Here is a 72,089-nt window from a genome sequence, read left to right on the forward strand (position 1 = left end):
TCGCAGCGTATACTGTGCCCACTTGCCCAGTGCCACCACTCACTCACTGGTGTCACAATAGCTTGCATTTAACAAAAAAAAATTTTTTGGACTGTAATATAATAGCAGTCAGTTTCCTTCACTAGTGTGCCTTTCAGGGTCTGCCAGGGCACAGTGTCACACCAGTGCAACTCATATCTGGTGTAACAGTAGTGCACATTTTAAAAACATTTTTTTTTGACTATAACAGATTGAATAGCAGTTAGTTGTCTGCCAGCGTGTGTGTCAGGCTCGCAGCGTATACTGTGCCCACTTGCCCAGTGCCACCACTCACTCCCAGGTGTCACAATAGCTTGCATTTAACAAAAAAAAATATTTTTGGACTGTATTATAATAGCAGTCAGTTTCCTTCACTAGTGTGCATTTCAGGGTCTGCCAGGGCACAGTGTCACACCAGTGCAACTCATATCTGGTGTAACAGTAGTGTACATTGAAAAAAAATACAATTTTGACTGTAATAGATTGAATAGCAGTTAGTTCTCTGCCAGCGTGTGTGTCAGGCTCGCAGCGTATACTGTGCCCACTTGCCCAGTGCCACCACTCACTCACTGGTGTCACAATAGCTTGCATTTAACAAAAACTAATCTTTTTGGACTGTAATATAATAGCAGTCAGTTTCCTTCACTAGTGTGCGTTTCAGAGTCTGCCAGGGCACAGTGTCACACCAGTGCAACTCATATCTGGTGTAACAGTAGTGTAAATTTTTTTTAAAAAATACAATTTTGACTGTAAATGAATAGCAGTTAGTTGTCTGCCAGCGTGTGTCAGGCTTGCAGCGTATACTGTGTACATTGAAAAAAACAAAAATACAATTTTGACTGTAATAGATTGAATAGCAGTTAGTTCTCTGCCAGCGTGTGTGTCAGGCTCGCAGCGTATACTGTGCCCACTTGCCCAGTGCCACCACTCACTCACTGGTGTCACAACAGCTTGCATTTAACAAAAACAAATCTTTTTGGACTGTAATATAATAGCAGTCAGTTTCCTTCACTAGTGTGCATTTCAGGGTCTGCCAGGGCACAGTGTCACACCAGTGCAACTCATATCTGGTGTAACAGTAGTGTGCATTTAAAAAACAAATACAATTTTGACTGTAATAGATTGAATAGCAGTTAGTTCTCTGCCAGCGTGTGTGTCAGGCTCGCAGCGTATACTGTGCCCACTTGCCCAGTGCCACCACTCACTCACTGGTGTCACAATAGCTTGCATTTAACAAAAAAAATATTTTTTGACTGTAATATAATAGCAGTCAGTTTCCTTCACTAGTGTGCCTTTCAGGGTCTGCCAGGGCACAGTGTCACACCAGTGCAAATCATATCTGGTGTAACAGTAGTGTACATTTAAAAAAAAATAAAAAACATTTTTTTGACTGTAATAGATTGAATAGCAGTTAGTTCTCTGCCAGCGTGTGTGTCAGGCTCGCAGCGTATACTGTGCCCACTTGCCCAGTGCCACCACTCACTCACTGGTGTCACAATAGCTTGCATTTAACAAAAACTAATCTTTTTGGAGTGTAATATAATAGCAGTCAGTTTCCTTCACTAGTGTGCGTTTCAGGGTCTGCCAGGGCACAGTGTCACACCAGTGCAACTCATATCTGGTGTAACAGTAGTGTAATTTTTTAAAAAAAAATACAATTTTGACTGTAAATGAATAGCAGTTAGTTGTCTGCCAGCGTGTGTCAGGCTTGCAGCGTATACTGTGCCCACTTGCCCAGTGCCACCACTCACTCACTGGTGTCACAATAGCTTGCATTTAACAAACAAAATCTTTTTGGACTGTAATATAATAGCAGTCAGTTTCCTTCACTAGTGTGCGTTTCAGGGTCTGCCAGGGCACAGTGTCACACCAGTGCAACTCATATCTGGTGTAACAGTAGTGTACATTTAAAAAAAAATAAAAAATTTTTTTTGACTGTAATAGATTGAATAGCAGTTAGTTCTCTGCCAGCGTGTGTGTCAGGCTTGCAGCGTATACTGTGCCCACTTGCCCAGTGCCACCACTCACTCACTGGTGTCACAATAGCTTGCATTTAACAAAAACAAATCTTTTTGGACTGTAAGTTTCCTTCACTAGTGTGCGTTTCAGGGTCTGCCAGGGCACAGTGTCACACCAGTGCAACTCATATCTGGTGTAACAGTAGTGTAAATTTTTTTTTAAAAATACAATTTTGACTGTAAATGAATAGCAGTTAGTTGTCTGCCAGCGTGTGTCAGGCTTGCAGTGTATACTGTGCCCACTTGCCCAGTGCCACCACTCACTCACTGGTGTCACAATAGCTTGCATTTAACAAACAAAATCTTTTTGGACTGTAATATAATAGCAGTCAGTTTCCTTCACTAGTGTGCGTTTCAGGGTCTGCCAGGGCACAGTGTCACACCAGTGCAACTCATATCTGGTGTAACAGTAGTGTACATTGAAAAAAAAAATACAATTTTGACTGTAATAGATTGAATAGCAGTTAGTTCTCTGCCAGCGTGTGTGTCAGGCTCGCAGCGTATACTGTGCCCACTTGCCCAGTGCCACCACTCACTCACTGGTGTCACAATAGCTTGCATTTAACAAAAACAAATCTTTTTGGACTGTAATATAATAGCAGTCAGTTTCCTTCACTAGTGTGCGTTTCAGGGTCTGCCAGGGCACAGTGTCACACCAGTGCAACTCATATCTGGTGTAACAGTAGTGTGCATTTAAAAAAATATTTGTCTGTAATAGATTGAATAGCAGTTAGTTGTCTGCCAGCGTGTGTGTCAGGCTCGCAGCGTATACTGTGCCCACTTGCCCAGTGCCACCACTCACTCACTGGTGTCACAATAGCTTGCATTTAACAAAAAAAATTTTTTGGACTGTAATATAATAGCAGTCAGTTTCCTTCACTAGTGTGCCTTTCAGGGTCTGCCAGGGCACAGTGTCACACCATTGCAAATCATATCTGGTGTAACAGTAGTGTACATTTAAAAAAAAAAATACAATTTTGACTGTAATAGATTGAATAGCAGTTAGTTGTCTGCCAGCGTGTGTGTCAGGCTCGCAGCGTATACTGTGCCCACTTGCCCAGTGCCACCACTCACTCACTGGTGTCACAATAGCTTGCATTTAACAAAAAAATATATTTTTGGACTGTATTATAATAGCAGTCAGTTTCCTTCACTAGTGTGCATTTCAGGGTCTGCCAGGGCACAGTGTCACACCAGTGCGACTCATATCTGGTGTAACAGTAGTGTACATTGAAAAAAAAAATACAATTTTGACTGTAATAGATTGAATAGCAGTTAGTTCTCTGCCAGCGTGTGTGTCAGGCTCGCAGCGTATACTGTGCCCACTTGCCCAGTGCCATCACTCACTCACTGGTGTCACAATAGCTTGCATTTAACAAAAAAAATCTTTTTGGACTGTGATATAATAGCCGTCAGTTTCCTTAACTAGTGTGCGTTTCAGGGTCTGCCAAGGCACAGTGTCACACCAGTGCAAATCATATCTGGTGTAACAGTAGTGTACATTTAAAAAAAAAAAAATACAATTTTGACTGTAATAGATTGAATAGCAGTTAGTTCTCTGCCAGCGTGTGTGTCAGGCTCGCAGCGTATACTGTGCCCACTTGCCCAGTGCCATCACTCACTCACTGGTGTCACAATAGCTTGCATTTAACAAAAAAAATCTTTTTGGACTGTAATATAATAGCAGTCAGTTTCCTTCACTAGTGTGCGTTTCAGGGTCTGCCAGGGCACAGTGTCACACCAGTGCAACTCATATCTGGTGTAACAGTAGTGTGCATTTAAAAAAATATTTGTCTGTAATAGATTGAATAGCAGTTAGTTGTCTGCCAGCGTGTGTGTCAGGCTCGCAGCGTATACTGTGCCCACTTGCCCAGTGCCACCACTCACTCACTGGTGTCACAATAGCTTGCATTTAACAAAAAAAATTTTTTGGACTGTAATATAATAGCAGTCAGTTTCCTTCACTAGTGTGCCTTTCAGGGTCTGCCAGGGCACAGTGTCACACCATTGCAAATCATATCTGGTGTAACAGTAGTGTACATTTAAAAAAAAAAATACAATTTTGACTGTAATAGATTGAATAGCAGTTAGTTGTCTGCCAGCGTGTGTGTCAGGCTCGCAGCGTATACTGTGCCCACTTGCCCAGTGCCACCACTCACTCACTGGTGTCACAATAGCTTGCATTTAACAAAAAAATATATTTTTGGACTGTATTATAATAGCAGTCAGTTTCCTTCACTAGTGTGCATTTCAGGGTCTGCCAGGGCACAGTGTCACACCAGTGCGACTCATATCTGGTGTAACAGTAGTGTACATTGAAAAAAAAAATACAATTTTGACTGTAATAGATTGAATAGCAGTTAGTTCTCTGCCAGCGTGTGTGTCAGGCTCGCAGCGTATACTGTGCCCACTTGCCCAGTGCCATCACTCACTCACTGGTGTCACAATAGCTTGCATTTAACAAAAAAAATCTTTTTGGACTGTGATATAATAGCCGTCAGTTTCCTTAACTAGTGTGCGTTTCAGGGTCTGCCAAGGCACAGTGTCACACCAGTGCAAATCATATCTGGTGTAACAGTAGTGTACATTTAAAAAAAAAAAATACAATTTTGACTGTAATAGATTGAATAGCAGTTAGTTCTCTGCCAGCGTGTGTGTCAGGCTCGCAGCGTATACTGTGCCCACTTGCCCAGTGCCATCACTCACTCACTGGTGTCACAATAGCTTGCATTTAACAAAAAAAATCTTTTTGGACTGTAATATAATAGCAGTCAGTTTCCTTCACTAGTGTGCGTTTCAGGGTCTGCCAGGGCACAGTGTCACACCAGTGCAACTCATATCTGGTGTAACAGTAGTGTACATTTTATAAAAAAAATAATATTTTGACTATAATAGATTGAATAGCAGTTAGTTGTCTGCCAGCGTGTGTGTCAGGTTTGTAGCGTATACTGTGCCCACTTGCCCAGTGCCACCACTCACTCACTGGTGTCACAATAGCTTGCATTTAAGAAAAAAAATATTTTTGGACTGTAATATAATTGCAGTCAGTTTCCTTCACTAGTGTGCGTTTCAGGGTCTGTCATGGCACAGTGTCACACCAGTGCAACTCATATCTGGTGTAACAGTAGTGTACATTTTATAAAAAAAATAATATTTTGACTATAATAGATTGAATAGCAGTTAGTTGTCTGCCAGCGTGTGTGTCAGGCTCGCAGCGTATACTGTGCCCACTTGCCCAGTGCCACCACTCACTCACTGGTGTCACAATAGCTTGCATTTAACAAAAAAAATATTTTTGGACTGTAATATAATAGCCGTCAGTTTCCTTCACTAGTGTGCCTTTCAGGGTCTGCCAGGGCACAGTGTCACACCAGTGCAACTCATATCTGGTGGAACAGTAGTGTGCATTTAAAAAAAATATTTGTCTGTAATAGATTGAATAGCAGTTAGTTCTCTGCCAGCGTGTGTGTCAGGCTCGCAGCGTATACTGTGCCCACTTGCCCAGTGCCACCACTCACTCACTTGTGTCACAACAGCTTGCATTTAACAAAAACAAATCTTTTTGGACTGTAATATAATAGCAGTCAGTTTCCTTCACTAGTATGCGTTTCAGGGTCTGCCAGGGCACAGTGTCACACCAGTGCAACTCATATCTGGTGTAACAGTAGTGTGCATTTAAAAAAAAATACAATTTTGACTATAACAGATTGAATAGCAGTTAGTTGTCTGCCAGCGTGTGTGTCAGGCTCGCAGCGTATACTGTGCCCACTTGCCCAGTGCCACCACTCACTCCCAGGTGTCACAATAGCTTGCATTTAACAAAAAAAAAAATTTTTGGACTGTATTATAATAGCAGTCAGTTTCCTTCACTAGTGTGCATTTCAGGGTCTGCCAGGGCACAGTGTCACACCAGTGCAACTCATATCTGGTGTAACAGTAGTGTACATTGAAAAAAAAATACAATTTTGACTGTAATAGATTGAATAGCAGTTAGTTCTCTGCCAGCGTGTGTGTCAGGCTCGCAGCGTATACTGTGCCCACTTGCCCAGTGCCACCACTCACTCACTGGTGTCACAATAGCTTGCTTGCATTTAACAAAAAAAATATTTTTTGACTGTAATATAATAGCAGTCAGTTTCCTTCACTAGTGTGCCTTTCAGGGTCTGCCAGGGCACAGTGTCACACCAGTGCAAATCATATCTGGTGTAACAGTAGTGTACATTTAAAAAAAAATAAAAAAATTTTTTTTGACTGTAATAGATTGAATAGCAGTTAGTTCTCTGCCAGCGTGTGTGTCAGGCTTGCAGCGTATACTGTGCCCACTTGCCCAGTGCCACCACTCACTCACTGGTGTCACAATAGCTTGCATTTAACAAAAACTAATCTTTTTGGACTGTAATATAATAGCAGTCAGTTTCCTTCACTAGTGTGCGTTTCAGAGTCTGCCAGGGCACAGTGTCACACCAGTGCAACTCATATCTGGTGTAACAGTAGTGTAATTTTTTTTTTAAAAAATACAATTTTGACTGTAAATGAATAGCAGTTAGTTGTCTGCCAGCGTGTGTCAGGCTTGCAGCGTATACTGTGTACATTGAAAAAAACAAAAATACAATTTTGACTGTAATAGATTGAATAGCAGTTAGTTCTCTGCCAGCGTGTGTGTCAGGCTCGCAGCGTATACTGTGCCCACTTGCCCAGTGCCACCACTCACTCACTGGTGTCACAATAGCTTGCATTTAACAAAAAAAATATTTTTTGACTGTAATATAATAGCAGTTAGTTTCCTTCACTAGTGTGCCTTTCAGGGTCTGCCAGGGCACAGTGTCACACCAGTGCAAATCATATCTGGTGTAACAGTAGTGTACATTTAAAAAAAAATAAAAAAAATTTTTTTGACTGTAATAGATTGAATAGCAGTTAGTTCTCTGCCAGCGTGTGTGTCAGGCTCGCAGCGTATACTGTGCCCACTTGCCCAGTGCCACCACTCACTCACTGGTGTCACAATAGCTTGCATTTAACAAAAACTAATCTTTTTGGAGTGTAATATAATAGCAGTCAGTTTCCTTCACTAGTGTGCGTTTCAGGGTCTGCCAGGGCACAGTGTCACACCAGTGCAACTCATATCTGGTGTAACAGTAGTGTAAATTTTTTTTTAAAAATACAATTTTGACTGTAAATGAATAGCAGTTAGTTGTCTGCCAGCGTGTGTCAGGCTTGCAGCGTATACTGTGCCCACTTGCCCAGTGCCACCACTCACTCACTGGTGTCACAATAGCTTGCATTTAACAAACAAAATCTTTTTGGACTGTAATATAATAGCAGTCAGTTTCCTTCACTAGTGTGCGTTTCAGGGTCTGCCAGGGCACAGTGTCACACCAGTGCAACTCATATCTGGTGTAACAGTAGTGTACATTTAAAAAAAAATAAAAAATACAATTTTGACTGTAATAGATTGAATAGCAGTTAGTTCTCTGCCAGCGTGTGTGTCAGGCTTGCAGCGTATACTGTGCCCACTTGCCCAGTGCCACCACTCACTCACTGGTGTCACAATAGCTTGCATTTAACAAAAACAAATCTTTTTGGACTGTAATATAATAGCAGTCAGTTTCCTTCACTAGTGTGCGTTTCAGGGTCTGCCAGGGCACAGTGTCACACCAGTGCAACTCATATCTGGTGTAACAGTAGTGTAAATTTTTTTTTAAAAATACAATTTTGACTGTAAATGAATAGCAGTTAGTTGTCTGCCAGCGTGTGTCAGGCTTGCAGTGTATACTGTGCCAACTTGCCCAGTGCCACCACTCACTCACTGGTGTCACAATAGCTTGCATTTAACAAACAAAATCTTTTTGGACTGTAATATAATAGCAGTCAGTTTCCTTCACTAGTGTGCGTTTCAGGGTCTGCCAGGGCACAGTGTCACACCAGTGCAACTCATATCTGGTGTAACAGTAGTGTACATTGAAAAAAAAATACAATTTTGACTGTAATAGATTGAATAGCAGTTAGTTCTCTGCCAGCGTGTGTGTCAGGCTCGCAGCGTATACTGTGCCCACTTGCCCAGTGCCACCACTCACTCACTGGTGTCACAATAGCTTGCATTTAACAAAAACAAATCTTTTTGGACTGTAATATAATAGCAGTCAGTTTCCTTCACTAGTGTGCGTTTCAGGGTCTGCCAGGGCACAGTGTCACACCAGTGCAACTCATATCTGGTGTAACAGTAGTGTAATTTTTTTTTAAAAAAATACAATTTTGACTGTAAATGAATAGCAGTTAGTTGTCGTCCAGCGTGTGTCAGGCTCGCAGCGTATACCCAGCCCACTTGCCCAGTGCCACCACTCACTCACTGGTGTCACAATAGCTTGCATTTAACAAAAAAAATATTTTTGGACTGTAATATAATAGCCGTCAGTTTCCTTCACTAGTGTGCGTTTCAGGGTCTGCCAGGGCACAGTGTCACACCAGTGCAACTCATATCTGGTGTAACAGTAGTGTGCATTTAAAAAAAATATTTGTCTGTAATAGATTGAATAGCAGTTAGTTGTCTGCCAGCGTGTGTGTCAGGCTCGCAGCGTATACTGTGCCCACTTGCCCAGTGCCACCACTCACTCACTGGTGTCACAATAGCTTGCATTTAACAAAAAAAAATTTTTGGACTGTAATATAATAGCAGTCAGTTTCCTTCACTAGTGTGCCTTTCAGGGTCTGCCAGGGCACAGTGTCACACCATTGCAAATCATATCTGGTGTAACAGTAGTGTACATTTAAAAAAAAAATACAATTTTGACTGTAATAGATTGAATAGCAGTTAGTTGTCTGCCAGCGTGTGTGTCAGGCTCGCAGCGTATACTGTGCCCACTTGCCCAGTGCCACCACTCACTCACTGGTGTCACAATAGCTTGCATTTAACAAAAAAATATATTTTTGGACTGTATTATAATAGCAGTCAGTTTCCTTCACTAGTGTGCATTTCAGGGTCTGCCAGGGCACAGTGTCACACCAGTGCGACTCATATCTGGTGTAACAGTAGTGTACATTGAAAAAAAAATACAATTTTGACTGTAATAGATTGAATAGCAGTTAGTTCTCTGCCAGCGTGTGTGTCAGGCTCGCAGCGTATACTGTGCCCACTTGCCCAGTGCCACCACTCACTCACTGGTGTCACAATAGCTTGCATTTAAGAAAAAAAAAATATTTTTGGACTGTATTATAATAGCAGTCAGTTTCCTTCACTAGTGTGCGTTTCAGGGTCTGCCAGGGCACAGTGTCACACCAGTGCAACTCATATCTGGTGTAACAGTAGTGTACATTTAAAATAAAATAAAAATGTGACTGTAATAGATTGAATAGCAGTTAGTAGTCTGCCAGCGTGTGTGTCAGGCTCGCAGCGTATACTGTGCCCACTTGCCCAGTGCCACCGCTCACTCACTGGTGTCACAATAGCTTGCATTTAACAAAAAAAATATTTTTGGACTGTGATATAATAGCAGTCAGTTTCCTTCACTAGTGTGCGTTTCAGGGTCTGCCAAGGCACAGTGTCACACCAGTGCAACTCATATCTGGTGTAATAGTAGTGTACATTGAAAAAAACAAAAATACAATTTTGACTGTAATAGATTGAATAGCAGTTAGTTCTCTGCCAGCGTGTGTGTCAGGCTCGCAGCGTATACTGTGCCCACTTGCCCAGTGCCACCACTCACTCACTGGTGTCACAACAGCTTGCATTTAACAAAAACAAATCTTTTTGGACTGTAATATAATAGCAGTCAGTTTCCTTCACTAGTGTGCGTTTCAGGGTCTGCCAGGGCACAGTGTCACACCAGTGCAACTCATATCTGGTGTAACAGTAGTGTGCATTTAAAAAAAAATACAATTTTGACTATAACAGATTGAATAGCAGTTAGTTGTCTGCCAACGTGTGTGTCAGGCTCGCAGCGTATACTGTGCCCACTTGCCCAGTGCCACCACTCACTCCCAGGTGTCACAATAGCTTGCATTTAACAAAAAAAAATATTTTTGGACTGTATTATAATAGCAGTCAGTTTCCTTCACTAGTGTGCATTTCAGGGTCTGCCAGGGCACAGTGTCACACCAGTGCAACTCATATCTGGTGTAACAGTAGTGTACATTGAAAAAAAAATACAATTTGCACTGTAATAGATTGAATAGCAGTTAGTTCTCTGCCAGCGTGTGTGTCAGGCTCGCAGCGTATACTGTGCCCACTTGCCCAGTGCCACCACTTACTCACTGGTGTCACAATAGCTTGCATTTAACAAAAAAAATTTTTGGACTGTAATATAATAGCAGTCAGTTTCCTTCACTAGTGTGCCTTTCAGGGTCTGCCAGGGCACAGTGTCACACCATTGCAAATCATATCTGGTGTAACAGTAGTGTACATTTAAAAAAAAATACAATTTTGACTGTAATAGATTGAATAGCAGTTAGTTGTCTGCCAGCGTGTGTGTCAGGCTCGCAGCGTATACTGTGCCCACTTGCCCAGTGCCACCACTCACTCACTGGTGTCACAATAGCTTGCATTTAACAAAAAAATATATTTTTGGACTGTATTATAATAGCAGTCAGTTTCCTTCACTAGTGTGCATTTCAGGGTCTGCCAGGGCACAGTGTCACACCAGTGCGACTCATATCTGGTGTAACAGTAGTGTACATTGAAAAAAAAATACAATTTTGACTGTAATAGATTGAATAGCAGTTAGTTCTCTGCCAGCGTGTGTGTCAGGCTTGCAGCGTATACTGTGCCCACTTGCCCAGTGCCACCACTCACTCACTGGTGTCACAATAGCTTGCATTTAAGAAAAAAAAAATATTTTTGGACTGTATTATAATAGCAGTCAGTTTCCTTCACTAGTGTGCGTTTCAGGGTCTGCCAGGGCACAGTGTCACACCAGTGCAACTCATATCTGGTGTAACAGTAGTGTACATTTAAAATAAAATAAAAATGTGACTGTAATAGATTGAATAGCAGTTAGTAGTCTGCCAGCGTGTGTGTCAGGCTCGCAGCGTATACTGTGCCCACTTGCCCAGTGCCACCGCTCACTCACTGGTGTCACAATAGCTTGCATTTAACAAAAAAAATATTTTTGGACTGTGATATAATAGCAGTCAGTTTCCTTCACTAGTGTGCGTTTCAGGGTCTGCCAAGGCACAGTGTCACACCAGTGCAACTCATATCTGGTGTAATAGTAGTGTACATTGAAAAAAACAAAAATACAATTTTGACTGTAATAGATTGAATAGCAGTTAGTTCTCTGCCAGCGTGTGTGTCAGGCTCGCAGCGTATACTGTGCCCACTTGCCCAGTGCCACCACTCACTCACTGGTGTCACAACAGCTTGCATTTAACAAAAACAAATCTTTTTGGACTGTAATATAATAGCAGTCAGTTTCCTTCACTAGTGTGCGTTTCAGGGTCTGCCAGGGCACAGTGTCACACCAGTGCAACTCATATCTGGTGTAACAGTAGTGTGCATTTAAAAAAAAATACAATTTTGACTATAACAGATTGAATAGCAGTTAGTTGTCTGCCAGCGTGTGTGTCAGGCTCGCAGCGTATACTGTGCCCACTTGCCCAGTGCCACCACTCACTCACTGGTGTCACAACAGCTTGCATTTAACAAAAACAAATCTTTTTGGACTGTAATATAATAGCAGTCAGTTTCCTTCACTAGTGTGCGTTTCAGGGTCTGCCAGGGCACAGTGTCACACCAGTGCAACTCATATCTGGTGTAACAGTAGTGTGCATTTAAAAAAAAATACAATTTTGACTATAACAGATTGAATAGCAGTTAGTTGTCTGCCAGCGTGTGTGTCAGGCTCGCAGCGTATACTGTGCCCACTTGCCCAGTGCCACCACTCACTCCCAGGTGTCACAATAGCTTGCATTTAACAAAAAAAAATATTTTTGGACTGTATTATAATAGCAGTCAGTTTCCTTCACTAGTGTGCATTTCAGGGTCTGCCAGGGCACAGTGTCACACCAGTGCAACTCATATCTGGTGTAACAGTAGTGTACATTGAAAAAAAAATACAATTTGCACTGTAATAGATTGAATAGCAGTTAGTTCTCTGCCAGCGTGTGTGTCAGGCTCGCAGCGTATACTGTGCCCACTTGCCCAGTGCCACCACTCACTCACTGGTGTCACAATAGCTTGCATTTAACAAAAAAAATATTTTTTGACTGTAATATAATAGCAGTCAGTTTCCTTCACTAGTGTGCCTTTCAGGGTCTGCCAGGGCACAGTGTCACACCAGTGCAAATCATATCTGGTGTAACAGTAGTGTACATTTAAAAAAAAATAAAAAATAAAATTTTGACTGTAATAGATTGAATAGCAGTTAGTTCTCTGCCAGCGTGTGTGTCAGGCTCGCAGCGTATACTGTGCCCACTTGCCCAGTGCCACCACTCACTCACTGGTGTCACAATAGCTTGCATTTAACAAAAACAAATCTTTTTGGACTGTAATATAATAGCAGTCAGTTTCCTTCACTAGTGTGCGTTTCAGGGTCTGCCAGGGCACAGTGTCACACCAGTGCAACTCATATCTGGTGTAACAGTAGTGTAAATTTTTTTTAAAAATACAATTTTGACTGTAAATGAATAGCAGTTAGTTGTCTGCCAGCGTGTGTCAGGCTTGCAGCGTATACTGTGCCCACTTGCCCAGTGCCACCACTCACTCACTGGTGTCACAATAGCTTGCATTTAACAAACAAAATCTTTTTGGACTGTAATATAATAGCAGTCAGTTTCCTTCACTAGTGTGCATTTCAGTAGTGTACATTTAAAAAAAAAATACAATTTTGACTGCAATATATTGAATAGCAGTTAGTTGTCTGCCAGCGTGTGTGTCAGGTTTGTAGCGTATACTGTGCCCACTTGCCCAGTGCCACCACTCACTCACTGGTGTCACAATAGCTTGCATTTAAGAAAAAAATATTTTTGGACTGTAATATAATTGCAGTCAGTTTCCTTCACTAGTGTGCGTTTCAGGGTCTGTCAGGGCACAGTGTCACACCAGTGCAACTCATAAAAAAAATAATATTTTGACTATAATAGATTGAATAGCAGTTAGTTGTCTGCCAGCGTGTGTGTCAGGCTCGCAGCGTATACTGTGCCCACTTGCCCAGTGCCACCACTCACTCACTGGTGTCACAATAGCTTGCATTTAACAAAAAAAATATTTTTTGACTGTAATATAATAGCAGTCAGTTTCCTTCACTAGTGTGCCTTTCAGGGTCTGCCAGGGCACAGTGTCACACCAGTGCAAATCATATCTGGTGTAACAGTAGTGTACATTTAAAAAAAAATAAAAAAATAAAAAATACAATTTTGATTGTAATAGATTGAATAGCAGTTAGTTCTCTGCCAGCGTGTGTGTCAGGCTCGCAGCGTATACTGTGCCCACTTGCCCAGTGCCACCACTCACTCACTGGTGTCACAATAGCTTGCATTTAACAAAAACAAATCTTTTTGGACTGTAATATAATAGCAGTCAGTTTCCTTCACTAGTGTGCGTTTCAGGGTCTGCCAGGGCACAGTGTCACACCAGTGCAACTCATATCTGGTGTAACAGTAGTGTAAATTTTTTTTAAAAATACAATTTTGACTGTAAATGAATAGCAGTTAGTTGTCTGCCAGCGTGTGTCAGGCTTGCAGCGTATACTGTGCCCACTTGCCCAGTGCCACCACTCACTCACTGGTGTCACAATAGCTTGCATTTAACAAACAAAATCTTTTTGGACTGTAATATAATAGCAGTCAGTTTCCTTCACTAGTGTGCATTTCAGGGTCTGCCAAGGCACAGTGTCACACCAGTGCAACTCATATCTGGTGTAACAGTAGTGTACATTTAAAAAAAAAATACAATTTTGACTGCAATATATTGAATAGCAGTTAGTTCTCTGCCAGCGTGTGTGTCAGGCTCGCAGCGTATACTGTGCCCACTTGCCCAGTGCCACCACTCACTCACTGGTGTCACAATAGCTTGCATTTAACAAAAACAAATCTTTTTGGACTGTAATATAATAGCAGTCAGTTTCCTTCACTAGTGTGCGTTTCAGGGTCTGCCAGGGCACAGTGTCACACCAGTGCAACTCATATCTGGTGTAACAGTAGTGTACATTTTTTTTTAAAATACAATTTTGACTGTAAATGAATAGCAGTTAGTTGTCTGCCAGCGTGTGTCAGGCTTGCAGCGTATACTGTGCCCACTTGCCCAGTGCCACCACTCACTCACTGGTGTCACAATAGCTTGCATTTAACAAACAAAATCTTTTTGGACTGTAATATAATAGCAGTCAGTTTCCTTCACTAGTGTGCGTTTCAGGGTCTGCCAGGGCACAGTGTCACACCAGTGCAACTCATATCTGGTGTAACAGTAGTGTACATTTAAAAAAAAAATACAATTTTGACTGTAATATATTGAATAGCAGTTAGCTGTCTGCCAGCGTGTGTGTCAGGTTTGTAGCGTATACTGTGCCCACTTGCCCAGTGCCACCACTCACTCACTGGTGTCACAATAGCTTGCATTTAACAAAAAAATATTTTTGGACTGTAATATAATTGCAGTCAGTTTCCTTCACTAGTGTGCGTTTTAGGGTCTGTCAGGGCACAGTGTCACACCAGTGCAACTCATATCTGGTGTAACAGTAGTGTACATTTTATAAAAAAAATACAATTTTGACTGTAATAGATTGAATAGCAGTTAGTTGTCTGCCAGCGTGTGTGTCAGGCTCGCAGCGTATACTGTGCCCACTTTCCCAGTGCCACCACTCACTCACTGGTGTCACAATAGCTTGCATTTAACAAAAAAATATATTTTTGGACTGTATTATAATAGCAGTCAGTTTCCTTCACTAGTGTGCATTTCAGGGTCTGCCAGGGCACAGTGTCACACCAGTGCGACTCATATCTGGTGTAACAGTAGTGTACAGTGAAAAAAAAAATACAATTTTGACTGTAATAGATTGAATAGCAGTTAGTTCTCTGCCAGCGTGTGTGTCAGGCTCGCAGCGTATACTGTGCCCACTTGCCCAGTGCCACCACTCACTCACTGGTGTCACAATAGCTTGCATTTAACAAACAAAATCTTTTTGGACTGTAATATAATAGCAGTCAGTTTCCTTCACTAGTGTGCGTTTCAGGGTCTGCCAGGGCACAGTGTCACACCAGTGCAACTCATATCTGGTGTAACAGTAGTGTAAATTTTTTTTAAAAAAAATACAATTTTGACTGTAAATGAATAGCAGTTAGTTGTCTGCCAGCGTGTGTCAGGCTTGCAGCGTATACTGTGCCCACTTGCCCAGTGCCACCACTCACTCACTGGTGTCACAATAGCTTGCATTTAACAAACAAAATCTTTTTGGACTGTAATATAATAGCAGTCAGTTTCCTTCACTAGTGTGCGTTTCAGGGTCTGCCAGGGCACAGTGTCACACCAGTGCAACTCATATCTGGTGTAACAGTAGTGTAATTTTTTTTAAAAAAATACAATTTTGACTGTAAATGAATAGCAGTTAGTTGTCTGCCAGCGTGTGTCAGGCTCGCAGCGTATACTGTGCCCACTTGCCCAGTGCCACCACTCACTCACTGGTGTCACAATAGCTTGCATTTAACAAACAAAATCTTTTTGGACTGTAATATAATAGCAGTCAGTTTCCTTCACTAGTGTGCGTTTCAGGGTCTGCCAGGGCACAGTGTCACACCAGTGCAACTCATATCTGGTGTAACAGTAGTGTAATTTTTTAAAAAAAAATACAATTTTGACTGTAAATGAATAGCAGTTAGTTGTCTGCCAGCGTGTGTCAGGCTTGCAGCGTATACTGTGCCCACTTGCCCAGTGCCACCACTCACTCACTGGTGTCACAATAGCTTGCATTTAACAAACAAAATCTTTTTGGACTGTAATATAATAGCAGTCAGTTTCCTTCACTAGTGTGCATTTCAGGGTCTGCCAGGGCACAGTGTCACACCAGTGCAACTCATATCTGGTGTAACAGTAGTGTAATTTTTTTTAAAAAAATACAATTTTGACTGTAAATGAATAGCAGTTAGTTGTCTGCCAGCGTGTGTCAGGCTCGCAGCGTATACTGTGCCCACTTGCCCAGTGCCACCACTAACTCACTTGTGTCACAATAGCTTGCATTTAACAAAAAAAATATTTTTGGACTGTAATATAATAGCCGTCAGTTTCCTTCACTAGTGTGCGTTTCAGGGTCTGCCAGGGCACAGTGTCACACCAGTGCAACTCATATCTGGTGTAACAGTAGTGTGCATTTAAAAAAAATATTTGTCTGTAATAGATTGAATAGCAGCTAGTTGTCTGCCAGCGTGTGTGTCAGGCTCGCAGCGTATACTGTGCCCACTTGCCCAGTGCCACCACTCACTCACTGGTGTCACAATAGCTTGCATTTAACAAAAAAATTTTTTGGGACTGTAATATAATAGCAGTCAGTTTCCTTCACTAGTGTGCCTTTCAGGGTCTGCCAGGGCACAGTGTCACACCAGTGCAACTCATATCTGGTGTAACAGTAGTGTACATTTAAAAAAAATAAAATTTTGACTATAACAGATTGAATAGCAGTTAGTTGTCTGCCAGCGTGTGTGTCAGGCTCGCAGCGTATACTGTGCCCACTTGCCCAGTGCCACCACTCACTCCCAGGTGTCACAATAGCTTGCATTTAACAAAAAAAATATTTTTGGACTGTATTATATTAGCAGTCAGTTTCCTTCACTAGTGTGCATTTCAGGGTCTGCCAGGGCACAGTGTCACACCAGTGCAACTCATATCTGGTGTAACAGTAGTGTACATTGAAAAAAAAAATACAATTTTGACTGTAATAGATTGAATAGCAGTTAGTTCTCTGCCAGCGTGTGTGTCAGGCTCGCAGCGTATACTGTGCCCACTTGCCCAGTGCCACCACTCACTCACTGGTGTCACAATAGCTTGCATTTAACAAAAACAAATCTTTTTGGACTGTAATATAATTGCAGTCAGTTTCCTTCACTAGTGTGCATTTCAGGGTCTGCCAGGGCACAGTGTCACACCATTGCAAATCATATCTGGTGTAACAGTAGTGTACATTTAAAAAAAAAATACAATTTTGACTGTATTAGATTGAATAGCAGTTAGTTGTCTGCCAGTGTGTGTGTCAGGCTCGCAGCGTATACTGTGCCCACTTGCCCAGTGCCACCACTCACTCACTGGTGTCACAATAGCTTGCATTTAACAAAAACAAATCTTTTTGGACTGTAATATAATTGCAGTCAGTTTCCTTCACTAGTGTGCATTTCAGGGTCTGCCAGGGCACAGTGTCACACCATTGCAAATCATATCTGGTGTAACAGTAGTGTACATTTAAAAAAAAAATACAATTTTGACTGTATTAGATTGAATAGCAGTTAGTTGTCTGCCAGTGTGTGTGTCAGGCTCGCAGCGTATACTGTGCCCACTTGCCCAGTGCCACCACTCACTCACTGGTGTCACAATAGCTTGCATTTAACAAAAAAATATATTTTTGGACTGTATTATAATAGCAGTCAGTTTACTTCACTAGTGTGCATTTCAGGGTCTGCCAGGGCACAGTGTCACACCAGTGCGACTCATATCTGGTGTAACAGTAGTGTACATTGAAAAAAAAAATACAATTTTGACTGTAATAGATTGAATAGCAGTTAGTTCTCTGCCAGCGTGTGTGTCAGGCTCGCAGCGTATACTGTGCCCACTTGCCCAGTGCCACCACTCACTCACTGGTGTCACAATAGCTTGCATTTAAGAAAAAAAATCTTTTTGGACTGTATTATAATAGCAGTCAGTTTCCTTCACTAGTGTGCGTTTCAGGGTCTGCCAGGGCACAGTGTCACACCAGTGCAACTCATATCTGGTGTAACAGTAGTGTACATTTAAAATAAAATAAAAATGTGACTGTAATAGATTGAATAGCAGTTAGTTGTCTGCCAGCGTGTGTGTCAGGCTCGCAGCGTATACTGTGCCCACTTGCCCAGTGCCACCACTCACTCACTGGTGTCACAATAGCTTGCATTTAACAAAAAAAATTTTTTGGACTGTAATATAATAGCAGTCAGTTTCCTTCACTAGTGTGCCTTTCAGGGTCTGCCAGGGCACAGTGTCACACCAGTGCAACTCATATCTGGTGTAACAGTAGTGTACATTTAAAAAAAATAAAATTTTGACTATAACAGATTGAATAGCAGTTAGTTGTCTGCCAGCGTGTGTGTCAGGCTCGCAGCGTATACTGTGCCCACTTGCCCAGTGCCACCACTCACTCCCAGGTGTCACAATAGCTTGCATTTAACAAAAAAATATTTTTGGACTGTATTATAATAGCAGTCAGTTTCCTTCACTAGTGTGCATTTCAGGGTCTGCCAGGGCACAGTGTCACACCAGTGCAACTCATATCTGGTGTAACAGTAGTGTACATTGAAAAAAAAAATACAATTTTGACTGTAATAGATTGAATAGCAGTTAGTTCTCTGCCAGCGTGTGTGTCAGGCTCGCAGCGTATACTGTGCCCACTTGCCCAGTGCCACCACTCACTCACTGGTGTCACAATAGCTTGCATTTAACAAAAACAAATCTTTTTGGACTGTAATATAATTGCAGTCAGTTTCCTTCACTAGTGTGCATTTCAGGGTCTGCCAGGGCACAGTGTCACACCATTGCAAATCATATCTAGTGTAACAGTAGTGTACATTTAAAAAAAAAAATACAATTTTGACTGTATTAGATTGAATAGCAGTTAGTTGTCTGCCAGCGTGTGTGTCAGGCTCGCAGCGTATACTGTGCCCACTTGCCCAGTGCCACCACTCACTCACTGGTGTCACAATAGCTTGCATTTAACAAAAAAATATATTTTTGGACTGTATTATAATAGCAGTCAGTTTCCTTCACTAGTGTGCATTTCAGGGTCTGCCAGGGCACAGTGTCACACCAGTGCGACTCATATCTGGTGTAACAGTAGTGTACATTGAAAAAAAAAATACAATTTTGACTGTAATAGATTGAATAGCAGTTAGTTCTCTGCCAGCGTGTGTGTCAGGCTCGCAGCGTATACTGTGCCCACTTGCCCAGTGCCACCACTCACTCACTGGTGTCACAATAGCTTGCATTTAAGAAAAAAAATCTTTTTGGACTGTATTATAATAGCAGTCAGTTTCCTTCACTAGTGTGCGTTTCAGGGTCTGCCAGGGCACAGTGTCACACCAGTGCAACTCATATCTGGTGTAACAGTAGTGTACATTTAAAATAAAATAAAAATGTGACTGTAATAGATTGAATAGCAGTTAGTAGTCTGCCAGCGTGTGTGTCAGGCTCGCAGCGTATACTGTGCCCACTTGCCCAGTGCCACCACTCACTCACTGGTGTCACAATAGCTTGCATTTAACAAAAACAAATCTTTTTGGACTGTAATATAATAGCAGTCAGTTTCCTTCACTAGTGTGCGTTTCAGGGTCTGCCAGGGCACAGTGTCACACCAGTGCAACTCATATCTGGTGTAACAGTAGTGTACATTTAAAAAAAAATACAATTTTGACTGCAATATATTGAATAGCAGTTAGTTGTCTGCCAGCGTGTGTGTCAGGTTTGTAGCGTATACTGTGCCCACTTGCCCAGTGCCACCACTCACTCACTGGTGTCACAATAGCTTGCATTTAAGAAAAAAATATTTTTGGACTGTAATATAATTGCAGTCAGTTTCCTTCACTAGTGTGCGTTTCAGGGTCTGTCAGGGCACAGTGTCACACCAGTGCAACTCATATCTCGTGTAACAGTAGTGTACATTTTATAAAAAAAATAATATTTTGACTATAATAGATTGAATAGCAGTTAGTTGTCTGCCAGCGTGTGTGTCAGGCTCGCAGCGTATACTGTGCCCACTTGCCCAGTGCCACCACTCACTCACTGGTGTCACAATAGCTTGCATTTAACAAAAAAAATATTTTTTGACTGTAATATAATAGCAGTCAGTTTCCTTCACTAGTGTGCCTTTCAGGGTCTGCCAGGGCACAGTGTCACACCAGTGCAAATCATATCTGGTGTAACAGTAGTGTACATTTAAAAAAAAATAAAAAATACAATTTTGACTGTAATAGATTGAATAGCAGTTAGTTCTCTGCCAGCGTGTGTGTCAGGCTCGCAGCGTATACTGTGCCCACTTGCCCAGTGCCACCACTCACTCACTGGTGTCACAATAGCTTGCATTTAACAAAAACAAATCTTTTTGGACTGTAATATAATAGCAGTCAGTTTCCTTCACTAGTGTGCGTTTTAGGGTCTGTCAGGGCACAGTGTCACACCAGTGCAACTCATATCTGGTGTAACAGTAGTGTACATTTTATAAAAAAAATACAATTTTGACTGTAATAGATTGAATAGCAGTTAGTTCTCTGCCAGCGTGTGTGTCAGGCTCGCAGCGTATACTGTGCCCACTTGCCCAGTGCCACCACTCACTCACTGGTGTCACAATAGCTTGCATTTAACAAAAAAATATATTTTTGGACTGTATTATAATAGCAGTCAGTTTCCTTCACTAGTGTGCATTTCAGGGTCTGCCAGGGCACAGTGTCACACCAGTGCGTCTCATATCTGGTGTAACAGTAGTGTACAGTGAAAAAAAAAATACAATTTTGACTGTAATAGATTGAATAGCAGTTAGTTCTCTGCCAGCGTGTGTGTCAGGCTCGCAGCGTATACTGTGCCCACTTGCCCAGTGCCACCACTCACTCACTGGTGTCACAATAGCTTGCATTTAACAAAAACAAATCTTTTTGGACTGTAATATAATAGCAGTCAGTTTCCTTCACTAGTGTGCGTTTCAGGGTCTGCCAGGGCACAGTGTCACACCAGTGCAACTCATATCTGGTGTAACAGTTGTGTACATTTTTTTTAAAAAATACAATTTTGACTGTAAATGAATAGCAGTTAGTTGTCTGCCAGCGTGTGTCAGGCTTGCAGCGTATACTGTGCCCACTTGCCCAGTGCCACCACTCACTCACTGGTGTCACAATAGCTTGCATTTAACAAACAAAATCTTTTTGGACTGTAATATAATAGCAGTCAGTTTCCTTCACTAGTGTGCGTTTCAGGGTCTGCCAGGGCACAGTGTCACACCAGTGCAACTCATATCTGGTGTAACAGTAGTGTACATTGAATAAAAAAAATGCAATTTTGACTGTAATAGATTGAATAGCAGTTAGTTCTCTGCCAGCGTGTGTGTCAGGCTCGCAGCGTATACTGTGCCCACTTGCCCAGTGCCACCACTCACTCACTGGTGTCACAATAGCTTGCATTTAACAAAAACAAATCTTTTTGGACTGTATTATAATAGCAGTCAGTTTCCTTCACTAGTGTGCGTTTCAGGGTCTGCCAGGGCACAGTGTCACACCAGTGCAACTCATATCTGGTGTAACAGTAGTGTACATTTAAAATAAAATAAAAATGTGACTGTAATAGATTGAATAGCAGTTAGTTGTCTGCCAGCGTGTGTGTCAGGCTCGCAGCGTATACTGTGCCCACTTGCCCAGTGCCACCACTCACTCACTGGTGTCACAATAGCTTGCATTTAACAAAAAAAATCTTTTTGGACTGTGATATAATAGCAGTCAGTTTCCTTCACTAGTGTGCGTTTCAGGGTCTGCCAAGGCACAGTGTCACACCAGTGCAACTCATATCTGGTGTAATAGTAGTGTACATTGAAAAAAACAAAAATACAATTTTGACTGTAATAGATTGAATAGCAGTTAGTTCTCTGCCAGCGTGTGTGTCAGGCTCGCAGCGTATACTGTGCCCACTTGCCCAGTGCCACCACTCACTCACTGGTGTCACAACAGCTTGCATTTAACAAAAACAAATCTTTTTGGACTGTAATATAATAGCAGTCAGTTTCCTTCACTAGTGTGCGTTTCAGGGTCTTCCAGGGCACAGTGTCACACCAGTGCAACTCATATCTGGTGTAACAGTAGTGTGCATTTAAAAAAAAATACAATTTTGACTATAACAGATTGAATAGCAGTTAATTGTCTGCCAGCGTGTGTGTCAGGCTCGCAGCGTATACTGTGCCCACTTGCCCAGTGCCACCACTCACTCCCAGGTGTCACAATAGCTTGCATTTAACAAAAAAAAATATTTTTGGACTGTATTATAATAGCAGTCAGTTTCCTTCACTAGTGTGCGTTTCAGGGTCTGCCAGGGCACAGTGTCACACCAGTGCAACTCATATCTGGTGTAACAGTAGTGTAATTTTTTTTAAAAAAATACAATTTTGACTGTAAATGAATAGCAGTTAGTTGTCTGCCAGCGTGTGTCAGGCTCGCAGCGTATACTGTGCCCACTTGCCCAGTGCCACCACTCACTCACTGGTGTCACAATAGCTTGCATTTAACAAAAAAAATATTTTTGGACTGTAATATAATAGCCGTCAGTTTCCTTCACTAGTGTGCGTTTCAGGGTCTGCCAGGACACAGTGTCACACCAGTGCAACTCATATGTGGTGTAACAGTAGTGTGCATTTAAAAAAAATATTTGTCTGTAATAGATTGAATAGCAGTTAGTTGTCTGCCAGCGTGTGTGTCAGGCTCGCAGCGTATACTGTGCCCACTTCCCCAGTGCCACCACTCACTCACTGGTGTCACAATAGCTTGCATTTAACAAAAAAAATTTTTTGGACTGTAATATAATAGCAGTCAGTTTCCTTCACTAGTGTGCCTTTCAGGGTCTGCCAGGGCACAGTGTCACACCAGTGCAACTCATATCTGGTGTAACAGTAGTGTACATTTAAAAAAAATACAATTTTGACTATAACAGATTGAATAGCAGTTAGTTGTCTGCCAGCGTGTGTGTCAGGCTCGCAGCGTATACTGTGCCCACTTGCCCAGTGCCACCACTCACTCCCAGGTGTCACAATAGCTTGCATTTAACAAAAAAAAATATTTTTGGACTGTATTATAATAGCAGTCAGTTTCCTTCACTAGTGTGCATTTCAGGGTCTGCCAGGGCACAGTGTCACACCAGTGCAAATCATATCTGGTGTAACAGTAGTGTACATTTAAAAAAAAATAAAAAATACAATTTTGACTGTAATAGATTGAATAGCAGTTAGTTCTCTGCCAGCGTGTGTGTCAGGCTCGCAGCGTATACTGTGCCCACTTGCCCAGTGCCACCACTCACTCACTGGTGTCACAATAGCTTGCATTTAACAAAAACAAATCTTTTTGGACTGTAATATAATAGCAGTCAGTTTCCTTCACTAGTGTGCGTTTTAGGGTCTGTCAGGGCACAGTGTCACACCAGTGCAACTCATATCTGGTGTAACAGTAGTGTACATTTTATAAAAAAAATACAATTTTGACTGTAATAGATTGAATAGCAGTTAGTTCTCTGCCAGCGTGTGTGTCAGGCTCGCAGCGTATACTGTGCCCACTTGCCCAGTGCCACCACTCACTCACTGGTGTCACAATAGCTTGCATTTAACAAAAAAATATATTTTTGGACTGTATTATAATAGCAGTCAGTTTCCTTCACTAGTGTGCATTTCAGGGTCTGCCAGGGCACAGTGTCACACCAGTGCGTCTCATATCTGGTGTAACAGTAGTGTACAGTGAAAAAAAAAATACAATTTTGACTGTAATAGATTGAATAGCAGTTAGTTCTCTGCCAGCGTGTGTGTCAGGCTCGCAGCGTATACTGTGCCCACTTGCCCAGTGCCACCACTCACTCACTGGTGTCACAATAGCTTGCATTTAACAAAAAAAATTTTTTGGACTGTAATATAATAGCAGTCAGTTTCCTTCACTAGTGTGCCTTTCAGGGTCTGCCAGGGCACAGTGTCACACCAGTGCAACTCATATCTGGTGTAACAGTAGTGTACATTTAAAAAAAATAAAATTTTGACTATAACAGATTGAATAGCAGTTAGTTGTCTGCCAGCGTGTGTGTCAGGCTCGCAGCGTATACTGTGCCCACTTGCCCAGTGCCACCACTCACTCCCAGGTGTCACAATAGCTTGCATTTAACAAAAACAAATCTTTTTGGACTGTAATATAATTGCAGTCAGTTTCCTTCACTAGTGTGCATTTCAGGGTCTGCCAGGGCACAGTGTCACACCATTGCAAATCATATCTAGTGTAACAGTAGTGTACATTTAAAAAAAAAATACAATTTTGACTGTATTAGATTGAATAGCAGTTAGTTGTCTGCCAGCGTGTGTGTCAGGCTCGCAGCGTATACTGTGCCCACTTGCCCAGTGCCACCACTCACTCACTGGTGTCACAATAGCTTGCATTTAACAAAAAAATATATTTTTGGACTGTATTATAATAGCAGTCAGTTTCCTTCACTAGTGTGCATTTCAGGGTCTGCCAGGGCACAGTGTCACACCAGTGCGACTCATATCTGGTGTAACAGTAGTGTACATTGAAAAAAAAAATACAATTTTGACTGTAATAGATTGAATAGCAGTTAGTTCTCTGCCAGCGTGTGTGTCAGGCTCGCAGCATATACTGTGCCCACTTGCCCAGTGCCACCACTCACTCACTGGTGTCACAATAGCTTGCATTTAAGAAAAAAAATCTTTTTGGACTGTATTATAATAGCAGTCAGTTTCCTTCACTAGTGTGCGTTTCAGGGTCTGCCAGGGCACAGTGTCACACCAGTGCAACTCATATCTGGTGTAACAGTAGTGTACATTTAAAATAAAATAAAAATGTGACTGTAATAGATTGAATAGCAGTTAGTAGTCTGCCAGCGCGTGTGTCAGGCTCGCAGCGTATACTGTGCCCACTTGCCCAGTGCCACCACTCACTCACTGGTGTCACAATAGCTTGCATTTAACAAAAACAAATCTTTTTGGACTGTAATATAATAGCAGTCAGTTTCCTTCACTAGTATGCGTTTCAGGGTCTGCCAGGGCACAGTGTCACACCAGTGCAACTCATATCTGGTGTAACAGTAGTGTACATTTAAAAAAAAATACAATTTTGACTGCAATATATTGAATAGCAGTTAGTTGTCTGCCAGCGTGTGTGTCAGGTTTGTAGCGTATACTGTGCCCACTTGCCCAGTGCCACCACTCACTCACTGGTGTCACAATAGCTTGCATTTAAGAAAAAAATATTTTTGGACTGTAATATAATTGCAGTCAGTTTCCTTCACTAGTGTGCGTTTCAGGGTCTGTCAGGGCACAGTGTCACACCAGTGCAACTCATATCTCGTGTAACAGTAGTGTACATTTTATAAAAAAAATAATATTTTGACTATAATAGATTGAATAGCAGTTAGTTGTCTGCCAGCGTGTGTGTCAGGCTCGCAGCGTATACTGTGCCCACTTGCCCAGTGCCACCACTCACTCACTGGTGTCACAATAGCTTGCATTTAACAAAAAAAATATTTTTTGACTGTAATATAATAGCAGTCAGTTTCCTTCACTAGTGTGCCTTTCAGGGTCTGCCAGGGCACAGTGTCACACCAGTGCAAATCATATCTGGTGTAACAGTAGTGTACATTTAAAAAAAAATAAAAAATACAATTTTGACTGTAATAGATTGAATAGCAGTTAGTTCTCTGCCAGCGTGTGTGTCAGGCTCGCAGCGTATACTGTGCCCACTTGCCCAGTGCCACCACTCACTCACTGGTGTCACAATAGCTTGCATTTAACAAAAACAAATCTTTTTGGACTGTAATATAATAGCAGTCAGTTTCCTTCACTAGTGTGCGTTTTAGGGTCTGTCAGGGCACAGTGTCACACCAGTGCAACTCATATCTGGTGTAACAGTAGTGTACATTTTATAAAAAAAATACAATTTTGACTGTAATAGATTGAATAGCAGTTAGTTCTCTGCCAGCGTGTGTGTCAGGCTCGCAGCGTATACTGTGCCCACTTGCCCAGTGCCACCACTCACTCACTGGTGTCACAATAGCTTGCATTTAACAAAAAAAATATTTTTGGACTGTAATATAATAGCCGTCAGTTTCCTTCACTAGTGTGCGTTTCAGGGTCTGCCAGGACACAGTGTCACACCAGTGCAACTCATATGTGGTGTAACAGTAGTGTGCATTTAAAAAAAATATTTGTCTGTAATAGATTGAATAGCAGTTAGTTGTCTGCCAGCGTGTGTGTCAGGCTCGCAGCGTATACTGTGCCCACTTGCCCAGTGCCACCACTCACTCACTGGTGTCACAATAGCTTGCATTTAACAAAAAAAATTTTTTGGACTGTAATATAATAGCAGTCAGTTTCCTTCACTAGTGTGCCTTTCAGGGTCTGCCAGGGCACAGTGTCACACCAGTGCAACTCATATCTGGTGTAACAGTAGTGTACATTTAAAAAAAATACAATTTTGACTATAACAGATTGAATAGCAGTTAGTTGTCTGCCAGCGTGTGTGTCAGGCTCGCAGCGTATACTGTGCCCACTTGCCCAGTGCCACCACTCACTCCCAGGTGTCACAATAGCTTGCATTTAACAAAAAAAAATATTTTTGGACTGTATTATAATAGCAGTCAGTTTCCTTCACTAGTGTGCATTTCAGGGTCTGCCAGGGCACAGTGTCACACCAGTGCAAATCATATCTGGTGTAACAGTAGTGTACATTTAAAAAAAAATAAAAAATACAATTTTGACTGTAATAGATTGAATAGCAGTTAGTTCTCTGCCAGCGTGTGTGTCAGGCTCGCAGCGTATACTGTGCCCACTTGCCCAGTGCCACCACTCACTCACTGGTGTCACAATAGCTTGCATTTAACAAAAACAAATCTTTTTGGACTGTAATATAATAGCAGTCAGTTTCCTTCACTAGTGTGCGTTTTAGGGTCTGTCAGGGCACAGTGTCACACCAGTGCAACTCATATCTGGTGTAACAGTAGTGTACATTTTATAAAAAAAATACAATTTTGACTGTAATAGATTGAATAGCAGTTAGTTCTCTGCCAGCGTGTGTGTCAGGCTCGCAGCGTATACTGTGCCCACTTGCCCAGTGCCACCACTCACTCACTGGTGTCACAATAGCTTGCATTTAACAAAAAAATATATTTTTGGACTGTATTATAATAGCAGTCAGTTTCCTTCACTAGTGTGCATTTCAGGGTCTGCCAGGGCACAGTGTCACACCAGTGCGTCTCATATCTGGTGTAACAGTAGTGTACAGTGAAAAAAAAAATACAATTTTGACTGTAATAGATTGAATAGCAGTTAGTTCTCTGCCAGCGTGTGTGTCAGGCTCGCAGCGTATACTGTGCCCACTTGCCCAGTGCCACCACTCACTCACTGGTGTCACAATAGCTTGCATTTAACAAAAAAAATTTTTTGGACTGTAATATAATAGCAGTCAGTTTCCTTCACTAGTGTGCCTTTCAGGGTCTGCCAGGGCACAGTGTCACACCAGTGCAACTCATATCTGGTGTAACAGTAGTGTACATTTAAAAAAAATAAAATTTTGACTATAACAGATTGAATAGCAGTTAGTTGTCTGCCAGCGTGTGTGTCAGGCTCGCAGCGTATACTGTGCCCACTTGCCCAGTGCCACCACTCACTCCCAGGTGTCACAATAGCTTGCATTTAACAAAAACAAATCTTTTTGGACTGTAATATAATTGCAGTCAGTTTCCTTCACTAGTGTGCATTTCAGGGTCTGCCAGGGCACAGTGTCACACCATTGCAAATCATATCTAGTGTAACAGTAGTGTACATTTAAAAAAAAAATACAATTTTGACTGTATTAGATTGAATAGCAGTTAGTTGTCTGCCAGCGTGTGTGTCAGGCTCGCAGCGTATACTGTGCCCACTTGCCCAGTGCCACCACTCACTCACTGGTGTCACAATAGCTTGCATTTAACAAAAAAATATATTTTTGGACTGTATTATAATAGCAGTCAGTTTCCTTCACTAGTGTGCATTTCAGGGTCTGCCAGGGCACAGTGTCACACCAGTGCGACTCATATCTGGTGTAACAGTAGTGTACATTGAAAAAAAAAATACAATTTTGACTGTAATAGATTGAATAGCAGTTAGTTCTCTGCCAGCGTGTGTGTCAGGCTCGCAGCATATACTGTGCCCACTTGCCCAGTGCCACCACTCACTCACTGGTGTCACAATAGCTTGCATTTAAGAAAAAAAATCTTTTTGGACTGTATTATAATAGCAGTCAGTTTCCTTCACTAGTGTGCGTTTCAGGGTCTGCCAGGGCACAGTGTCACACCAGTGCAACTCATATCTGGTGTAACAGTAGTGTACATTTAAAATAAAATAAAAATGTGACTGTAATAGATTGAATAGCAGTTAGTAGTCTGCCAGCGCGTGTGTCAGGCTCGCAGCGTATACTGTGCCCACTTGCCCAGTGCCACCACTCACTCACTGGTGTCACAATAGCTTGCATTTAACAAAAACAAATCTTTTTGGACTGTAATATAATAGCAGTCAGTTTCCTTCACTAGTATGCGTTTCAGGGTCTGCCAGGGCACAGTGTCACACCAGTGCAACTCATATCTGGTGTAACAGTAGTGTACATTTAAAAAAAAATACAATTTTGACTGCAATATATTGAATAGCAGTTAGTTGTCTGCCAGCGTGTGTGTCAGGTTTGTAGCGTATACTGTGCCCACTTGCCCAGTGCCACCACTCACTCACTGGTGTCACAATAGCTTGCATTTAAGAAAAAAATATTTTTGGACTGTAATATAATTGCAGTCAGTTTCCTTCACTAGTGTGCGTTTCAGGGTCTGTCAGGGCACAGTGTCACACCAGTGCAACTCATATCTCGTGTAACAGTAGTGTACATTTTATAAAAAAAATAATATTTTGACTATAATAGATTGAATAGCAGTTAGTTGTCTGCCAGCGTGTGTGTCAGGCTCGCAGCGTATACTGTGCCCACTTGCCCAGTGCCACCACTCACTCACTGGTGTCACAATAGCTTGCATTTAACAAAAAAAATATTTTTTGACTGTAATATAATAGCAGTCAGTTTCCTTCACTAGTGTGCCTTTCAGGGTCTGCCAGGGCACAGTGTCACACCAGTGCAAATCATATCTGGTGTAACAGTAGTGTACATTTAAAAAAAAATAAAAAATACAATTTTGACTGTAATAGATTGAATAGCAGTTAGTTCTCTGCCAGCGTGTGTGTCAGGCTCGCAGCGTATACTGTGCCCACTTGCCCAGTGCCACCACTCACTCACTGGTGTCACAATAGCTTGCATTTAACAAAAACAAATCTTTTTGGACTGTAATATAATAGCAGTCAGTTTCCTTCACTAGTGTGCGTTTTAGGGTCTGTCAGGGCACAGTGTCACACCAGTGCAACTCATATCTGGTGTAACAGTAGTGTACATTTTATAAAAAAAATACAATTTTGACTGTAATAGATTGAATAGCAGTTAGTTCTCTGCCAGCGTGTGTGTCAGGCTCGCAGCGTATACTGTGCCCACTTGCCCAGTGCCACCACTCACTCACTGGTGTCACAATAGCTTGCATTTAACAAAAAAATATATTTTTGGACTGTATTATAATAGCAGTCAGTTTCCTTCACTAGTGTGCATTTCAGGGTCTGCCAGGGCACAGTGTCACACCAGTGCGTCTCATATCTGGTGTAACAGTAGTGTACAGTGAAAAAAAAAATACAATTTTGACTGTAATAGATTGAATAGCAGTTAGTTCTCTGCCAGCGTGTGTGTCAGGCTCGCAGCGTATACTGTGCCCACTTGCCCAGTGCCACCACTCACTCACTGGTGTCACAATAGCTTGCATTTAACAAAAACAAATCTTTTTGGACTGTAATATAATAGCAGTCAGTTTCCTTCACTAGTGTGCGTTTCAGGGTCTGCCAGGGCACAGTGTCACACCAGTGCAACTCATATCTGGTGTAACAGTTGTGTACATTTTTTTTAAAAAATACAATTTTGACTGTAAATGAATAGCAGTTAGTTGTCTGCCAGCGTGTGTCAGGCTTGCAGCGTATACTGTGCCCACTTGCCCAGTGCCACCACTCACTCACTGGTGTCACAATAGCTTGCATTTAACAAACAAAATCTTTTTGGACTGTAATATAATAGCAGTCAGTTTCCTTCACTAGTGTGCGTTTCAGGGTCTGCCAGGGCACAGTGTCACACCAGTGCAACTCATATCTGGTGTAACAGTAGTGTACATTGAATAAAAAAAATGCAATTTTGACTGTAATAGATTGAATAGCAGTTAGTTCTCTGCCAGCGTGTGTGTCAGGCTCGCAGCGTATACTGTGCCCACTTGCCCAGTGCCACCACTCACTCACTGGTGTCACAATAGCTTGCATTTAACAAAAACAAATCTTTTTGGACTGTATTATAATAGCAGTCAGTTTCCTTCACTAGTGTGCGTTTCAGGGTCTGCCAGGGCACAGTGTCACACCAGTGCAACTCATATCTGGTGTAACAGTAGTGTACATTTAAAATAAAATAAAAATGTGACTGTAATAGATTGAATAGCAGTTAGTTGTCTGCCAGCGTGTGTGTCAGGCTCGCAGCGTATACTGTGCCCACTTGCCCAGTGCCACCACTCACTCACTGGTGTCACAATAGCTTGCATTTAACAAAAAAAATCTTTTTGGACTGTGATATAATAGCAGTCAGTTTCCTTCACTAGTGTGCGTTTCAGGGTCTGCCAAGGCACAGTGTCACACCAGTGCAACTCATATCTGGTGTAATAGTAGTGTACATTGAAAAAAACAAAAATACAATTTTGACTGTAATAGATTGAATAGCAGTTAGTTCTCTGCCAGCGTGTGTGTCAGGCTCGCAGCGTATACTGTGCCCACTTGCCCAGTGCCACCACTCACTCACTGGTGTCACAATAGCTTGCATTTAACAAAAACAAATCTTTTTGGACTGTAATATAATAGCAGTCAGTTTCCTTCACTAGTGTGCGTTTTAGGGTCTGTCAGGGCACAGTGTCACACCAGTGCAACTCATATCTGGTGTAACAGTAGTGTACATTTTATAAAAAAAATACAATTTTGACTGTAATAGATTGAATAGCAGTTAGTTCTCTGCCAGCGTGTGTGTCAGGCTCGCAGCGTATACTGTGCCCACTTGCCCAGTGCCACCACTCACTCACTGGTGTCACAATAGCTTGCATTTAACAAAAAAATATATTTTTGGACTGTATTATAATAGCAGTCAGTTTCCTTCACTAGTGTGCATTTCAGGGTCTGCCAGGGCACAGTGTCACACCAGTGCGTCTCATATCTGGTGTAACAGTAGTGTACAGTGAAAAAAAAAATACAATTTTGACTGTAATAGATTGAATAGCAGTTAGTTCTCTGCCAGCGTGTGTGTCAGGCTCGCAGCGTATACTGTGCCCACTTGCCCAGTGCCACCACTCACTCACTGGTGTCACAATAGCTTGCATTTAACAAAAACAAATCTTTTTGGACTGTAATATAATAGCAGTCAGTTTCCTTCACTAGTGTGCGTTTCAGGGTCTGCCAGGGCACAGTGTCACACCAGTGCAACTCATATCTGGTGTAACAGTAGTGTACATTTAAAATAAAATAAAAATGTGACTGTAATAGATTGAATAGCAGTTAGTTGTCTGCCAGCGTGTGTGTCAGGCTCGCAGCGTATACTGTGCCCACTTGCCCAGTGCCACCACTCACTCACTGGTGTCACAATAGCTTGCATTTAACAAAAAAAATCTTTTTGGACTGTGATATAATAGCAGTCAGTTTCCTTCACTAGTGTGCGTTTCAGGGTCTGCCAAGGCACAGTGTCACACCAGTGCAACTCATATCTGGTGTAATAGTAGTGTACATTGAAAAAAACAAAAATACAATTTTGACTATAACAGATTGAATAGCAGTTAATTGTCTGCCAGCGTGTGTGTCAGGCTCGCAGCGTATACTGTGCCCACTTGCCCAGTGCCACCACTCACTCCCAGGTGTCACAATAGCTTGCATTTAACAAAAAAAAATATTTTTGGACTGTATTATAATAGCAGTCAGTTTCCTTCACTAGTGTGCGTTTCAGGGTCTGCCAGGGCACAGTGTCACACCAGTGCAACTCATATCTGGTGTAACAGTAGTGTAATTTTTTTAAAAAAAATACAATTTTGACTGTAAATGAATAGCAGTTAGTTGTCTGCCAGCGTGTGTCAGGCTCGCAGCGTATACTGTGCCCACTTGCCCAGTGCCACCACTCACTCACTGGTGTCACAATAGCTTGCATTTAACAAAAAAAATATTTTTGGACTGTAATATAATAGCCGTCAGTTTCCTTCACTAGTGTGCGTTTCAGGGTCTGCCAGGACACAGTGTCACACCAGTGCAACTCATATGTGGTGTAACAGTAGTGTGCATTTAAAAAAAATATTTGTCTGTAATAGATTGAATAGCAGTTAGTTGTCTGCCAGCGTGTGTGTCAGGCTCGCAGCGTATACTGTGCCCACTTGCCCAGTGCCACCACTCACTCACTGGTGTCACAATAGCTTGCATTTAACAAAAAAAATTTTTTGGACTGTAATATAATAGCAGTCAGTTTCCTTCACTAGTGTGCCTTTCAGGGTCTGCCAGGGCACAGTGTCACACCAGTGCAACTCATATCTGGTGTAACAGTAGTGTACATTTAAAAAAAATACAATTTTGACTATAACAGATTGAATAGCAGTTAGTTGTCTGCCAGCGTGTGTGTCAGGCTCGCAGCGTATACTGTGCCCACTTGCCCAGTGCCACCACTCACTCCCAGGTGTCACAATAGCTTGCATTTAACAAAAAAAAATATTTTTGGACTGTATTATAATAGCAGTCAGTTTCCTTCACTAGTGTGCATTTCAGGGTCTGCCAGGGCACAGTGTCACACCAGTGCAAATCATATCTGGTGTAACAGTAGTGTACATTTAAAAAAAAATAAAAAATACAATTTTGACTGTAATAGATTGAATAGCAGTTAGTTCTCTGCCAGCGTGTGTGTCAGGCTCGCAGCGTATACTGTGCCCACTTGCCCAGTGCCACCACTCACTCACTGGTGTCACAATAGCTTGCATTTAACAAAAACAAATCTTTTTGGACTGTAATATAATAGCAGTCAGTTTCCTTCACTAGTGTGCGTTTTAGGGTCTGTCAGGGCACAGTGTCACACCAGTGCAACTCATATCTGGTGTAACAGTAGTGTACATTTTATAAAAAAAATAAAATTTTGACTGTAATAGATTGAATAGCAGTTAGTTGTCTGCCAGCGTGTGTGTCAGGCTCGCAGCGTATACTGTGCCCACTTGCCCAGTGCCACCACTCACTCACTGGTGTCACAATAGCTTGCATTTAACAAAAAAATATATTTTTGGACTGTATTATAATAGCAGTCAGTTTCCTTCACTAGTGTGCATTTCAGGGTCTGCCAGGGCACAGTGTCACACCAGTGCGTCTCATATCTGGTGTAACAGTAGTGTACAGTGAAAAAAAAAATACAATTTTGACTGTAATAGATTGAATAGCAGTTAGTTCTCTGCCAGCGTGTGTGTCAGGCTCGCAGCGTATACTGTGCCCACTTGCCCAGTGCCACCACTCACTCACTGGTGTCACAATAGCTTGCATTTAACAAAAACAAATCTTTTTGGACTGTAATATAATAGCAGTCAGTTTCCTTCACTAGTGTGCGTTTCAGGGTCTGCCAGGGCACAGTGTCACACCAGTGCAACTCATATCTGGTGTAACAGTTGTGTAAATTTTTTTTTAAAAATACAATTTTGACTGTAAATGAATAGCAGTTAGTTGTCTGCCAGCGTGTGTCAGGCTTGCAGCGTATACTGTGCCCACTTGCCCAGTGCCACCACTCACTCACTGGTGTCACAATAGCTTGCATTTAACAAACAAAATCTTTTTGGACTGTAATATAATAGCAGTCAGTTTCCTTCACTAGTGTGCGTTTCAGGGTCTGCCAGGGCACAGTGTCACACCAGTGCAACTCATATCTGGTGTAACAGTAGTGTACATTTAAAATAAAATAAAAATGTGACTGTAATAGATTGAATAGCAGTTAGTTGTCTGCCAGCGTGTGTGTCAGGCTCGCAGCGTATACTGTGCCCACTTGCCCAGTGCCACCACTCACTCACTGGTGTCACAATAGCTTGCATTTAACAAAAACAAATCTTTTTGGACTGTATTATAATAGCAGTCAGTTTCCTTCACTAGTGTGCGTTTCAGGGTCTGCCAAGGCACAGTGTCACACCAGTGCAACTCATATCTGGTGTAATAGTAGTGTACATTGAAAAAAACAAAAATACAATTTTGACTGTAATAGATTGAATAGCAGTTAGTTCTCTGCCAGCGTGTGTGTCAGGCTCGCAGCGTATACTGTGCCCACTTGCCCAGTGCCACCACTCACTCACTGGTGTCACAACAGCTTGCATTTAACAAAAACAAATCTTTTTGGACTGTAATATAATAGCAGTCAGTTTCCTTCACTAGTGTGCGTTTCAGGGTCTTCCAGGGCACAGTGTCACACCAGTGCAACTCATATCTGGTGTAACAGTAGTGTGCATTTAAAAAAAAATACAATTTTGACTATAACAGATTGAATAGCAGTTAATTGTCTGCCAGCGTGTGTGTCAGGCTCGCAGCGTATACTGTGCCCACTTGCCCAGTGCCACCACTCACTCCCAGGTGTCACAATAGCTTGCATTTAACAAAAAAAAATATTTTTGGACTGTATTATAATAGCAGTCAGTTTCCTTCACTAGTGTGCATTTCAGGGTCTGCCAGGGCACAGTGTCACACCAGTGCAACTCATATCTGGTGTAACAGTAGTGTACATTGAAAAAAAAAAAAATTTTTGACTGTAATAGATTGAATAGCAGTTAGTTCTCTGCCAGCGTGTGTGTCAGGCTCGCAGCGTATACTGTGCCCACTTGCCCAGGGCCACCACTCACTCACTGGTGTCACAATAGCTTGCATTTAACAAAAACAAATCTTTTTGGACTGTAATATAATAGCAGTCAGTTTCCTTCACTAGTGTGCGTTTCAGGGTCTGCCAGGGCACAGTGTCACACCAGTGCAACTCATATCTGGTGTAACAGTAGTGTAATTTTTTTTTAAAAAATACAATTTTGACTGTAAATGAATAGCAGTTAGTTGTCTGCCAGCGTGTGTCAGGCTCGCAGCGTATACTGTGCCCACTTGCCCAGTGCCACCACTCACTCACTGGTGTCACAATAGCTTGCATTTAACAAAAACAAATCTTTTTGGACTGTAATATAATAGCAGTCAGTTTCCTTCACTAGTGTGCGTTTCAGGGTCTGCCAGGGCACAGTGTCACACCAGTGCAACTCATATCTGGTGTAACAGTTGTGTAAATTTTTTTTTAAAAATACAATTTTGACTGTAAATGAATAGCAGTTAGTTGTCTGCCAGCGTGTGTCAGGCTTGCAGCGTATACTGTGCCCACTTGCCCAGTGCCACCACTCACTCACTGGTGTCACAATAGCTTGCATTTAACAAACAAAATCTTTTTGGACTGTAATATAATAGCAGTCAGTTTCCTTCACTAGTGTGCGTTTCAGGGTCTGCCAGGGCACAGTGTCACACCAGTGCAACTCATATCTGGTGTAACAGTAGTGTACATTGAATAAAAAAAATGCAATTTTGACTGTAATAGATTGAATAGCAGTTAGTTCTCTGCCAGCGTGTGTGTCAGGCTCGCAGCGTATACTGTGCCCACTTGCCCAGTGCCACCACTCACTCACTGGTGTCACAATAGCTTGCATTTAACAAAAACAAATCTTTTTGGACTGTATTATAATAGCAGTCAGTTTCCTTCACTAGTGTGCGTTTCAGGGTCTGCCAGGGCACAGTGTCACACCAGTGCAACTCATATCTGGTGTAACAGTAGTGTACATTTAAAATAAAATAAAAATGTGACTGTAATAGATTGAATAGCAGTTAGTTGTCTGCCAGCGTGTGTGTCAGGCTCGCAGCGTATACTGTGCCCACTTGCCCAGTGCCACCACTCACTCACTGGTGTCACAATAGCTTGCATTTAACAAAAAAAATCTTTTTGGACTGTGATATAATAGCAGTCAGTTTCCTTCACTAGTGTGCGTTTCAGGGTCTGCCAAGGCACAGTGTCACACCAGTGCAACTCATATCTGGTGTAATAGTAGTGTACATTGAAAAAAACAAAAATACAATTTTGACTGTAATAGATTGAATAGCAGTTAGTTCTCTGCCAGCGTGTGTGTCAGGCTCGCAGCGTATACTGTGCCCACTTGCCCAGTGCCACCACTCACTCACTGGTGTCACAACAGCTTGCATTTAACAAAAACAAATCTTTTTGGACTGTAATATAATAGCAGTCAGTTTCCTTCACTAGTGTGCGTTTCAGGGTCTTCCAGGGCACAGTGTCACACCAGTGCAACTCATATCTGGTGTAACAGTAGTGTGCATTTAAAAAAAAATACAATTTTGACTATAACAGATTGAATAGCAGTTAATTGTCTGCCAGCGTGTGTGTCAGGCTCGCAGCGTATACTGTGCCCACTTGCCCAGTGCCACCACTCACTCCCAGGTGTCACAATAGCTTGCATTTAACAAAAAAAAATATTTTTGGACTGTATTATAATAGCAGTCAGTTTCCTTCACTAGTGTGCATTTCAGGGTCTGCCAGGGCACAGTGTCACACCAGTGCAACTCATATCTGGTGTAACAGTAGTGTACATTGAAAAAAAAAAAAATTTTGACTGTAATAGATTGAATAGCAGTTAGTTCTCTGCCAGCGTGTGTGTCAGGCTCGCAGCGTATACTGTGCCCACTTGCCCAGTGCCACCACTCACTCACTGGTGTCACAATAGCTTGCATTTAACAAAAACAAATCTTTTTGGACTGTAATATAATAGCAGTCAGTTTCCTTCACTAGTGTGCGTTTCAGGGTCTGCCAGGGCACAGTGTCACACCAGTGCAACTCATATCTGGTGTAACAGTAGTGTAATTTTTTTTTAAAAAATACAATTTTGACTGTAAATGAATAGCAGTTAGTTGTCTGCCAGCGTGTGTCAGGCTCGCAGCGTATACTGTGCCCACTTGCCCAGTGCCACCACTCACTCACTGGTGTCACAATAGCTTGCATTTAACAAAAAAAATATTTTTGGACTGTAATATAATAGCCGTCAGTTTCCTTCACTAGTGTGCGTTTCAGGGTCTGCCAGGACACAGTGTCACACCAGTGCAACTCATATCTGGTGTAACAGTAGTGTGCATTTAAAAAAAATATTTGTCTGTAATAGATTGAATAGCAGTTAGTTGTCTGCCAGCGTGTGTCAGGCTCGCAGCGTATACTGTGCCCACTTGCCCAGTGCCACCACTCACTCACTGGTGTCACAATAGCTTGCATTTAACAAAAAAAAAAATTTTGACTGTAATATAATAGCAGTCAGTTTCCTTCACTAGTGTGCCTTTCAGGGTCTGCCAGGGCACAGTGTCACACCAGTGCAACTCATATCTGGTGTAACAGTAGTGTACATTTAAAAAAAATACAATTTTGACTATAACAGATTGAATAGCAGTTAGTTGTCTGCCAGCGTGTGTGTCAGGCTCGCAGCGTATACTGTGCCCACTTGCCCAGTGCCACCACTCACTCCCAGGTGTCACAATAGCTTGCATTTAACAAAAAAAAATATTTTTGGACTGTATTATAATAGCAGTCAGTTTCCTTCACTAGTGTGCATTTCAGGGTCTGCCAGGGCACAGTGTCACACCAGTGCAACTCATATCTGGTGTAACAGTAGTGTACATTGAAAAAAAAAATACAATTTTGACTGTAATAGATTGAATGGCAGTTAGTTCTCTGCCAGCGTGTGTGTCAGGCTCGCAGCGTATACTGTGCCCACTTGCCCAGTGCCACCACTCACTCACTGGTGTCACAATAGCTTGCATTTAACAAAAACAAATCTTTTTGGACTGTAATATAATAGCAGTCAGTTTCCTTCACTAGTGTGCATTTCAGGGTCTGCCAGGGCACAGTGTCACACCAGTGCAACTCATATCTAGTGTAACAGTAATGTACATTTAAAAAAAAAAATACAATTTTGACTGTAATAGATTGAATAGCAGTTAGTTGTCTGCCAGCGTGTGTGTCAGGTTTGTAGCGTATACTGTGCCCACTTGCCCAGTGCCACCACTCACTCACTGGTGTCACAATAGCTTGCATTTAACAAAAAAAATATTTTTGGACTGTAATATAATTGCAGTCAGTTTCCTTCACTAGTGTGCGTTTCAGGGTCTGCCAGGGCACAGTGTCACACCAGTGCAACTCATATCTGGTGTAACAGTAGTGTACATTTAAAATAAAATAAAAATTTGACTGTAATAGATTGAATAGCAGTTAGTTGTCTGCCAGCGTGTGTGTCAGGCTTGCAGCGTATACTGTGCCCACTTGCCCAGTGCCACCACTCACTCACTGGTGTCACAATAGCTTGCATTTAACAAAAACAATCTTTTTGGACTGTAATATAATAGCAGTCAGTTTCCTTCACTAGTGTGAGTTTCAGGGTCTGCCAGGGCACAGTGTCACACCAGTGCAACTCATATCTGGTGTAACAGTAGTGTACATTTAAAATAAAATAAGAATTTGACTGTAATAGATTGAATAGCAGTTAGTTGTCTGCCAGCGTGTGTGTCAGGCTCGCAGCGTATACTGTGCCCACTTGCCCAGTGCCACCACTCACTCACTGGTGTCACAATAGCTTGCATTTAACAAAAAAAATATTTTTGGACTGTGATATAATAGCAGTCAGTTTCCTTCACTAGTATACGTTTCAGGGTCTGCCAAGGCACAGTGTCACACCAGTGCAAATCATATCTGGTGTAACAGTAGTGTACATTTAAAAATAAAAATAAAATTTTGACTGTAATAGATTGAATAGCAGTTAGTTCTCTGCCAGCGTGTGTCAGGCTTGCAGCGTATACTGTGCCCACTTGCCCAGTGCCACCACTCACTCACTGGTGTCACAATAGCTTGCATTTAACAAAAAAAATATTTTTGGACTGTAATATAATAGCCGTCAGTTTCCTTCACTAGTGTGCGTTTCAGGGTCTGCCAGGACACAGTGTCACACCAGTGCAACTCATATCTGGTGTAACAGTAGTGTGCATTTAAAAAAAATATTTGTCTGTAATAGATTGAATAGCAGTTAGTTGTCTGCCAGCGTGTGTCAGGCTCGCAGCGTATACTGTGCCCACTTGCCCAGTGCCACCACTCACTCACTGGTGTCACAATAGCTTGCATTTAACAAAAAAAAAAATTTTGACTGTAATATAATAGCAGTCAGTTTCCTTCACTAGTGTGCCTTTCAGGGTCTGCCAGGGCACAGTGTCACACCAGTGCAACTCATATCTGGTGTAACAGTAGTGTACATTTAAAAAAAATACAATTTTGACTATAACAGATTGAATAGCAGTTAGTTGTCTGCCAGCGTGTGTGTCAGGCTCGCAGCGTATACTGTGCCCACTTGCCCAGTGCCACCACTCACTCCCAGGTGTCACAATAGCTTGCATTTAACAAAAAAAAATATTTTTGGACTGTATTATAATAGCAGTCAGTTTCCTTCACTAGTGTGCATTTCAGGGTCTGCCAGGGCACAGTGTCACACCAGTGCAACTCATATCTGGTGTAACAGTAGTGTACATTGAAAAAAAAAATACAATTTTGACTGTAATAGATTGAATGGCAGTTAGTTCTCTGCCAGCGTGTGTGTCAGGCTCGCAGCGTATACTGTGCCCACTTGCCCAGTGCCACCACTCACTCACTGGTGTCACAATAGCTTGCATTTAACAAAAACAAATCTTTTTGGACTGTAATATAATAGCAGTCAGTTTCCTTCACTAGTGTGCATTTCAGGGTCTGCCAGGGCACAGTGTCACACCAGTGCAACTCATATCTAGTGTAACAGTAATGTACATTTAAAAAAAAAAATACAATTTTGACTGTAATAGATTGAATAGCAGTTAGTTGTCTGCCAGCGTGTGTGTCAGGTTTGTAGCGTATACTGTGCCCACTTGCCCAGTGCCACCACTCACTCACTGGTGTCACAATAGCTTGCATTTAACAAAAAAAATATTTTTGGACTGTAATATAATTGCAGTCAGTTTCCTTCACTAGTGTGCGTTTCAGGGTCTGCCAGGGCACAGTGTCACACCAGTGCAACTCATATCTGGTGTAACAGTAGTGTACATTTAAAATAAAATAAAAATTTGACTGTAATAGATTGAATAGCAGTTAGTTGTCTGCCAGCGTGTGTGTCAGGCTTGCAGCGTATACTGTGCCCACTTGCCCAGTGCCACCACTCACTCACTGGTGTCACAATAGCTTGCATTTAACAAAAACAATCTTTTTGGACTGTAATATAATAGCAGTCAGTTTCCTTCACTAGTGTGAGTTTCAGGGTCTGCCAGGGCACAGTGTCACACCAGTGCAACTCATATCTGGTGTAACAGTAGTGTACATTTAAAATAAAATAAGAATTTGACTGTAATAGATTGAATAGCAGTTAGTTGTCTGCCAGCGTGTGTGTCAGGCTCGCAGCGTATACTGTGCCCACTTGCCCAGTGCCACCACTCACTCACTGGTGTCACAATAGCTTGCATTTAACAAAAAAAATATTTTTGGACTGTGATATAATAGCAGTCAGTTTCCTTCACTAGTATACGTTTCAGGGTCTGCCAAGGCACAGTGTCACACCAGTGCAAATCATATCTGGTGTAACAGTAGTGTACATTTAAAAATAAAAATAAAATTTTGACTGTAATAGATTGAATAGCAGTTAGTTCTCTGCCAGCGTGTGTGTCAGGCTCGCAGCGTATACTGTGCCCACTTGCCCAGTGCCACCACTCACTCACTGGTGTCACAATAGCTTGCATTTAACAAAAAAAATATTTTTTGACTGTAATATAATAGCAGTCAGTTTACTTCACTAGTGTGCCTTTCAGGGTCTGCCCGGGCACAGTGTCACACCAGTGCAAATCATATCTGGTGTAACAGTAGTGTACATTTAAAAAAAAAAAAATGTGACTGTAATAGATTGAATAGCAGTTAGTTGTCTGCCAGCGTGTGTGTCAGGCTCGCAGCGTATACTGTGCCCACTTGCCCAGTGCCACCACTCACTCACTGGTGTCACAATAGCTTGCATTTAACAAAAACAATATTTTTTGACTGTAATATAATAGCAGTCAGTTTACTTCACTAGTGTGCGTTTCAGGGTCTGCCAGGGCACAGTGTCACACCAGTGCAACTCATATCTGGTGTAACAGTAGTGTACATTTAAAATAAAATAAGAATTTGACTGTAATAGATTGAATAGCAGTTAGTTGTCTGCCAGCGTGTGTGTCAGGCTCGCAGCATATACTGTGCCCACTTGCCCAGTGCCACCACTCACTCACTGGTGTCACAATAGCTTGCATTTAACAAAAAAAATCTTTTTGGACTGTGATATAATAGCAGTCAGTTTCCTTCACTAGTATACGTTTCAGGGTCTGCCAAGGCACAGTGTCACACCAGTGCAAATCATATCTGGTGTAACAGTAGTGTACATTTAAAAATAAAAATAAAATTTTGACTGTAATAGATTGAATAGCAGTTAGTTCTCTGCCAGCGTGTGTGTCAGGCTCGCAGCGTATACTGTGCCCACTTGCCCAGTGCCACCACTCACTCACTGGTGTCACAATAGCTTGCATTTAACAAAAAAATATTTTTTGACTGTAATATAATAGCAGTCAGTTTACTTCACTAGTGTGCCTTTCAGGGTCTGCCAGGGCACAGTGTCACACCAGTGCAAATCATATCTGGTGTAACAGTAGTGTACATTTAAAAAAAAAAAAAATGTGACTGTAATAGATTGAATAGCAGTTAGTTGTCTGCCAGCGTGTGTGTCAGGCTCGCAGCGTATACTGTGCCCACTTGCCCAGTGCCACCACTCACTCACTGGTGTCACAATAGCTTGCATTTAACAAAAAAATCTTTTTGGACTGTGATATAATAGCAGTCAGTTTCCTTCACTAGTGTACGTTTCAGGGTCTGCCAGGGCACAGTGTCACACCAGTGCAACTCATATCTGGTGTAACAGTAGTGTACATTTAAAATAAAATAAGAATTTGACTGTAATAGATTGAATAGCAGTTAGTTGTCTGCCAGCGTGTGTGTCAGGCTCGCAGCGTATACTGTGCCCACTTGCCCAGTGCCACCACTCACTCACTGGTGTCACAATAGCTTGCATTTAACAAAAAAAATCTTTTTGGACTGTGATATAATAGCAGTCAGTTTCCTTCACTAGTATACGTTTCAGGGTCTGCCAAGGCACAGTGTCACACCAGTGCAAATCATATCTGGTGTAACAGTAGTGTACATTTAAAAATAAAAATAAATTTTGACTGTAATAGATTGAATAGCAGTTAGTTCTCTGCCAGCGTGTGTGTCAGGCTCGCAGCGTATACTGTGCCCACTTGCCCAGTGCCACCACTCACTCACTGGTGTCACAATAGCTTGCATTTAAAAAAAATATATTTTTTGACTGTAATATAATACCAGTCAGTTTACTTCACTAGTGTGCCTTTCAGGGTCTGCCAGGGCACAGTGTCACACCAGTGCAAATCATATCTGGTGTAACAGTAGTGTACATTTAAAAAAAAATAAAAATGTGACTGTAATAGATTGAATAGCAGTTAGTTGTCTGCCAGCGTGTGTGTCAGGCTCGCAGCGTATACTGTGCCCACTTGCCCAGTGCCACCACTCACTCACTGGTGTCACAATAGCTTGCATTTAACAAAAACAATCTTTTTGGACTGTAATATAATAGCAGTCAGTTTCCTTCACTAGTGTGCGTTTCAGGGTCTGCCAGGGCACAGTGTCACACCAGTGCAACTCATATCTGGTGTAACAGTAGTGTACATTTAAAATAAAATAAGAATGTGACTGTAATAGATTGAATAGCAGTTAGTTGTCTGCCAGCGTGTGTGTCAGGCTCGCAGCGTATACTGTGCCCACTTGCCCAGTGCCACCACTCACTCACTGGTGTCACAATAGCTTGCATTTAACAAAAAAAATCTTTTTGGACTGTGATATAATAGCAGTCAGTTTCCTTCACTAGTATACGTTTCAGGGTCTGCCAAGGCACAGTGTCACACCAGTGCAAATCATATCTGGTGTAACAGTAGTGTACATTTAAAAATAAAAATAAAATTTTGACTGTAATAGATTGAATAGCAGTTAGTTCTCTGCCAGCGTGTGTGTCAGGCTCGCAGCGTATACTGTGCCCACTTGCCCAGTGCCACCACTCACTCACTGGTGTCACAATAGCTTGCATTTAACAAAAAAAAATTTTTTTGACTGTAATATAATAGCAGTCAGTTTACTTCACTAGTGTGCCTTTCAGGGTCTGCCAGGGCACAGTGTCACACCAGTGCAAATCATATCTGGTGTAACAGTAGTGTACATTTAAAAATAAAAATAAAATTTTGACTGTAATAGATTGAATAGCAGTTAGTTGTCTGCCAGCGTGTGTGTCAGGCTCGCAGCGTATACTGTGCCCACTTGCCCAGTGCCACCACTCACTCACTGGTGTCACAATAGCTTGCATTTAACAAAAAAAATCTTTTTGGACTGTGATATAATAGCAGTCAGTTTCCTTCACTAGTGTGCGTTTCAGGGTCTGCCAGGGCACAGTGTCACACCAGTGCAACTCATATCTGGTGTAACAGTAGTGTACATTTAAAATAAAATAAGAATTTGACTGTAATAGATTGAATAGCAGTTAGTTGTCTGCCAGCGTGTGTGTCAGGCTCGCAGCGTATACTGTGCCCACTTGCCCAGTGCCACCACTCACTCACTGGTGTCACAATAGCTTGCATTTAACAAAAAAAATCTTTTTGGACTGTGATATAATAGCAGTCAGTTTCCTTCACTAGTATACGTTTCAGGGTCTGCCAAGGCACAGTGTCACACCAGTGCAAATCATATCTGGTGTAACAGTAGTGTACATTTAAAAATAAAAATAAAATTTTGACTGTAATAGATTGAATAGCAGTTAGTTCTCTGCCAGCGTGTGTGTCAGGCTCGCAGCGTATACTGTGCCCACTTGCCCAGTGCCACCACTCACTCACTGGTGTCACAATAGCTTGCATTTAAAAAAAATATATTTTTTGACTGTAATATAATAGCAGTCAGTTTACTTCACTAGTGTGCCTTTCAGGGTCTGCCAGGGCACAGTGTCACACCAGTGCAAATCATATCTGGTGTAACAGTAGTGTACATTTAAAAAAAAAAAAAAATGTGACTGTAATAGATTGAATAGCAGTTAGTTGTCTGCCAGCGTGTGTGTCAGGCTCGCAGCGTATACTGTGCCCACTTGCCCAGTGCCACCACTCACTCACTGGTGTCACAATAGCTTGCATTTAACAAAAAAATATATTTTTGGACTGTATTATAAGAGCAGTCAGTTTCCTTCACTAGTGTGCATTTCAGGGTCTGCCAGGGCACAGTGTCACACCAGTGCGACTCATATCTGGTGTAACAGTAGTGTACATTGAAAAAAAAAATACAATTTTGACTGTAATAGATTGAATAGCAGTTAGTTCTCTGCCAGCGTGTGTGTCAGGCTCGCAGCGTATACTGTGCCCACTTGCCCAGTGCCACCACTCACTCACTGGTGTCACAATAGCTTGCATTTAACAAAAAAAATCTTTTTGGACTGTGATATAATAGCAGTCAGTTTCCTTCACTAGTGTGCGTTTCAGGATCTGCCAAGGCACAGTGTCACACCAGTGCAACTCATATCTGGTGTAATAGTAGTGTACATTGAAAAAAACAAAAATACAATTTTGACTGTAATAGATTTAATAGCAGTTAGTTCTCTGCCAGCGTGTGTGTCAGGCTCGCAGCGTATACTGTGCCCACTTGCCCAGTGCCACCACTCACTCACTGGTGTCACAACAGCTTGCATTTAACAAAAACAAATCTTTTTGGACTGTAATATAATAGCAGTCAGTTTCCTTCACTAGTGTGCGTTTCAGGGTCTGCCAGGGCACAGTGTCACACCAGTGCAACTCATATCTGGTGTAACAGTAGTGTGCATTTAAAAAAAAATACAATTTTGACTATAACAGATTGAATAGCAGTTAGTTGTCTGCCAGCGTGTGTGTCAGGCTCGCAGCGTATACTGTGCCCACTTGCCCAGTGCCACCACTCACTCCCAGGTGTCACAATAGCTTGCATTTAACAAAAAAAAATATTTTTGGACTGTATTATAATAGCAGTCAGTTTCCTTCACTAGTGTGCATTTCAGGGTCTGCCAGGGCACAGTGTCACACCAGTGCAACTCATATCTGGTGTAACAGTAGTGTAATTTTTTTTTAAAAAATACAATTTTGACTGTAAATGAATAGCAGTTAGTTGTCTGCCAGCGTGTGTCAGGCTTGCAGCGTATACTGTGCCCACTTGCCCAGTGCCACCACTCACTCACTGGTGTCACAATAGCTTGCATTTAACATAAACAAATCTTTTTGGACTGTAATATAATAGCAGTCAGTTTCCTTCACTAGTGTGCGTTTCAGGGTCTTCCAGGGCACAGTGTCACACCAGTGCAACTCATATCTGGTGTAACAGTTGTGTAAATTTTTTTTTAAAAATACAATTTTGACTGTAAATGAATAGCAGTTAGTTGTCTGCCAGCGTGTGTCAGGCTTGCAGCGTATACTGTGCCCACTTGCCCAGTGCCACCACTCACTCACTGGTGTCACAATAGCTTGCATTTAACAAACAAAATCTTTTTGGACTGTAATATAATAGCAGTCAGTTTCCTTCACTAGTGTGCGTTTCAGGGTCTGCCAGGGCACAGTGTCACACCAGTGCAACTCATATCTGGTGTAACAGTAGTGTACATTTAAAAAAAATACAATTTTGACTATAACAGATTGAATAGCAGTTAGTTGTCTGCCAGCGTGTGTGTCAGGCTCGCAGCGTATACTGTGCCCACTTGCCCAGTGCCACCACTCACTCCCAGGTGTCACAATAGCTTGCATTTAACAAAAAAAAATATTTTTGGACTGTATTATAATAGCAGTCAGTTTCCTTCACTAGTGTGCATTTCAGGGTCTGCCAGGGCACAGTGTCACACCAGTGCAACTCATATCTGGTGTAACAGTAGTGTACATTGAAAAAAAAATACAATTTTGACTGTAATAGATTGAATAGCAGTTAGTTCTCTGCCAGCGTGTGTGTCAGGCTCGCAGCGTATACTGTGCCCACTTGCCCAGTGCCACCACTCACTCACTGGTGTCACAATAGCTTGCATTTAACAAAAACAAATCTTTTTGGACTGTAATATAATAGCAGTCAGTTTCCTTCACTAGTGTGCATTTCAGGGTCTGCCAGGGCACAGTGTCACACCAGTGCAACTCATATCTGGTGTAACAGTAGTGTAATTTTTTTTAAAAAAATACAATTTTGACTGTAAATGAATAGCAGTTAGTTGTCTGCCAGCGTGTGTCAGGCTTGCAGCGTATACTGTGCCCACTTGCCCAGTGCCACCACTCACTCACTGGTGTCACAATAGCTTGCATTTAACAAACAAAATCTTTTTGGACTGTAATATAATAGCAGTCAGTTTCCTTCACTAGTGTGCATTTCAGGGTCTGCCAGGGCACAGTGTCACACCAGTGCAACTCATATCTGGTGTAACAGTAGTGTGCATTAAAAAAAAAATATTTGTCTGTAATAGATTGAATAGCAGTTAGTTGTCTGCCAGCGTGTGTGACAGGCTCACAGCGTATACTGTGCCCCTTGCCCAGTGCCACCACTCACTCACTGGTGTCACAATAGCTTGCATTTAACAAAAAAAATATTTTTGGACTGTAATATAATAGCAGTCAGTTTCCTTCACTAGTGTGCGTTTCAGGGTCTGCCAGGGCACAGTGTCACACCAGTGCAACTCATATCTGGTGTAACAGTAGTGTACATTTAAAATAAAATAAGAATGTGACTGTAATAGATTGAATAGCAGTTAGTTGTCTGCCAGCGTGTGTGTCAGGCTCGCAGCGTATACTGTGCCCACTTGCCCAGTGCCACCACTCACTCACTGGTGTCACAATAGCTTGCATTTAACAAAAAAAATCTTTTTGGACTGTGATATAATAGCAGTCAGTTTCCTTCACTAGTATACGTTTCAGGGTCTGCCAAGGCACAGTGTCACACCAGTGCAAATCATATCTGGTGTAACAGTAGTGTACATTTAAAAATAAAAATAAAATTTTGACTGTAATAGATTGAATAGCAGTTAGTTCTCTGCCAGCGTGTGTGTCAGGCTCGCAGCGTATACTGTGCCCACTTGCCCAGTGCCACCACTCACTCACTGGTGTCACAATAGCTTGCATTTAAAAAAAAAATATTTTTTGACTGTAATATAATAGCAGTCAGTTTACTTCACTAGTGTGCCTTTCAGGGTCTGCCAGGGCACAGTGTCACACCAGTGCAAATCATATCTGGTGTAACAGTAGTGTACATTTAAAAAAAAATAAAAATGTGACTGTAATAGATTGAATAGCAGTTAGTTGTCTGCCAGCGTGTGTGTCAGGCTCGCAGCGTATACTGTGCCCACTTGCCCAGTGCCACCACTCACTCACTGGTGTCACAATAGCTTGCATTTAACAAAAACAATCTTTTTGGACTGTAATATAATAGCAGTCAGTTTCCTTCACTAGTGTGCGTTTCAGGGTCTGCCAGGGCACAGTGTCACACCAGTGCAACTCATATCTGGTGTAACAGTAGTGTACATTTAAAATAAAATAAGAATTTGACTGTAATAGATTGAATAGCAGTTAGTTGTCTGCCAGCGTGTGTGTCAGGCTCGCAGCGTATACTGTGCCCACTTGCCCAGTGCCACCACTCACTCACTGGTGTCACAATAGCTTGCATTTAACAAAAAAAATCTTTTTGGACTGCGATATAATAGCAGTCAGTTTCCTTCACTAGTATACGTTTCAGGGTCTGCCAAGGCACAGTGTCACACCAGTGCAAATCATATCTGGTGTAACAGTAGTGTACATTTAAAAATAAAAATAAAATTTTGACTGTAATAGATTGAATAGCAGTTAGTTCTCTGCCAGCGTGTGTGTCAGGCTCGCAGCGTATACTGTGCCCACTTGCCCAGTGCCACCACTCACTCACTGGTGTCACAATAGCTTGCATTTAACAAAAAAATCTTTTTGGACTGTGATATAATAGCAGTCAGTTTCCTTCACTAGTGTGCATTTCAGGGTCTGCCAGGGCACAGTGTCACACCAGTGCAACTCATATCTGGTGTAACAGTAGTGTACATTTAAAATAAAATAAGAATTTGACTGTAATAGATTGAATAGCAGTTAGTTGTCTGCCAGCGTGTGTGTCAGGCTCGCAGCGTATACTGTGCCCACTTGCCCAGTGCCACCACTCACTCACTGGTGTCACAATAGCTTGCATTTAACAAAAAAAATCTTTTTGGACTGTGATATAATAGCAGTCAGTTTCCTTCACTAGTATACGTTTCAGGGTCTGCCAAGGCACAGTGTCACACCAGTGCAAATCATATCTGGTGTAACAGTAGTGTACATTTAAAAATAAAAATAAAATTTTGACTGTAATAGATTGAATAGCAGTTAGTTCTCTGCCAGCGTGTGTGTCAGGCTCGCAGCGTATACTGTGCCCACTTGCCCAGTGCCACCACTCACTCACTGGTGTCACAATAGCTTGCATTTAAAAAAAATATATTTTTTGACTGTAATATAATAGCAGTCAGTTTACTTCACTAGTGTGCCTTTCAGGGTCTGCCAGGGCACAGTGTCACACCAGTGCAAATCATATCTGGTGTAACAGTAGTGTACATTTAAAAAAAAAAAAAAATGTGACTGTAATAGATTGAATAGCAGTTAGTTGTCTGCCAGCGTGTGTGTCAGGCTCGCAGCGTATACTGTGCCCACTTGCCCAGTGCCACCACTCACTCACTGGTGTCACAATAGCTTGCATTTAACAAAAAAATATATTTTTGGACTGTATTATAAGAGCAGTCAGTTTCCTTCACTAGTGTGCATTTCAGGGTCTGCCAGGGCACAGTGTCACACCAGTGCGACTCATATCTGGTGTAACAGTAGTGTACATTGAAAAAAAAAATAAAATTTTGACTGTAATAGATTGAATAGCAGTTAGTTCTCTGCCAGCGTGTGTGTCAGGCTCGCAGCGTATACTGTGCCCACTTGCCCAGTGCCACCACTCACTCACTGGTGTCACAATAGCTTGCATTTAACAAAAAAAAATATTTTTGGACTGTATTATAATAGCAGTCAGTTTCCTTCACTAGTGTGCGTTTCAGGGTCTGCCAGGGCACAGTGTCACACCAGTGCAACTCATATCTGGTGTAACAGTAGTGTACATTTAAAATAAAATAAAAATGTGACTGTAATAGATTGAATAGCAGTTAGTAGTCTGCCAGCGTGTGTGTCAGGCTCGCAGCGTATACTGTGCCCACTTGCCCAGTGCCACCACTCACTCACTGGTGTCACAATAGCTTGCATTTAACAAAAAAATCTTTTTGGACTGTGATATAATAGCAGTCAGTTTCCTTCACTAGTGTGCGTTTCAGGATCTGCCAAGGCACAGTGTCACACCAGTGCAACTCATATCTGGTGTAATAGTAGTGTACATTGAAAAAAACAAAAATACAATTTTGACTGTAATAGATTTAATAGCAGTTAGTTCTCTGCCAGCGTGTGTGTCAGGCTCGCAGCGTATACTGTGCCCACTTGCCCAGTGCCACCACTCACTCACTGGTGTCACAACAGCTTGCATTTAACAAAAACAAATCTTTTTGGACTGTAATATAATAGCAGTCAGTTTCCTTCACTAGTGTGCGTTTCAGGGTCTGCCAGGGCACAGTGTCACACCAGTGCAACTCATATCTGGTGTAACAGTAGTGTGCATTTAAAAAAAAATAAAATTTTGACTATAACAGATTGAATAGCAGTTAGTTGTCTGCCAGCGTGTGTGTCAGGCTCGCAGCGTATACTGTGCCCACTTGCCCAGTGCCACCACTCACTCACTGGTGTCACAATAGCTTGCATTTAACAAAAAAAATATTTTTGGACTGTAATATAATAGCAGTCAGTTTCCTTCACTAGTGTGCGTTTCAGGGTCTGCCAGGGCACAGTGTCACACCAGTGCAACTCATATCTGGTGTAACAGTAGTGTACATTTAAAATAAAATAAGAATGTGACTGTAATAGATTGAATAGCAGTTAGTTGTCTGCCAGCGTGTGTGTCAGGCTCGCAGCGTATACTGTGCCCACTTGCCCAGTGCCACCACTCACTCACTGGTGTCACAATAGCTTGCATTTAACAAAAAAAAACTTTTTGGACTGTGATATAATAGCAGTCAGTTTCCTTCACTAGTATACGTTTCAGGGTCTGCCAAGGCACAGTGTCACACCAGTGCAAATCATATCTGGTGTAACAGTAGTGTACATTTAAAAATAAAAATAAAATTTTGACTGTAATAGATTGAATAGCAGTTAGTTCTCTGCCAGCGTGTGTGTCAGGCTCGCAGCGTATACTGTGCCCACTTGCCCAGTGCCACCACTCACTCACTGGTGTCACAATAGCTTGCATTTAACAAAAAAAATATTTTTTGACTGTAATATAATAGCAGTCAGTTTACTTCACTAGTGTGCCTTTCAGGGTCTGCCAGGGCACAGTGTCACACCAGTGCAAATCATATCTGGTGTAACAGTAGTGTACATTTAAAAATAAAAATAAAATTTTGACTGTAATAGATTGAATAGCAGTTAGTTGTCTGCCAGCGTGTGTGTCAGGCTCGCAGCGTATACTGTGCCCACTTGCCCAGTGCCACCACTCACTCACTGGTGTCACAATAGCTTGCATTTAACAAAAAAAATCTTTTTGGACTGTGATATAATAGCAGTCAGTTTCCTTCACTAGTGTGCGTTTCAGGGTCTGCCAGGGCACAGTGTCACACCAGTGCAACTCATATCTGGTGTAACAGTAGTGTACATTGAAAAAAAAAATACAATTTTGACTGTAATAGATTGAATAGCAGTTAGTTCTCTGCCAGCGTGTGTGTCAGGCTCGCAGCGTATACTGTGCCCACTTGCCCAGTGCCACCACTCACTCACTGGTGTCACAATAGCTTGCATTTAACAAAAAAAATATTTTTGGACTGTGATATAATAGCAGTCAGTTTCCTTCACTAGTGTGCGTTTCAGGATCTGCCAAGGCACAGTGTCACACCAGTGCAACTCATATCTGGTGTAATAGTAGTGTACATTGAAAAAAACAAAAATACAATTTTGACTATAATAGATTTAATAGCAGTTAGTTGTCTGCCAGCGTGTGTGTCAGGCTCGCAGCGTATACTGTGCCCACTTGCCCAGTGCCACCACTCACTCCCAGGTGTCACAATAGCTTGCATTTAACAAAAAAAAATTTTTTTGGACTGTATTATAATAGCAGTCAGTTTCCTTCACTAGTGTGCATTTCAGGGTCTGCCAGGGCACAGTGTCACACCAGTGCAACTCATATCTGGTGTAACAGTAGTGTAATTTTTTTTTAAAAAATACAATTTTGACTGTAAATGAATAGCAGTTAGTTGTCTGCCAGCGTGTGTCAGGCTTGCAGCGTATACTGTGCCCACTTGCCCAGTGCCACCACTCACTCACTGGTGTCACAATAGCTTGCATTTAACTTAAACAAATCTTTTTGGACTGTAATATAATAGCAGTCAGTTTCCTTCACTAGTGTGCGTTTCAGGGTCTTCCAGGGCACAGTGTCACACCAGTGCAACTCATATCTGGTGTAACAGTTGTGTAAATTTTTTTTTAAAAATACAATTTTGACTGTAAATGAATAGCAGTTAGTTGTCTGCCAGCGTGTGTCAGGCTTGCAGCGTATACTGTGCCCACTTGCCCAGTGCCACCACTCACTCACTGGTGTCACAATAGCTTGCATTTAACAAACAAAATCTTTTTGGACTGTAATATAATAGCAGTCAGTTTCCTTCACTAGTGTGCGTTTCAGGGTCTGCCAGGGCACAGTGTCACACCAGTGCAACTCATATCTGGTGTAACAGTAGTGTACATTTAAAAAAAATACAATTTTGACTATAACAGATTGAATAGCAGTTAGTTGTCTGCCAGCGTGTGTGTCAGGCTCGCAGCGTATACTGTGCCCACTTGCCCAGTGCCACCACTCACTCCCAGGTGTCACAATAGCTTGCATTTAACAAAAAAAAATATTTTTGGACTGTATTATAATAGCAGTCAGTTTCCTTCACTAGTGTGCATTTCAGGGTCTGCCAGGGCACAGTGTCACACCAGTGCAACTCATATCTGGTGTAACAGTAGTGTACATTGAAAAAAAAAATACAATTTTGACTGTAATAGATTGAATAGCAGTTAGTTCTCTGCCAGCGTGTGTGTCAGGCTTGCAGCGTATACTGTGCCCACTTGCCCAGTGCCACCACTCACTCACTGGTGTCACAATAGCTTGCATTTAACAAAAACAAATCTTTTTGGACTGTAATATAATAGCAGTCAGTTTCCTTCACTAGTGTGCATTTCAGGGTCTGCCAGGGCACAGTGTCACACCAGTGCAACTCATATCTGGTGTAACAGTAGTGTAATTTTTTTTAAAAAAATACAATTTTGACTGTAAATGAATAGCAGTTAGTTGTCTGCCAGCGTGTGTCAGGCTTGCAGCGTATACTGTGCCCACTTGCCCAGTGCCACCACTCACTCACTGGTGTCACAATAGCTTGCATTTAACAAACAAAATCTTTTTGGACTGTAATATAATAGCAGTCAGTTTCCTTCACTAGTGTGCATTTCAGGGTCTGCCAGGGCACAGTGTCACACCAGTGCAACTCATATCTGGTGTAACAGTAGTGTGCATTAAAAAAAAAATATTTGTCTGTAATAGATTGAATAGCAGTTAGTTGTCTGCCAGCGTGTGTGACAGGCTCACAGCGTATACTGTGCCCCTTGCCCAGTGCCACCACTCACTCACTGGTGTCACAATAGCTTGCATTTAACAAAAAAAATATTTTTGGACTGTAATATAATAGCAGTCAGTTTCCTTCACTAGTGTGCGTTTCAGGGTCTGCCAGGGCACAGTGTCACACCAGTGCAACTCATATCTGGTGTAACAGTAGTGTACATTTAAAATAAAATAAGAATGTGACTGTAATAGATTGAATAGCAGTTAGTTGTCTGCCAGCGTGTGTGTCAGGCTCGCAGCGTATACTGTGCCCACTTGCCCAGTGCCACCACTCACTCACTGGTGTCACAATAGCTTGCATTTAACAAAAAAAATCTTTTTGGACTGTGATATAATAGCAGTCAGTTTCCTTCACTAGTATACGTTTCAGGGTCTGCCAAGGCACAGTGTCACACCAGTGCAAATCATATCTGGTGTAACAGTAGTGTACATTTAAAAATAAAAATAAAATTTTGACTGTAATAGATTGAATAGCAGTTAGTTCTCTGCCAGCGTGTGTGTCAGGCTCGCAGCGTATACTGTGCCCACTTGCCCAGTGCCACCACTCACTCACTGGTGTCACAATAGCTTGCATTTAAAAAAAAAATATTTTTTGACTGTAATATAATAGCAGTCAGTTTACTTCACTAGTGTGCCTTTCAGGGTCTGCCAGGGCACAGTGTCACACCAGTGCAAATCATATCTGGTGTAACAGTAGTGTACATTTAAAAAAAAATAAAAATGTGACTGTAATAGATTGAATAGCAGTTAGTTGTCTGCCAGCGTGTGTGTCAGGCTCGCAGCGTATACTGTGCCCACTTGCCCAGTGCCACCACTCACTCACTGGTGTCACAATAGCTTGCATTTAACAAAAACAATCTTTTTGGACTGTAATATAATAGCAGTCAGTTTCCTTCACTAGTGTGCGTTTCAGGGTCTGCCAGGGCACAGTGTCACACCAGTGCAACTCATATCTGGTGTAACAGTAGTGTACATTTAAAATAAAATAAGAATTTGACTGTAATAGATTGAATAGCAGTTAGTTGTCTGCCAGCGTGTGTGTCAGGCTCGCAGCGTATACTGTGCCCACTTGCCCAGTGCCACCACTCACTCACTGGTGTCACAATAGCTTGCATTTAACAAAAAAAATCTTTTTGGACTGTGATATAATAGCAGTCAGTTTCCTTCACTAGTATACGTTTCAGGGTCTGCCAAGGCACAGTGTCACACCAGTGCAAATCATATCTGGTGTAACAGTAGTGTACATTTAAAAATAAAAATAAAATTTTGACTGTAATAGATTGAATAGCAGTTAGTTCTCTGCCAGCGTGTGTGTCAGGCTCGCAGCGTATACTGTGCCCACTTGCCCAGTGCCACCACTCACTCACTGGTGTCACAATAGCTTGCATTTAACAAAAAAAATATTTTTGGACTGTAATATAATAGCAGTCAGTTTACTTCACTAGTGTGCCTTTCAGGGTCTGCCAGGGCACAGTGTCACACCAGTGCAAATCATATCTGGTGTAACAGTAGTGTACATTTAAAAATAAAAATAAAATTTTGACTGTAATAGATTGAATAGCAGTTAGTTGTCTGCCAGCGTGTGTGTCAGGCTCGCAGCGTATACTGTGCCCACTTGCCCAGTGCCACCACTCACTCACTGGTGTCACAATAGCTTGCATTTAACAAAAAAATCTTTTTGGACTGTGATATAATAGCAGTCAGTTTCCTTCACTAGTGTGCATTTCAGGGTCTGCCAGGGCACAGTGTCACACCAGTGCAACTCATATCTGGTGTAACAGTAGTGTACATTTAAAATAAAATAAGAATTTGACTGTAATAGATTGAATAGCAGTTAGTTGTCTGCCAGCGTGTGTGTCAGGCTCGCAGCGTATACTGTGCCCACTTGCCCAGTGCCACCACTCACTCACTGGTGTCACAATAGCTTGCATTTAACAAAAAAAATCTTTTTGGACTGTGATATAATAGCAGTCAGTTTCCTTCACTAGTATACGTTTCAGGGTCTGCCAAGGCACAGTGTCACACCAGTGCAAATCATATCTGGTGTAACAGTAGTGTACATTTAAAAATAAAAATAAAATTTTGACTGTAATAGATTGAATAGCAGTTAGTTCTCTGCCAGCGTGTGTGTCAGGCTCGCAGCGTATACTGTGCCCACTTGCCCAGTGCCACCACTCACTCACTGGTGTCACAATAGCTTGCATTTAAAAAAAATATATTTTTTGACTGTAATATAATAGCAGTCAGTTTACTTCACTAGTGTGCCTTTCAGGGTCTGCCAGGGCACAGTGTCACACCAGTGCAAATCATATCTGGTGTAACAGTAGTGTACATTTAAAAAAAAAAAAAATGTGACTGTAATAGATTGAATAGCAGTTAGTTGTCTGCCAGCGTGTGTGTCAGGCTCGCAGCGTATACTGTGCCCACTTGCCCAGTGCCACCACTCACTCACTGGTGTCACAATAGCTTGCATTTAACAAAAAAATATATTTTTGGACTGTATTATAAGAGCAGTCAGTTTCCTTCACTAGTGTGCATTTCAGGGTCTGCCAGGGCACAGTGTCACACCAGTGCGACTCATATCTGGTGTAACAGTAGTGTACATTGAAAAAAAAAATACAATTTTGACTGTAATAGATTGAATAGCAGTTAGTTCTCTGCCAGCGTGTGTGTCAGGCTCGCAGCGTATACTGTGCCCACTTGCCCAGTGCCACCACTCACTCACTGGTGTCACAATAGCTTGCATTTAACAAAAAAAATCTTTTTGGACTGTGATATAATAGCAGTCAGTTTCCTTCACTAGTGTGCGTTTCAGGATCTGCCAAGGCACAGTGTCACACCAGTGCAACTCATATCTGGTGTAATAGTAGTGTACATTGAAAAAAACAAAAATACAATTTTGACTGTAATAGATTTAATAGCAGTTAGTTCTCTGCCAGCGTGTGTGTCAGGCTCGCAGCGTATACTGTGCCCACTTGCCCAGTGCCACCACTCACTCACTGGTGTCACAACAGCTTGCATTTAACAAAAACAAATCTTTTTGGACTGTAATATAATAGCAGTCAGTTTCCTTCACTAGTGTGCGTTTCAGGGTCTGCCAGGGCACAGTGTCACACCAGTGCGACTCATATCTGGTGTAACAGTAGTGTACATTGAAAAAAAAAATACAATTTTGACTGTAATAGATTGAATAGCAGTTAGTTCTCTGCCAGCGTGTGTGTCAGGCTCGCAGCGTATACTGTGCCCACTTGCCCAGTGCCACCACTCACTCACTGGTGTCACAATAGCTTGCATTTAACAAAAAAAATATTTTTGGACTGTAATATAATAGCCGTCAGTTTCCTTCACTAGTGTGCGTTTCAGGGTCTGCCAGGGCACAGTGTCACACCAGTGCAACTCATATCTGGTGTAACAGTAGTGTGCATTTAAAAAAAATATTTGTCTGTAATAGATTGAATAGCAGTTAGTTGTCTGCCAGCGTGTGTGTCAGGCTCGCAGCGTATACTGTGCCCACTTGCCCAGTGCCACCACTCACTCACTGGTGTCACAATAGCTTGCATTTAACAAAAAAAATATTTTTGGACTGTAATATAATAGCAGTCAGTTTCCTTCACTAGTGTGCGTTTCAGGGTCTGCCAGGGCACAGTGTCACACCAGTGCAACTCATATCTGGTGTAACAGTAGTGTACATTTAAAATAAAATAAGAATGTGACTGTAATAGATTGAATAGCAGTTAGTTGTCTGCCAGCGTGTGTGTCAGGCTCGCAGCGTATACTGTGCCCACTTGCCCAGTGCCACCACTCACTCACTGGTGTCACAATAGCTTGCATTTAACAAAAAAAATCTTTTTGGACTGTGATATAATAGCAGTCAGTTTCCTTCACTAGTATACGTTTCAGGGTCTGCCAAGGCACAGTGTCACACCAGTGCAAATCATATCTGGTGTAACAGTAGTGTACATTTAAAAATAAAAATAAAATTTTGACTGTAATAGATTGAATAGCAGTTAGTTCTCTGCCAGCGTGTGTGTCAGGCTCGCAGCGTATACTGTGCCCACTTGCCCAGTGCCACCACTCACTCACTGGTGTCACAATAGCTTGCATTTAAAAAATATATATTTTTTGACTGTAATATAATAGCAGTCAGTTTACTTCACTAGTGTGCCTTTCAGGGTCTGCCAGGGCACAGTGTCACACCAGTGCAACTCATATCTGGTGTAACAGTAGTGTACATTTAAAATAAAATAAGAATTTGACTGTAATAGATTGAATAGCAGTTAGTTGTCTGCCAGCGTGTGTGTCAGGCTCGCAGCGTATACTGTGCCCACTTGCCCAGTGCCACCACTCACTCACTGGTGTCACAATAGCTTGCATTTAACAAAAAAAATCTTTTTGGACTGTGATATAATAGCAGTCAGTTTCCTTCACTAGTATACGTTTCAGGGTCTGCCAAGGCACAGTGTCACACCAGTGCAAATCATATCTGGTGTAACAGTAGTGTACATTTAAAAATAAAAATAAAATTTTGACTGTAATAGATTGAATAGCAGTTAGTTCTCTGCCAGCGTGTGTGTCAGGCTCGCAGCGTATACTGTGCCCACTTGCCCAGTGCCACCACTCACTCACTGGTGTCACAATAGCTTGCATTTAACAAAAAAAATATTTTTGGACTGTAATATAATAGCAGTCAGTTTACTTCACTAGTGTGCCTTTCAGGGTCTGCCAGGGCACAGTGTCACACCAGTGCAAATCATATCTGGTGTAACAGTAGTGTACATTTAAAAATAAAAATAAAATTTTGACTGTAATAGATTGAATAGCAGTTAGTTGTCTGCCAGCGTGTGTGTCAGGCTCGCAGCGTATACTGTGCCCACTTGCCCAGTGCCACCACTCACTCACTGGTGTCACAATAGCTTGCATTTAACAAAAAAATCTTTTTGGACTGTGATATAATAGCAGTCAGTTTCCTTCACTAGTGTGCATTTCAGGGTCTGCCAGGGCACAGTGTCACACCAGTGCAACTCATATCTGGTGTAACAGTAGTGTACATTTAAAATAAAATAAGAATTTGACTGTAATAGATTGAATAGCAGTTAGTTGTCTGCCAGCGTGTGTGTCAGGCTCGCAGCGTATACTGTGCCCACTTGCCCAGTGCCACCACTCACTCACTGGTGTCACAATAGCTTGCATTTAACAAAAAAAATCTTTTTGGACTGTGATATAATAGCAGTCAGTTTCCTTCACTAGTATACGTTTCAGGGTCTGCCAAGGCACAGTGTCACACCAGTGCAAATCATATCTGGTGTAACAGTAGTGTACATTTAAAAATAAAAATAAAATTTTGACTGTAATAGATTGAATAGCAGTTAGTTCTCTGCCAGCGTGTGTGTCAGGCTCGCAGCGTATACTGTGCCCACTTGCCCAGTGCCACCACTCACTCACTGGTGTCACAATAGCTTGCATTTAAAAAAAATATATTTTTTGACTGTAATATAATAGCAGTCAGTTTACTTCACTAGTGTGCCTTTCAGGGTCTGCCAGGGCACAGTGTCACACCAGTGCAAATCATATCTGGTGTAACAGTAGTGTACATTTAAAAAAAAAAAAAATGTGACTGTAATAGATTGAATAGCAGTTAGTTGTCTGCCAGCGTGTGTGTCAGGCTCGCAGCGTATACTGTGCCCACTTGCCCAGTGCCACCACTCACTCACTGGTGTCACAATAGCTTGCATTTAACAAAAAAATATATTTTTGGACTGTATTATAAGAGCAGTCAGTTTCCTTCACTAGTGTGCATTTCAGGGTCTGCCAGGGCACAGTGTCACACCAGTGCGACTCATATCTGGTGTAACAGTAGTGTACATTGAAAAAAAAAATACAATTTTGACTGTAATAGATTGAATAGCAGTTAGTTCTCTGCCAGCGTGTGTGTCAGGCTCGCAGCGTATACTGTGCCCACTTGCCCAGTGCCACCACTCACTCACTGGTGTCACAATAGCTTGCATTTAACAAAAAAAAATATTTTTGGACTGTATTATAATAGCAGTCAGTTTCCTTCACTAGTGTGCGTTTCAGGGTCTGCCAGGGCACAGTGTCACACCAGTGCAACTCATATCTGGTGTAACAGTAGTGTACATTTAAAATAAAATAAAAATGTGACTGTAATAGATTGAATAGCAGTTAGTAGTCTGCCAGCGTGTGTGTCAGGCTCGCAGCGTATACTGTGCCCACTTGCCCAGTGCCACCACTCACTCACTGGTGTCACAATAGCTTGCATTTAACAAAAAAAATCTTTTTGGACTGTGATATAATAGCAGTCAGTTTCCTTCACTAGTGTGCGTTTCAGGATCTGCCAAGGCACAGTGTCACACCAGTGCAACTCATATCTGGTGTAATAGTAGTGTACATTGAAAAAAACAAAAATACAATTTTGACTGTAATAGATTTAATAGCAGTTAGTTCTCTGCCAGCGTGTGTGTCAGGCTCGCAGCGTATACTGTGCCCACTTGCCCAGTGCCACCACTCACTCACTGGTGTCACAACAGCTTGCATTTAACAAAAACAAATCTTTTTGGACTGTAATATAATAGCAGTCAGTTTCCTTCACTAGTGTGCGTTTCAGGGTCTGCCAGGGCACAGTGTCACACCAGTGCAACTCATATCTGGTGTAACAGTAGTGTGCATTTAAAAAAAAATACAATTTTGACTATAACAGATTGAATAGCAGTTAGTTGTCTGCCAGCGTGTGTGTCAGGCTCGCAGCGTATACTGTGCCCACTTGCCCAGTGCCACCACTCACTCCCAGGTGTCACAATAGCTTGCATTTAACAAAAAAAAATATTTTTGGACTGTATTATAATAGCAGTCAGTTTCCTTCACTAGTGTGCATTTCAGGGTCTGCCAGGGCACAGTGTCACACCAGTGCAACTCATATCTGGTGTAACAGTAGTGTAATTTTTTTAAAAAAAATACAATTTTGACTGTAAATGAATAGCAGTTAGTTGTCTGCCAGCGTGTGTCAGGCTTGCAGCGTATACTGTGCCCACTTGCCCAGTGCCACCACTCACTCACTGGTGTCACAATAGCTTGCATTTAACATAAACAAATCTTTTTGGACTGTAATATAATAGCAGTCAGTTTCCTTCACTAGTGTGCGTTTCAGGGTCTGCCAGGGCACAGTGTCACACCAGTGCAACTCATATCTGGTGTAACAGTTGTGTAAATTTTTTTTTAAAAATACAATTTTGACTGTAAATGAATAGCAGTTAGTTGTCTGCCAGCGTGTGTCAGGCTCGCAGCGTATACTGTGCCCACTTGCCCAGTGCCACCACTCACTCACTGGTGTCACAATAGCTTGCATTTAACAAAAAAATATTTTTGGACTGTAATATAATAGCCGTCAGTTTCCTTCACTAGTGTGCGTTTCAGGGTCTGCCAGGGCACAGTGTCACACCAGTGCAACTCATATCTGGTGTAACAGTAGTGTGCATTTAAAAAAAATATTTGTCTGTAATAGATTGAATAGCAGTTAGTTGTCTGCCAGCGTGTGTGTCAGGCTCGCAGCGTATACTGTGCCCACTTGCCCAGTGCCACCACTCACTCACTGGTGTCACAATAGCTTGCATTTAACAAAAAAAAATTTTTGGACTGTAATATAACAGCAGTCAGTTTCCTTCACTAGTGTGCCTTTCAGGGTCTGCCAGGGCACAGTGTCACACCAGTGCAACTCATATCTGGTGTAACAGTAGTGTACATTTAAAAAAAAATACAATTTTGACTATAACAGATTGAATAGCAGTTAGTTGTCTGCCAGCGTGTGTGTCAGGCTCGCAGCGTATACTGTGCCCACTTGCCCAGTGCCACCACTCACTCCCAGGTGTCACAATAGCTTGCATTTAACAAAAAAAAATATTTTTGGACTGTATTATAATAGCAGTCAGTTTCCTTCACTAGTGTGCATTTCAGGGTCTGCCAGGGCACAGTGTCACACCAGTGCAACTCATATCTGGTGTAACAGTAGTGTACATTGAAAAAAAAAATACAATTTTGACTGTAATAGATTGAATAGCAGTTAGTTCTCTGCCAGCGTGTGTGTCAGGCTCGCAGCGTATACTGTGCCCACTTGCCCAGTGCCACCACTCACTCACTGGTGTCACAATAGCTTGCATTTAACAAAAACAAATCTTTTTGGACTGTAATATAATAGCAGTCAGTTTCCTTCACTAGTGTGCATTTCAGGGTCTGCCAGGGCACAGTGTCACACCAGTGCAACTCATATCTGGTGTAACAGTAGTGTAATTTTTTTTTAAAAAATACAATTTTGACTGTAAATGAATAGCAGTTAGTTGTCTGCCAGCGTGTGTCAGGCTTGCAGCGTATACTGTGCCCACTTGCCCAGTGCCACCACTCACTCACTGGTGTCACAATAGCTTGCATTTAACAAACAAAATCTTTTTGGACTGTAATATAATAGCAGTCAGTTTCCTTCACTAGTGTGCATTTCAGGGTCTGCCAGGGCACAGTGTCACACCAGTGCAACTCATATCTAGTGTAACAGTAATGTACATTTAAAAAAAAAATACAATTTTGACTGTAATAGATTGAATAGCAGTTAGTTGTCTGCCAGCGTGTGTGTCAGGTTTGTAGCGTATACTGTGCCCACTTGCCCAGTGCCACCACTCACTCACGGGTGTCACAATAGCTTGCATTTAAGAAAAAAAATATTTTTGGACTGTAATATAATTGCAGTCAGTTTCCTTCACTAGTGTGCGTTTCAGGGTCTGCCAGGGCACAGTGTCACACCAGTGCAACTCATATCTGGTGTAACAGTAGTGTACATTTAAAATAAAATAAAAATTTGACTGTAATAGATTGAATAGCAGTTAGTTGTCTGCCAGCGTGTGTGTCAGGCTCGCAGCGTATACTGTGCCCACATGCCCAGTGCCACCACTCACTCACTGGTGTCACAATAGCTTGCATTTAACAAAAACAATCTTTTTGGACTGTAATATAATAGCAGTCAGTTTCCTTCACTAGTGTGCGTTTCAGGGTCTGCCAGGGCACAGTGTCACACCAGTGCAACTCATATCTGGTGTAACAGTAGTGTACATTTAAAATAAAATAAGAATTTGACTGTAATAGATTGAATAGCAGTTAGTTGTCTGCCAGCGTGTGTGTCAGGCTCGCAGCGTATACTGTGCCCACTTGCCCAGTGCCACCACTCACTCACTGGTGTCACAATAGCTTGCATTTAACAAAAAAAAATTTTTTGGACTGTAATATAATTGCAGTCAGTTTCCTTCACTAGTGTGCGTTTCAGGGTCTGCCAGGGCACAGTGTCACACCAGTGCAACTCATATCTGGTGTAACAGTAGTGTACATTTAAAATAAAATAAAAATTTGACTGTAATAGATTGAATAGCAGTTAGTTGTCTGCCAGCGTGTGTGTCAGGCTCGCAGCGTATACTGTGCCCACATGCCCAGTGCCACCACTCACTCACTGGTGTCACAATAGCTTGCATTTAACAAAAACAATCTTTTTGGACTGTAATATAATAGCAGTCAGTTTCCTTCACTAGTGTGCGTTTCAGGGTCTGCCAGGGCACAGTGTCACACCAGTGCAACTCATATCTGGTGTAACAGTAGTGTACATTTAAAATAAAATAAGAATTTGACTGTAATAGATTGAATAGCAGTTAGTTGTCTGCCAGCGTGTGTGTCAGGCTCGCAGCGTATACTGTGCCCACTTGCCCAGTGCCACCACTCACTCACTGGTGTCACAATAGCTTGCATTTAACAAAAAAAATCTTTTTGGACTGTGATATAATAGCAGTCAGTTTCCTTCACTAGTATACGTTTCAGGGTCTGCCAAGGCACAGTGTCACACCAGTGCAAATCATATCTGGTGTAACAGTAGTGTACATTTAAAAATAAAAATAAAATTTTGACTGTAATAGATTGAATAGCAGTTAGTTCTCTGCCAGCGTGTGTGTCAGGCTCGCAGCGTATACTGTGCCCACTTGCCCAGTGCCACCACTCACTCACTGGTGTCACAATAGCTTGCATTTAACAAAAAAAATATTTTTTGACTTTAATATAATAGCAGTCAGTTTACTTCACTAGTGTGCCTTTCAGGGTCTGCCAGGGCACAGTGTCACACCAGTGCAAATCATATCTGGTGTAACAGTAGTGTACATTTAAAAAAAATAAAAAATACAATTTTGACTGTAATAGATTGAATAGCAGTTAGTTCTCTGCCAGCGTGTGTGTCAGGCTCGCAGCGTATACTGTGCCCACTTGCCCAGTGCCACCACTCACTCACTGGTGTCACAATAGCTTGCATTTAACAAAAACAAATCTTTTTGGACTGTAATATAATAGCAGTCAGTTTCCTTCACTAGTGTGCATTTCAGGGTCTGCCAGGGCACAGTGTCACACCAGTGCAACTCATATCTGGTGTAACAGTAGTGTAATTTTTTTTTAAAAAATACAATTTTGACTGTAAATGAATAGCAGTTAGTTGTCTGCCAGCGTGTGTCAGGCTTGCAGCGTATACTGTGCCCACTTGCCCAGTGCCACCACTCACTCACTGGTGTCACAATAGCTTGCATTTAACAAACAAAATCTTTTTGGACTGTAATATAATAGCAGTCAGTTTCCTTCACTAGTGTGCATTTCAGGGTCTGCCAGGGCACAGTGTCACACCAGTGCAACTCATATCTAGTGTAACAGTAATGTACATTTAAAAAAAAAATACAATTTTGACTGTAATAGATTGAATAGCAGTTAGTTGTCTGCCAGCGTGTGTGTCAGGTTTGTAGCGTATACTGTGCCCACTTGCCCAGTGCCACCACTCACTCACTGGTGTCACAATAGCTTGCATTTAACAAAAAAAAAAATTTTTGGACTGTAATATAATTGCAGTCAGTTTCCTTCACTAGTGTGCGTTTCAGGGTCTGCCAGGGCACAGTGTCACACCAGTGCAACTCATATCTGGTGTAACAGTAGTGTACATTTAAAATAAAATAAAAATTTGACTGTAATAGATTGAATAGCAGTTAGTTGTCTGCCAGCGTGTGTGTCAGGCTCGCAGCGTATACTGTGCCCACATGCCCAGTGCCACCACTCACTCACTGGTGTCACAATAGCTTGCATTTAACAAAAACAATCTTTTTGGACTGTAATATAATAGCAGTCAGTTTCCTTCACTAGTGTGCGTTTCAGGGTCTGCCAGGGCACAGTGTCACACCAGTGCAACTCATATCTGGTGTAACAGTAGTGTACATTTAAAATAAAATAAGAATTTGACTGTAATAGATTGAATAGCAGTTAGTTGTCTGCCAGCGTGTGTGTCAGGCTCGCAGCGTATACTGTGCCCACTTGCCCAGTGCCACCACTCACTCACTGGTGTCACAATAGCTTGCATTTAACAAAAAAAAAATTTTTGGACTGTAATATAATTGCAGTCAGTTTCCTTCACTAGTGTGCGTTTCAGGGTCTGCCAGGGCACAGTGTCACACCAGTGCAACTCATATCTGGTGTAACAGTAGTGTACATTTAAAATAAAATAAAAATTTGACTGTAATAGATTGAATAGCAGTTAGTTGTCTGCCAGCGTGTGTGTCAGGCTCGCAGCGTATACTGTGCCCACATGCCCAGTGCCACCACTCACTCACTGGTGTCACAATAGCTTGCATTTAACAAAAACAATCTTTTTGGACTGTAATATAATAGCAGTCAGTTTCCTTCACTAGTGTGCGTTTCAGGGTCTGCCAGGGCACAGTGTCACACCAGTGCAACTCATATCTGGTGTAACAGTAGTGTACATTTAAAATAAAATAAGAATTTGACTGTAATAGATTGAATAGCAGTTAGTTGTCTGCCAGCGTGTGTGTCAGGCTCGCAGCGTATACTGTGCCCACTTGCCCAGTGCCACCACTCACTCACTGGTGTCACAATAGCTTGCATTTAACAAAAAAAATCTTTTTGGACTGTGATATAATAGCAGTCAGTTTCCTTCACTAGTATACGTTTCAGGGTCTGCCAAGGCACAGTGTCACACCAGTGCAAATCATATCTGGTGTAACAGTAGTGTACATTTAAAAATAAAAATAAAATTTTGACTGTAATAGATTGAATAGCAGTTAGTTCTCTGCCAGCGTGTGTGTCAGGCTCGCAGCGTATACTGTGCCCACTTGCCCAGTGCCACCACTCACTCACTGGTGTCACAATAGCTTGCATTTAACAAAAAAATATTTTTTGACTTTAATATAATAGCAGTCAGTTTACTTCACTAGTGTGCCTTTCAGGGTCTGCCAGGGCACAGTGTCACACCAGTGCAAATCATATCTGGTGTAACAGTAGTGTACATTTAAAAAAAAAAAAATGTGACTGTAATAGATTGAATACCAGTTAGTTGTCTGCCAGCGTGTGTGTCAGGCTCGCAGCGTATACTGTGCCCACTTGCCCAGTGCCACCACTCACTCACTGGTGTCACAATAGCTTGCATTTAACAAAAAAAATCTTTTTGGACTGTGATATAATAGCAGTCAGTTTCCTTCACTAGTGTGCGTTTCAGGGTCTGCCAGGGCACAGTGTCACACCAGTGCAACTCATATCTGGTGTAACAGTAGTGTACATTTAAAATAAAATAAGAATTTGACTGTAATAGATTGAATAGCAGTTAGTTGTCTGCCAGCGTGTGTGTCAGGCTCGCAGCGTATACTGTGCCCACTTGCCCAGTGCCACCACTCACTCACTGGTGTCACAATAGCTTGCATTTAACAAAAAAAATCTTTTTGGACTGTGATATAATAGCAGTCAGTTTCCTTCACTAGTATACGTTTCAGGGTCTGCCAAGGCACAGTGTCACACCAGTGCAAATCATATCTGGTGTAACAGTAGTGTACATTTAAAAATAAAAATAAAATTTTGACTGTAATAGATTGAATAGCAGTTAGTTCTCTGCCAGCGTGTGTGTCAGGCTCGCAGCGTATACTGTGCCCACTTGCCCAGTGCCACCACTCACTCACTGGTGTCACAATAGCTTGCATTTAAAAAAAAAATATTTTTTGACTGTAATATAATAGCAGTCAGTTTACTTCACTAGTGTGCCTTTCAGGGTCTGCCAGGGCACAGTGTCACACCAGTGCAAATCATATCTGGTGTAACAGTAGTGTACATTTAAAAAAAAATAAAAATGTGACTGTAATAGATTGAATAGCAGTTAGTTGTCTGCCAGCGTGTGTGTCAGGCTCGCAGCGTATACTGTGCCCACTTGCCCAGTCCCACCACTCACTCACTGGTGTCACAATAGCTTGCATTTAACAAAAAAATATATTTTTGGACTGTATTATAATAGCAGTCAGTTTCCTTCACTAGTGTGCATTTCAGGGTCTGCCAGGGCACAGTGTCACACCAGTGCGACTCATATCTGGTGTAACAGTAGTGTACATTGAAAAAAAAAATACAATTTTGACTGTAATAGATTGAATAGCAGTTAGTTCTCTGCCAGCGTGTGTGTCAGGCTCGCAGCGTATACTGTGCCCACTTGCCCAGTGCCACCACTCACTCACTGGTGTCACAATAGCTTGCATTTAACAAAAAAAATATTTTTGGACTGTAATATAATAGCCGTCAGTTTCCTTCACTAGTGTGCGTTTCAGGGTCTGCCAGGGCACAGTGTCACACCAGTGCAACTCATATCTGGTGTAACAGTAGTGTGCATTTAAAAAAAATATTTGTCTGTAATAGATTGAATAGCAGTTAGTTGTCTGCCAGCGTGTGTGTCAGGCTCGCAGCGTATACTGTGCCCACTTGCCCAGTGCCACCACTCACTCACTGGTGTCACAATAGCTTGCATTTAACAAAAAAAAATTTTTGGACTGTAATATAACAGCAGTCAGTTTCCTTCACTAGTGTGCCTTTCAGGGTCTGCCAGGGCACAGTGTCACACCAGTGCAACTCATATCTGGTGTAACAGTAGTGTACATTTAAAAAAAAATACAATTTTGACTATAACAGATTGAATAGCAGTTAGTTGTCTGCCAGCGTGTGTGTCAGGCTCGCAGCGTATACTGTGCCCACTTGCCCAGTGCCACCACTCACTCCCAGGTGTCACAATAGCTTGCATTTAACAAAAAAAAATATTTTTGGACTGTATTATAATAGCAGTCAGTTTCCTTCACTAGTGTGCATTTCAGGGTCTGCCAGGGCACAGTGTCACACCAGTGCAACTCATATCTGGTGTAACAGTAGTGTACATTGAAAAAAAAAATACAATTTTGACTGTAATAGATTGAATAGCAGTTAGTTCTCTGCCAGCGTGTGTGTCAGGCTCGCAGCGTATACTGTGCCCACTTGCCCAGTGCCACCACTCACTCACTGGTGTCACAATAGCTTGCATTTAACAAAAAAAATATTTTTGGACTGTAATATAATAGCCGTCAGTTTCCTTCACTAGTGTGCGTTTCAGGGTCTGCCAGGGCACAGTGTCACACCAGTGCAACTCATATCTGGTGTAACAGTAGTGTGCATTTAAAAAAAATATTTGTCTGTAATAGATTGAATAGCAGTTAGTTGTCTGCCAGCGTGTGTGTCAGGCTCGCAGCGTATACTGTGCCCACTTGCCCAGTGCCACCACTCACTCACTGGTGTCACAATAGCTTGCATTTAACAAAAAAAATATTTTTGGACTGTAATATAATAGCAGTCAGTTTCCTTCACTAGTGTGCGTTTCAGGGTCTGCCAGGGCACAGTGTCACACCAGTGCAACTCATATCTGGTGTAACAGTAGTGTACATTTAAAATAAAATAAGAATGTGACTGTAATAGATTGAATAGCAGTTAGTTGTCTGCCAGCGTGTGTGTCAGGCTCGCAGCGTATACTGTGCCCACTTGCCCAGTGCCACCACTCACTCACTGGTGTCACAATAGCTTGCATTTAACAAAAAAAATCTTTTTGGACTGTGATATAATAGCAGTCAGTTTCCTTCACTAGTATACGTTTCAGGGTCTGCCAAGGCACAGTGTCACACCAGTGCAAATCATATCTGGTGTAACAGTAGTGTACATTTAAAAATAAAAATAAAATTTTGACTGTAATAGATTGAATAGCAGTTAGTTCTCTGCCAGCGTGTGTGTCAGGCTCGCAGCGTATACTGTGCCCACTTGCCCAGTGCCACCACTCACTCACTGGTGTCACAATAGCTTGCATTTAAAAAAAATATATTTTTTGACTGTAATATAATAGCAGTCAGTTTACTTCACTAGTGTGCGTTTCAGGGTCTGCCAGGGCACAGTGTCACACCAGTGCAACTCATATCTGGTGTAACAGTAGTGTACATTTAAAATAAAATAAGAATTTGACTGTAATAGATTGAATAGCAGTTAGTTGTCTGCCAGCGTGTGTGTCAGGCTCGCAGCGTATACTGTGCCCACTTGCCCAGTGCCACCACTCACTCACTGGTGTCACAATAGCTTGCATTTAACAAAAAAAATCTTTTTGGACTGTGATATAATAGCAGTCAGTTTCCTTCACTAGTATACGTTTCAGGGTCTGCCAAGGCACAGTGTCACACCAGTGCAAATCATATCTGGTGTAACAGTAGTGTACATTTAAAAATAAAAATAAAATTTTGACTGTAATAGATTGAATAGCAGTTAGTTCTCTGCCAGCGTGTGTGTCAGGCTCGCAGCGTATACTGTGCCCACTTGCCCAGTGCCACCACTCACTCACTGGTGTCACAATAGCTTGCATTTAACAAAAAAAATATTTTTGGACTGTAATATAATAGCAGTCAGTTTACTTCACTAGTGTGCCTTTCAGGGTCTGCCAGGGCACAGTGTCACACCAGTGCAAATCATATCTGGTGTAACAGTAGTGTACATTTAAAAATAAAAATAAAATTTTGACTGTAATAGATTGAATAGCAGTTAGTTGTCTGCCAGCGTGTGTGTCAGGCTCGCAGCGTATACTGTGCCCACTTGCCCAGTGCCACCACTCACTCACTGGTGTCACAATAGCTTGCATTTAACAAAAAAATCTTTTTGGACTGTGATATAATAGCAGTCAGTTTCCTTCACTAGTGTGCATTTCAGGGTCTGCCAGGGCACAGTGTCACACCAGTGCAACTCATATCTGGTGTAACAGTAGTGTACATTTAAAATAAAATAAGAATTTGACTGTAATAGATTGAATAGCAGTTAGTTGTCTGCCAGCGTGTGTGTCAGGCTCGCAGCGTATACTGTGCCCACTTGCCCAGTGCCACCACTCACTCACTGGTGTCACAATAGCTTGCATTTAACAAAAAAAATCTTTTTGGACTGTGATATAATAGCAGTCAGTTTCCTTCACTAGTATACGTTTCAGGGTCTGCCAAGGCACAGTGTCACACCAGTGCAAATCATATCTGGTGTAACAGTAGTGTACATTTAAAAATAAAAATAAAATTTTGACTGTAATAGATTGAATAGCAGTTAGTTCTCTGCCAGCGTGTGTGTCAGGCTCGCAGCGTATACTGTGCCCACTTGCCCAGTGCCACCACTCACTCACTGGTGTCACAATAGCTTGCATTTAAAAAAAATATATTTTTTGACTGTAATATAATAGCAGTCAGTTTACTTCACTAGTGTGCCTTTCAGGGTCTGCCAGGGCACAGTGTCACACCAGTGCAAATCATATCTGGTGTAACAGTAGTGTACATTTAAAAAAAAAAAAAATGTGACTGTAATAGATTGAATAGCAGTTAGTTGTCTGCCAGCGTGTGTGTCAGGCTCGCAGCGTATACTGTGCCCACTTGCCCAGTGCCACCACTCACTCACTGGTGTCACAATAGCTTGCATTTAACAAAAAAATATATTTTTGGACTGTATTATAAGAGCAGTCAGTTTCCTTCACTAGTGTGCATTTCAGGGTCTGCCAGGGCACAGTGTCACACCAGTGCGACTCATATCTGGTGTAACAGTAGTGTACATTGAAAAAAAAAATACAATTTTGACTGTAATAGATTGAATAGCAGTTAGTTCTCTGCCAGCGTGTGTGTCAGGCTCGCAGCGTATACTGTGCCCACTTGCCCAGTGCCACCACTCACTCACTGGTGTCACAATAGCTTGCATTTAACAAAAAAAAATATTTTTGGACTGTATTATAATAGCAGTCAGTTTCCTTCACTAGTGTGCGTTTCAGGGTCTGCCAGGGCACAGTGTCACACCAGTGCAACTCATATCTGGTGTAACAGTAGTGTACATTTAAAATAAAATAAAAATGTGACTGTAATAGATTGAATAGCAGTTAGTAGTCTGCCAGCGTGTGTGTCAGGCTCGCAGCGTATACTGTGCCCACTTGCCCAGTGCCACCACTCACTCACTGGTGTCACAATAGCTTGCATTTAACAAAAAAAATCTTTTTGGACTGTGATATAATAGCAGTCAGTTTCCTTCACTAGTGTGCGTTTCAGGATCTGCCAAGGCACAGTGTCACACCAGTGCAACTCATATCTGGTGTAATAGTAGTGTACATTGAAAAAAACAAAAATACAATTTTGACTGTAATAGATTTAATAGCAGTTAGTTCTCTGCCAGCGTGTGTGTCAGGCTCGCAGCGTATACTGTGCCCACTTGCCCAGTGCCACCACTCACTCACTGGTGTCACAACAGCTTGCATTTAACAAAAACAAATCTTTTTGGACTGTAATATAATAGCAGTCAGTTTCCTTCACTAGTGTGCGTTTCAGGGTCTGCCAGGGCACAGTGTCACACCAGTGCAACTCATATCTGGTGTAACAGTAGTGTGCATTTAAAAAAAAATACAATTTTGACTATAACAGATTGAATAGCAGTTAGTTGTCTGCCAGCGTGTGTGTCAGGCTCGCAGCGTATACTGTGCCCACTTGCCCAGTGCCACCACTCACTCCCAGGTGTCACAATAGCTTGCATTTAACAAAAAAAAATATTTTTGGACTGTATTATAATAGCAGTCAGTTTCCTTCACTAGTGTGCATTTCAGGGTCTGCCAGGGCACAGTGTCACACCAGTGCAACTCATATCTGGTGTAACAGTAGTGTAATTTTTTTTAAAAAAATACAATTTTGACTGTAAATGAATAGCAGTTAGTTGTCTGCCAGCGTGTGTCAGGCTTGCAGCGTATACTGTGCCCACTTGCCCAGTGCCACCACTCACTCACTGGTGTCACAATAGCTTGCATTTAACATAAACAAATCTTTTTGGACTGTAATATAATAGCAGTCAGTTTCCTTCACTAGTGTGCGTTTCAGGGTCTGCCAGGGCACAGTGTCACACCAGTGCAACTCATATCTGGTGTAACAGTTGTGTAAATTTTTTTTAAAAAATACAATTTTGACTGTAAATGAATAGCAGTTAGTTGTCTGCCAGCGTGTGTCAGGCTTGCAGCGTATACTGTGCCCACTTGCCCAGTGCCACCACTCACTCACTGGTGTCACAATAGCTTGCATTTAACAAACAAAATCTTTTTGGACTGTAATATAATAGCAGTCAGTTTCCTTCACTAGTGTGCGTTTCAGGGTCTGCCAGGGCACAGTGTCACACCAGTGCAACTCATATCTGGTGTAACAGTAGTGTACATTGAAAAAAAAAATACAATTTTGACTGTAATAGATTGAATAGCAGTTAGTTCTCTGCCAGCGTGTGTGTCAGGCTCGCAGCGTATACTGTGCCCACTTGCCCAGTGCCACCACTCACTCACTGGTGTCACAATAGCTTGCATTTAACAAAAACAAATCTTTTTGGACTGTAATATAATAGCAGTCAGTTTCCTTCACTAGTGTGCGTTTCAGGGTCTGCCAGGGCACAGTGTCACACCAGTGCAACTCATATCTGGTGTAACAGTAGTGTAATTTTTTTTTAAAAAAATACAATTTTGACTGTAAATGAATAGCAGTTAGTTGTCTGCCAGCGTGTGTCAGGCTCGCAGCGTATACTGTGCCCACTTGCCCAGTGCCACCACTCACTCAC

Source organism: Pelobates fuscus, chromosome 11 (genome assembly GCF_036172605.1).
Source record: "Pelobates fuscus isolate aPelFus1 chromosome 11, aPelFus1.pri, whole genome shotgun sequence".
Lineage (NCBI taxonomy): Eukaryota > Metazoa > Chordata > Amphibia > Anura > Pelobatidae > Pelobates > Pelobates fuscus.